This window comes from Homalodisca vitripennis, chromosome 6 (assembly GCF_021130785.1).
Source record: "Homalodisca vitripennis isolate AUS2020 chromosome 6, UT_GWSS_2.1, whole genome shotgun sequence".
NCBI classification, from domain to species: Eukaryota; Metazoa; Arthropoda; class Insecta; order Hemiptera; family Cicadellidae; genus Homalodisca; species Homalodisca vitripennis.
Window position 1 is genome coordinate 38,174,228 of NC_060212.1, and position 72,089 is coordinate 38,246,316.

The following is a 72,089-nucleotide window of genomic DNA, read 5'->3' on the forward strand; positions in this document are numbered from 1 at the left end:
ACATAAAAGCCGGTGAATATTTGGAAAAAGTTACAACGGTTCGAGTGATCTCTCGAATCAAAAAGTTTGCTTACATAAGTTTGAAAGATAAGCACAACCTAGCAAGTCGAAATACGATAACTTGTATTATTTTAAAATTTAGCTTAGTTTCTTTCTGCGTTTATACATGTAGGCTAAATTAAACCATCTACAATCAATAACGCACAGTTTTCATGCCGGTAACAAAAAAAGGTACCGGGTCTTGGTACTTACTAACTAAACTTTTTTCACTCATTACACTTCAGAATATAGATTTACAAAATTACACATTCAAGGTCTACAGTAAAATAAAAAAAATATTTGAAACGCCACCCCGGTAAAGAATAAATTCAATATGCCAATTTAATAAATACTTTATTCATATTATTAAAAAAGTGTATACTCGAAAATTAGTACACATGTCTACCTTCTATGAAAATTCAATGTTAATCAGCTCATAAGTTTGAAAGTTATGAGTGTTATAACTTCAACTGAGAGTAGGTTTCTTTTCAGGAAGTTGTCAGACGAATGAGATCTTTCTAAATCAATGTTTTTTACTGGTGAAATCCTAATTATGTGACTAAAAAATTAAAGATTTGATGCGCATATTTATGGTCATGGCCATACAAAACTTTTAATTATCTAATAAAAATATATCATCCCAAAATAGTAAGTGGTCAATTCTGATAAATAAGCAAGGTATGTATGCTCATGCAAATATTTCTCATTAAAGTATTATAAATATAAAAAATTACTATGTAAATAAAAGGTAAACGATACATCATGTACATCCCATTTCATCGCGCGATATAGTAGAAAATACGTAGAAGTTGTTGGATTTATTCATGTGAAAAGCTTCCCACTGAACAGAACATTCATGACTAGGATCAATTTTAATAACATGAGGTTCAACCTGTGATTTTATTAAAACTAAATGCAACTATTCAGCTCTTTCAGCTATCTGGTAGTGTTTGTGAATAAACATAATTATTTTTAAACTTAATTAAGTATGAATACAACGTTATCCGTACAGAGAACTACAGGAATGTCAATCTTTTGAAAGCAAAATTGAAATCCAGTATTCAATTACATTTCCATCTATTAAAATGTATTATTAAACAATGTTTTACATCTTATGAAACTCGATCATATTCAAGTGGATAAAACAGACTTCCCGTGATAAAGGAAGTCCTACACATATAATTCAAGTTTTACATTACATTTCATATTTATTTTAAATTTTATGGCGTAGAATTACAATAAAAAAAAGAATATTGATATCGAACTTTATTAAAAATCTTGCTCTTGTTTTTGAGATAAAAACAATAATCGCTGTATAGTTTGAAGGCAATTCTATATTATTTTTTCAACTACAAGTATCCAGACAAAGAAATATTTTAGAACACAGTGCAACATGACTGTGACAATGTTTTGTTCAGTGACTGTTTCTTTGTCAGCTGTTTAACGGATGTCTTTGTTGTCTCGTCGCTTACTCTTTCCATTGTTGGTTCTTCAGTGCTTATGAAAAATGTCTGTAAAGTTCATCAAAGGTATGGAACTGAGATGGGATAAAGGATACTAAGTATCCTTTATTGGATGAAAATTCAAGTACAATGATCTGCGTTTTACTTTCCACCCCGATGGTGATTAGAACTTAAATAGAATGTGCCAAGATCAAAGTTGGACAGCAAGGAACAAATCACATAATAAATCATAAATATGTCTATAAACCTGATACCACGTTATAATTAAATTTTAAATTATTTTGTTTAAAAACAGCAACAGCGTTGGCAACATTCATGGTAAAATAAATAACTGTAGTTTCCCATTAAGTATAGCTTTAAAGAGGTACGCGCTGGATTGTTGGGAGTTGTATTAGTTACAATTCTATTTTTAGAAATGAATAGTGTTATATTTGGATGACATAAAACTAATTATAATATTAGTGAGAAAATGTACAGTTTACCAATCCATATTTAGTTTCTGTATAAACTTCTGGCCCATTATTTTACAGCTTCTAAATACTATACAACATAACAGATTGGTCTTGTAGCGATTAATTAGAAAGGCCTTATAATATCATTTAATTTTCAGACAGGAAAATTTTTTTTTATATTGCAGAAATTAAAACCTTGATTCGTCCAAACCTAAATTTTAATCGCATGATTATAATTATACATATGTTGCGAAAAACACGGATGTGACGTGGTCCAAGGTAGCGATATAATTTTAGCAGAAGTGAAGAAGAATAACGTAACAATTATTTAACTCTTATACTAAGCTTTCAATAGCTCTTCAGATGTACAATAAAATGCAAATATGTTCTGAAATTTTCTTACTTTAGGTATAATATTGACAGCTCGTATGTATACCTGCAGTGATGCTCAAAATTCAAAAAATATATGAGGCTGTGACAATAATAAAATAGAAATAAAAAATTCAGTACCAGTCAAGGTTAAGACATGTCTCTAGTGAGTAATAAAAGCTTAAAAAACTAATTGATATATTGTTCTTGCAGTTCAAGTACGAAACGTCTGCCTGTATTAAACTTTAATTTTGTGGGATTGTTTTCTAAAAGGCAAAAAAGAAACATTTCAAAATAAAAATTTAATTTCTTTATTGGTTTAAAGCGGTTCGTTGATAAATCTTAAGCCACTTATTACCTGGTTTAGTACCGGGTTCGTTTAGTATTACAATTTTGTATTACAAACTCTAAATTTACCTAAACAGCAGTAACAAATTTATTTACACACATTTTATACAGTATCTGTATAGGTACCAAATTCTAACTCAAAGTATCTTATTGTGTAAACAGTGTCCAGTCGTTGATAGGAATATATACTAGAATAGAATAGTAACACTCGACAGCTATACAGCTTTTACAGTTATAAAACAGTGCAATCATGTAAGTGCAGGGCTCGGGGTGACATGATCCAAGATGGAGATATAACTGTAGTTAAAGTGAAGTGGAAAGTAACACTTGACAGTTATACAGCTTGTATAGTTATAAAACAGCGCAATCATGTAAGTGCAGGGCTCGGGGTGACATGATCCAAGATGGAGATATAACAGTAGTTAAAGTGAAGTGGAAAGTAACACTCGACAGCTATACAGCTTGTATAGTTATAAAACAGCGCAATCTTGTAAGTGCAGGGCTCGGTGTGACATGATCCAAGATGGAGATATAACCGTAGTTAAAGTGAAGTGGAAAGTAACACTCGACAGCTATACAGCTTGTATAGTTATAAAACAGCGCAATCTTGTAAGTGCAGGGCTCGGTGTGACATGATCCAAGATGCAGATATAACTGCAGCTAAAGTGAAGTGGAAAGTAACACTCGACAGCTATACAGCTTGTATAGTTATAAAACAGCGCAATCATGTAAGTGCAGGGCTCGGGGTGACATGATCCAAGATGGAGATATAACCGTAGTTAAAGTGAAGTGGAAAGTAACACTCGACAGCTATACAGCTTTTACAGTTATAAAACAGCAGAATCATGTAAGTGCAGGGCTCGGTATGACATGATCCAAGATGGAGATATAACCGTAGTTAAAGTGAAGTGGAAAGTAAAACTCGACAGTTATACAGCTTCTATAGTTAAAAACAGTGCAATCATGTAAGTGCAGGGCTCGGTGTGACATGATCCAAGATGGAGATATAACTGCAGCTAAAGTGAAGTGGAAAGTAACACTCAACAGCTATACAGCTTGTACAGTTATAAAACAGCGCAATCATGTAAGTGCAGGGCTCGGTGTGACATGATCCAAGATGCAGATATAACTGCAGCTAAAGTGAAGCGGATAGTAACACTCGACGGTTATACACCTTGTACGGTTATAAAACAACGCAATCATGTAAGTGCAGGGCTCGGTGTGACATGATCCAAGATGGAGATATAACTGCAGCTAAAGTGAAGTGGAAAGTAACACTCAACAGCTATACAGCTTGTACAGTTATAAAACAGCGCAATCATGTAAGAGCAGGGCTCGGTGTGACAGGAACAATTACATTTACATAAAAGTCTTCCTTTCATTTCAGCAGGTTCTCGCTTTGTATGTCCTTCAGACTGATCTATACGAGTACTCGTTTTATTGCTTAAAACATTTGGCCTCGTTTTGCAGATAAAATTGTTCACGGACTATTATATTGTATCAGTTCATAGACTTCTATCATGAAAGTCCAAAGGAAGTCTAGCAATTAAGATTTTATTTTAAACTGGAAAGTTGGTTACGACCAACTGGACGTATCTCGTGAATAATGTGCTGTTTGGGTCAGAGACATATCTAGACAAATCATCTGATTCGAATGCTACATATCAACAAAAAAGAACACTAACAACTTGCGTCTTTCTTATAGTTTCTAATCATACCCTACCTATCTCCTACATATTCAATATCTTCCCATGTATTAATTTATAGTTGCTAGTAACTATAACATATGACAGTAGCTAATTTAACTATTACCACAGACAATTTTTCAGACTTGTCATAACTACTAGAAACTGGTTAAGAGTACTTTGGGAATTTTCATGGTTATGCAAGCTCAATGAGTATTTGATAAACACTAATTTAAGAGAAGGTGGTGCTGTAATTAATTTTTAAAACTTGAACATGAAACCCTTAACCTGCCAAAGTCCTAATCTGTCATTAAGGTACAGAAAAGAAGTTTGCCAATCCCATTAAATTATTTAGCTTCTTGAGGAAGCAGATCTAATATAAGTAGAACATATTTTAGTATTACTAGAGTACATAATAGTTTTTTTCTGCCTGTCTTTCTACCTGATCCATTACAACGGAAACAATGCGAAACTTCTTAAACGCAACAAAATGATTCAACGATCTCCAAATAAAACATTCCGTAACCTCCTGAAACTTCCTTAAGAAGATTCTACCTGCCACCACAAATAGTGGGAAGCCATACAATGGCAGTTGACGTTTTTCTTTATTAACAGTTTTCATGGAAGGAACAAGAACGTAACTACGAGTATTTCCCGGGATTAGCTCTTTCTGGTGGAGCCTATAGAAACATTAGGCACAATAAATTGCAAAATACGATTACCGATGCTCTATGAAGTAAAATTTAATCACAATGTTTTGACATTAGAGACATCCAGTCTACAAATATAGCATTATCTATTTGAAAAGGAATTTTCATTGTCTCATCAAATTTGAAGGGATTTTAGGAAGGGTTTAAAACTAATAAGTATCCGTAAGTGGTCTGAAGTCTCATAATATTTTAAAACACAATTTGTAAAAAACTACTTAAAGTTTTAAGTATTTAATTCTGAACTGAACTTTACAATATAATGCGTATTAGTACTCTAAACCCTAGATAAATGTTTATTTTATATAAAATGTATAGATAAAAAACAATTTGACTGTCTTTAAAAGTATTGTGAAAGTGGAATGTGCATAACAAAGCCTCGTTACCTTAGAGCACGAAAACTAAAGTGCCTTTCAAAACACGTTCCCCAGCGAGACCAGTGCAGGCTTTGTTATGCAACTGACCGCAGCTTTGTTGCTGTCACAAACTTCATGTATAATACATACGAAACTGGGCTGTATATGATGCGTCGACCTTTTTGTAATCAAATCTTGATTGTACGATCACTATAGAGTTATTGTTATTTATATATAAAACCAGAAGTTTAGAGACAGAGTTTCATTTTGTAACCAATTTTTATGTACACGCCCTAACAATATTTAACAGAATTTGGGTTTTTATTCATGAATAATGCTTCCAGAACTACGAATAATAGTAAAACAAAATACACACGTAACTCTAATATGTGTTCGAGGATATCCTTTCAATGTTGCAAAAACGAGTTTCTAGGTAAAAACCAAATTTGAGTCATATTACACCTACATCACGGTGTTCATAAAAGATCTAATGGATGATCAATTATATAAGAATAACGAAATAAACAAAAAACAAAAAATTTTAAATAAACAGTACAATTAAGGACGATGGCCGGCTGAAAAGTGTTCAGTCAGATTTTTTCGGTTAAAAGAATTTAAATCTCTTATAACATGTTATATGAATAAAAGTATAAAAACAGAATCAAAAATTAAAAACTTCTTTTTCAAATAAGAAGAGAGCATATTGTTGTAACCTGTAAATGTACGACGTTTTGCCAGCAGTAATAAATCGAAATTGAGAGAAGATTATGTTTGCTACAACAAGTTTAACGACTATAGTTACCCTGGTGACTAATTTGGCACTTAGTTGCCACTTACAGTGTCTCGTATTGTATCACTGTAAGTAATGACTTTGTAGTATCTTGTGCTATCTTTTGTTGTGATTGAAGACTTTCCAGGTTTCTAAGTTAACCAGGACATTTAAAAGTCAAAAGCAAAGAAATCTTCCAATAAAAGTAAATAATAGTATCAAAAGACCACCTAAAAATGTCTGGAGAGTACTTTAAACTGGATTTATCATTCCCAAGTATCATGCACATAAAATATTAGTATGTGTTTAATACTTAAGATGATATTATTTGAGTTATTAACGGAAGAAGTGAAGCAAAAATTGCATGTGGGAACTAACTGAGGTCGCAAAGTAGCAAAATACAATACATCATAACAAAGACGTGGTAAAGTAGTATCAAACCGCTCTGGAACGACCATTGGTACATTAATTTCTAGTTTATGACCTCACGGTGTAAATAAGTGGTTCAATTTTGTAAGTATCACCTCTACTAGAATTTTATACATATCTGCATTGTGTTACACAAAGTGGTAAAACAACATTTCTTAAATTTGATATATCAAGTTCGTTGTATAAGTGTAAAATTCCACTAAATTTATAAAACTAAGAATATATAGAATAATCTTTTGAAGACAAAGAAATGTCTGCCCCCATAAGTTAAAAGGCCCTAACTCCAAAATTTTTTTAATTGACTTTTGTTGTTGTTTTCGATTTACTGGGATAAAATACGTCTTTTTATGACATAAAAAGGCCCTAAATTCAACTCCATGGTTACTATTACTACAATTTATATTGGCCCTAACTCCGAAATGTCGTGGTTTTTGACATAAGATGGCCCTATGTAACAATTAAATGTTTAAAACATCCTAAGTGCATAGGCAGTTGCAATTAGGGCCTTTAGACTTATGGTTCAATAGTCCATCCAAGAGCATCAAGGAACTTGGGGCCTTCTCTCATAAGACTAAGTAGGAGATTTCCTGGAATTAGGGCCTTCTTTCATCAAACATAACAGCATGACTAGGTTAGAGTTTTTGTTGTTGCAGCTGTTCTCACTTAGTAACAACAACCTATCAAGTTAATGTGTCATGAACGTGTGTTTTGGTTATAATTAGTTATTCGGTTACAGTGTTTTAAATTATATTGTGTCAGATAGCCTGATTTTTTTTCTAATGCACTTCAGGTAATTTATTTTTTAAGTTGTAATTGTTGATTTGCAAAAATGGAACATGAAACACAGTGGAAAGGTCTATGATTTCCAGGACTTTGTAAAATTTGTTGAAAAAGCTAATTTAGGAAAGGTAGACATCAAAGAACTTGGTGAAAGTGACTTGTATGAATGAAAAGACTGTTCTTCTAAACAAAAGCTTAAGTGTCGAGAAAATGTACCATATCAAAGATGTTGTGAAAGTAACTGCTGACAGAGGTAAAACTACGCTTTTGTACTCTACGAAATATGAAGAATTTCCATCAAAAGAGTTGAACTTCATTCAATCCAAGTATATCAAGAAGTTTCCTATGCCAGAAAAAATAAATAAAGTTCGGGGTTTCAATAAAACCAAAAAGAAAAACATTGTTGAAAAACTGTGTCCCCTTATGCCATCCAACCGTCGGGGGTTTTGGACAAGTCTTCCAGAGTCAGGAGAACGAGACTTGATTGACTGTGATGAGTAAAAACTAATTTCCAAAAGTTAATGCCAAAAGTTAAAGTAGATAGTGATCAATTCTATAAATGGCAGAAGTGTTTTTGTTTTCAGCTAATCTTATTATTATTACTGTTTAAAGTTAAGGTAAGTGGGGACTTATTTATCACCAGCATCTCTTAACTGTGTAATAGGTCTACAAGTTAAACTATTCTAATGACTTTGTGCCAGAACAAACTTTGTTTGTGCATAGATTACTTCTAATTCTTTTTATTTAAGTCATGTCTAAAACACACAATGTATATTTAGTTTTTTCTAGTAGTAGGCCGCCTACAATTTAACACTTTTTCTCATTTTAAGTAACTTATTTTTACAAGTTTGTAAATTGTTGAAATATTTGTATGTACTTGTTAACTTTACTGTTTTAAATTTATGAATGTCAACAAATATAACGAGATAGGTTTCTTATTTCTAGTAATAAGCTTACAAATTAAAATTGATCCTTGATTAAAGGAATATATTGTTTTTTACAAGCTTTTAAATTTAAAAATAAACTTTTACTTGATAAATATTTTGTTTGTACTTGTTCAATTGTTTTATTTGAGTAAAATCTAATAAAATAACATTACATGTTGGTTTGTTTTCTTAAACTGCAGTTTTAACACTAAGGAACATTTAAAAATATGATTATGCCAATTAGGTGTCACAACTAAACAAGTCCATTTTGACGATGAAAAGCCCTAACTCCCATAGGAGTTAGGGCTTTTCAAGGGTGCGCTTCAGGCCAAACAAACTGTGACATAAAAAGCCCTAACTCCACTTTTTCTATTAAAAAAAATTAATCAATGAAATTTCACATCAACATAAATATTTTGTAGGTCTATCAATAACATTTTAGCATAAACCTTTTTTTAAAGTGCTAAAATGTTAATGCAGATAAAAAAATTAGTAATCCTCATTTCCTGAACAGTTTTGTTTCTTGGAGTTAGGGTTTTTATTCTTATGGGGGCAGATGTGTGCTAAACATTAAATTTACGTTGGAAAAAGCTAGAAAAATTATTAAAAACGTCATCCGTACAAAATAAGAGCTGTGAGAATTTAAAATTAATAAGCAAATCGAGTCGAGAATTAAATGTGTCCTGTGGCCAACAACTTATTCCGATGTTTTTTGTTTTGATTTTTGCACTCGACGATAGCAGTTGTCATTTGTCCGACAGCTTATTCTGTAGTCTTTGTTTGTACTTGGTTCTTCACTGAGTGCTGAAGTAAATCATGGCTTATTGGATTTACTTAACCTAAATCTTCCGTTTCTCAACACTTATTGCGTTTTATTATAATACTTCATAATATCAAATATAAATCTAGTCGCTCAGTAGGTACAAATAAAAACCAATTACATACTTTACAATGTAGAAAATATTTACCAAGTCTTTTTCCCATGAGACGAAGGAACCTCTCTATAATTTAATATTACTGTGTTTACTAGAGTCTTAAAACTTTTTTAAATGTAGTCTGATGATTCCCTGTCTGCGTATGATATACTAAATATATAATGTTAAAATCCGTTACATAAGTAATTCTAGATTAAATGAATGATAATATTAATCCTTTCTAATTACTTAGCAGCTTTAGTCAATGCAACAATTTTCATTCTCTTAACTAAATTGAAAATCTCACAGCTGAGTTTATAAGAGTACTTAATGTAAGTACTTGTTAAAGTAAGAGCTCTTTCACTCTGGTATAAGAACCTTTTCAGCGTTGCACTTATCTGCTTACCTCTGTAAGGGTTGAATTTTAATTTGTATTACCGTAATATGAAGTATTGTTTTTGAATATTTATACGCTTTTAAACCTGAACAAATCATACGTGTTGGATTTTTTCAATTAAATTTAAATGTCATTATGAATATCTTTATTATAATACAATGACACGTTTATTGCACTACAATTTTTAGTATAATTTATTCACAGATTTTATTGCATTGTTCAATGCTCAATATTGTAATAAAAACTCAAGGTAAATTACTGAAATACATAAAAAACTATTTAATCTTAACATATCCCTCGATTATTATCATCTCATGATTATATTCGTTTATCAATTTAAAATTAAATGATTTTGAATGCATTATATTCAATTCTCAAAAGTTGGTTTCCGGAATGTACTGATTTCAAATTCATCAAAAAAGAATAAAAGACAACGTAAGCGCAAGACATACCCGCACTGAATAGTCTATGCTGTGAATTCCATGTCATAGAACAACAATATATAACGAATCCTTCATTTTCATTGAATGGAGAGCTTGGAATTCCCTTCCGGATAGCATTAACGAACTGGAAGGGGAATCAGTTTTGAAAACAACTCTTCTTAGATCGGATGACCGCGGCAGCCGAGATCGTAGGTTTAAGCGGACGTAATGAATGAATGGGTTGAAAAGAAAATATAATTTTGTTTGCAATGTAATATGTGTTCTTATGCAGAGTAATATTAGTTATGTATATTTTGTTATTATTAAAAACAGTATCCAGATTTAAGGTGATTTTTTTAAATTGAAGTATTTATTAGTAATTTTGTAGGTGAGATGTACGAAAGGGTGTCTTAATTTTGCCTCTGCACTCAACTAATAATAAACTATTTATGAGTTTCACTATTGTATGACTATAGATTTGAGCCCATTTTCTCCCCTCACTGTCTTCTACACGGATGCTTATCAATGGCACGGTTTAATTTTGTTTTTGGGGATGTGCTTTACACAGAAATGTGTCCTTTTTAAGTATTAAATTTAGGTTTAGGTTTTCTTAGTAAACTGGCGGTTAGATAAAGCAACTGGCGGTAATATCAGCAAAAAATAGAAGATTGAATATATACTCTTAATTATTGATTTTTAGATTTCTTTAGACAACTGAATCTCAATTTCTTTTAGAATGAATACAGATATAACTATTAGTCTCCTATTTAAATCGACACTCATCTCCGATTTCGCACTGGTAGTAAGTAGAGTAGAACAAATCTTTACATTTCTTTCGCAACGATTATTTTGTTTCTATTGCAAACGTTAATATTAAAATGTTAAGTTAAACTACTTCATATTATCCAACGTTAATGTAAACATTCATACTACATAGATGACGTATAAACATCTGGTGGCTGGTCCTCATACTCATCAGGTGCCTGCCCCTGGTATTCAAGCTGGTCCTGATACTCACCTGGTGGCTGCTCCTGATACTCACCTAGTGGCTGCTCCTGATACTCATATGGTGGCTGGCCCAGATACACACCTGATGGCTGGTCAAATATATACTCCAAAGAGACAACGATAGTTTAATTACTTCTCTTCGTAAATTGTTTAGTTCATGATTCCGTTTTCAAAATCATTCGTTCATTAAATGATCGTTTCCAGTGTTTTTGGTTATAAAAATCGAAAAGAATTTTCTATCATGATTTAACTTGTAGTACAGAACCTCGTATACCAGGCTAACCAAGCGAGGCTAATACCGGGCTAACAAGCGGCTTTAACACTAATCGCCAATGAGCCGCAGAAATGAGTAACGAGAGGTCGCTGCTGCCTGCATTGTGTTGGGAATTGGGGAAATATTGTTGGATTGTTTAATCAATATGAAGTACCTGAGCGTTAACACAAAAAAAATAATAATTTATTTCATAGTATGAATCACTAACCACTGAGCCAATGAATTGGAAAGACTTTGTCCCAAATGTAAGCAAAGAAAATTCACACGTTTTTCTTTCTAATCGTATGTTAATAATTAAACTTCTATTAGGAAAAGAAATTTATGATATAAAACTTTTAATTTCCATATACAATGTTTCTATATTAAATTAAATTTAACTTTATTTATAACTTATTATATAAGAGGTAATAATCCTCTTATATATAAATCCTTTTGTGATCTGCTTGATGAACAGATAAAGAAAATACTTTTGTTATATAATATAAATCCACTGTCTATATTTAGCCTATTTAGTATATATTATTTATTTGTCAGTCTCATTTGAGATACAATACATAAAGATCGTACTTCCCTGATCAACGTACAGGATATTGTGCGTAGATTAAAGTAGGTTTATCAAAATAATTATTAAATATAATTCCTAGATGAAATCTGTATGTACAGACTTTAGCTGAAATGCTTTTTACTGTTAAATATGTCTTGATAGACCATTGTTTTGTTATTTTTATTAGATTTATTAAAATAAAATTAATCAAACCATTTTCTAAAATTAATAGAACCCACAACATTTCAATAGTTTTTCTTACATTACAAAAAGTTTGAATGACTATTTGTAAAGCATGTTTCAGTAAGAAAAGAAACATTACTAAAAGTTCTGATACATGTGTCAGTTTGTATTCCGTAGTTCAGTTTTAATGATGAGTGTTGTGTATAGTTTCTTATTAAGTGCATGTTTATAGAGTTAGTGAAGTTGACAAACAACATGGTGGTTGTGATTCCTGACTTAGGCGTGCCACAACGCTTTGGCAAGATTAGTTTATTTTAACCTAGTTTATAACTATGTATTAGGTTAGTTCTTTATCTGAAGAAGAGATCAGATTGCAGATCTCGAAACGTAGTGTTACTGATTTCTTGTTTCACTGAACGATGGCAAATGTCCGGAAAAATCCTGTTTAATAAAAGTGTTGTGGAAAAAAACATGAAAACGACAGAGCACCTTAGCGCATTAAACATATTTGTAGGGAAATTGAGGTACAAAATAGGGAATTCCCCAGTGATTTTAGAGCCGTGTTTGTTACTAATGCACACTTCTGGAATAGTACATATAATACGGACTCTTTGTGTTACACGAAGTTATTTATAACAAAAACTATGTATTTCTTTAACAATGAAAGACTTTTAGTGGATTGAACTAATTACAGGGTATCTTTAAATTAGGAGATGAGGTCATCCTAGCTAAAAATGTTGTAGTATTTTATTTAAAGGAGAACCGTAAAATCGATTCGAAATTGAGAGATGAATGATGGATTTCAAAGCACAAAACTTTGTGTTATATTTTTTTGTAACATATAGCGATGGCTAATGTTCGAAATCCTATTGTCCTTTTTTACAGTTTATTATAATATTACATACAAATGGCAAAATTTATGTGAATGTATTCGTACTGAATCGCAGCCTGACCTAAGATAGTAGGTCAAAGAGAGATTTAACTCGTATCCGTCGCCGAAAGACAAAACAAATAGCAAATAATGAAAGCTTACACAATTACACTTAGACACATTGCTTGTTTGACACATTTAGAGTACCGGGGTAGACCGAACAATTTGTGACACTATTGTACTCTACGCTAGTGTCTTGTGACAGTTGTATGTGATGGATAACTGTGACACTGTCACTCAATGTAAGCGCCTCTAATTACTGGACATTACTGTATGTGTAACCCCTGAGTTGCTGTCCTAATCAAGAGTATTCCAATAAATAATATATCAAAATATTCATAGTATAATTATGTTTCAGAACAATTATTTTATTTTTGAATGCTGCTTAGTGGAAATCTAACAAATATTTAAAAGGTTATGGCTGATCAGGAATAAATATATGTTTATCTTTTGGCAGTAATCAGATTTTTTATTAATACTCAAAAAAGAAAAGATTACCCAGAGGATAAAAAATTCTAAAATGTGGATGCATTTAGATGCCAAGAGGTTGTAGAGGTTAGGAACTCCTGGAGACCAAAACCACGTAATTGCACTTCGTATTAAAAGGATTTTTGTATTGCTTCCGAAGTTAAAGCATATTCTGGGCGAGTAATATTTAGGAGATGGGCCGTCTGCTGTCGATATCAACGAGGAAAGATTTTTTGCATTAATCTCAAATATGTCTCCTAGGAAGAGGGAATACCAGATCAATAACAGCCTCTCCAGTGAAAGCAGGCACGCTCTAGGCTAGCAAATTTAACACTTAGGAAACTATCAATTCCAACAATCTCCCCGCATTAGATTATACCTATTGATCTGCACTTTTATTGCCGGGATAAAGGGTAGTAATATTAACTGTAACTTATTATTTGTATCATAATAATTATTATTCCACCGTTAGTCGTTAAGATTTCAATTGTAAATGAAGTTAATTCCTTTAATGTTTTGTGAAATAGTAACAATTGCTAGATAGTTATCATCAAACAATTAGTTTAAAGCAAACTCTAATTATTTGAATATAGTAATATACAATTAACGTAAAAATAAGTATAATGTCTTGTATGATGTCCAATTGGCAAACGTTTCCTGGCAATAGCATTTCAGTGAGTAAAACGATCGCTTGTTTGGCTTATGAACAAAACAACAATCTCAGAGAATAAACCTCAGTGAAAACAGGGTTGCCAATTTCCCGCGTGAGCGGGAGTGGAACCCCAGTTGTGGCAATCAAATAAAAGCTGATATGTGACCTTCACTTATGAGAACAATTCGGTTTTCTTCAAAAAAGTTATTTTATACTCTGTCCTGAAATTACATTGCCAGTTTCATGTTTACTATTACTATTTTAGTTTAGTATAAGTGAGGCTAATAACACAGTAATAGCAGGGTACATTCACTTTGTTTGAACGCCGCAATGCGGTTTTCTATACTTGAGGAAATTTTGATGAAGAACAACTACACTTAATATGTACCAATGGAATACGTGTTAGAATAACGACTTGCTGTTTGGTACATTAGGTTCCAAATCCAATTAACGTTTTAGTACTTCATAGGATGTAATCTTAAACAAAACTTCTAAGAACAAACGATTATAAAAGCTACGAAAATAAGCTTGCGAGATATGACGATTATATTACAAATTATGCAATATCCTCGTGATTTCAGTAATTTTCAGGTAAGAAAAACGAGCATCAAGAAATCTGTTTGAGGAAAAATGTTAATACACATTCTACGGGAAGTCCCCAAACTAAACATGCAGTTTTTCCCGTTGCTGAATAAACAAAGTTTTGGTTGCTTCTTTACTGTACTTTTCAAAGTATCTTACAGTACCGTGCAAACAGCATATAAATACATTATTTTAATAAGTTAAATATTATTATTAAAGAATTATTGTTTTTAAAATAAAAACAGTAATACTTAGAAGTTATGAATAATTTTAACGAAGAACAGTATACTTGTTTGTATACTTGAATTTTATTGTAGTTATAATTTAGGTACTTTTTCGAAGCCCACTCATTATAATATGATAGAATATTTAAGCCTTCTGATTTCTTCCATTAATTTAAAATTTCCTTTTATACTCCGCTATTATTAATAAATTACAAAACTCATAAAACATGCTTTTTTAACTTGTTAGCGAAGCATAGATTATATAAAGATTATTTGGGTTGTAAGTATACCAACTTACTTTCCAACTTACGTCATAAACAGCTTTCTGGTGATCGATGGGGCCTTCAGAAAGGGGAAATCGGTGGTAGACACAGTCGTGAGTCTAGTTGAGAGTTGAAGAGGAATTAGGAAGTCTAAACCCTACCTTAAGTGTGTTTCTCGACTTATCCAAAGCATTTCACCGTGTTGAACACAATACACTGGCTGACAAACTGGAATTGTATAGCATTCTATGCGTGCCCATTTCGTGGCTTAGCTCATTCATAAGCCACAGAACCCAAATGGTAAAATCTCAAATCAACTTTGAACACCAACAGAAATGAAGTATGGTGTTCCTCAGATCCCCATCTTCAGTCCAATTCTTTTCCTGGTCTATATAAATGAAATATTCATTGGTACTACACGGTAGACTTGTGTAGTAAGCTGATGACACGACTCTGTTCCAATGGAGAGTGAAAAGGAGTTTTATTACAGGCTTTTGTTTACCTAAAGAACTGTGTTAATACTTCCAAAGCCTCAATCTTGTTTTTTTTTAAATTAATTTATCTTTGCGAAGTAGAGAGTGTGAGTGTGGGCCTGCCATAACTTTGTCAAACTCCATTCTAAAAGAAACACAATTCACTAAATTCCTTGTAGTACATCTTGATCAAGGTTAGAGATGGAATGTTAACATCGATTTAGTTTGCACAATATTAGCATTTATGTTATGATGTTTTTAGACAAATATTGCACGAGTCAGGTACTGATGATGGTATATTATAGCCTGATTTACCCACATCTTACTTACGGATTGGTGCTGTAGGGTCTTGTGTAAATAATCATTTTTGAGGAGCATTCAAACCTCAAAAAAGTGATTTGAATCATTTCTGAGTTATGCCGACCAGCCAACTAAAACTTGCATTTTTTGCGTGTTTCCTCAAACTGAACGGGGGTCATATTGAACTTGTTAATACCCGGGTTTAACCGATTTTGCTTCCTTTGACTTGTATAAAATAATAAAATCTATATGTAATGTTACTGTGTTTACCATAATAAAATATTGTCATTTCAGTATTGTTTATTTTGTATTTGATCAAATACTGTATTTGAGACTTACAGAAAAACTGTTCATAGTTCTATTGTGTCAATAAAGAAGTTGGTTAAAGTGCCGTATTTATATTTTTTATTACTAACAGAGTTATACTTCTTTTAGAATTAGTAAAAAGTTTAAGTAAGCTCAGCACGCTTCATTAAATACGTACGCTAATGTTCTATCCAACCAGTTTTAATGCATATAATTTAATTAGTGCCTATTCACTGATTGAATAACTTTGTGCAAGGTTCATGTAATATGTCTACGTATGTCACACATAAATACTAGTTGAATTACGAATAATTCTTTGAGTGCAGTTTAAAAGTAGAGACAACAAAGTATGATGTTTTATGCTGCAAGGAACATCCACAATACCTGATACCGCATATTGGCAGGTGGTATGTCAGGCTTAGCGTGCTCCCCCATACATAACCTGGGCTCCCGTGTTACAGGTATGTGTTTGGTGGTTTGATATTATAGCCTACTTTAGGAATTTAAACATCCACAGTACATGATAACGCATATTGGCAGGTGGTATGTCAGGCTTAGCGTGCTCCCCCATACATAACCTGGGCTCCCGTGTTACAGGTCTGTGTTTGGTGGTTTGATGTTATACTTCCACTAATTTAAACAGAAATTTAAACATCCACAGTACATGATAACGCATATTGGCAGGTGGTATGTCAGGCTTAGCGTGCTCCTCCATACATAACCTGGGCTCCCGTGTTACAGGTCTGTGTTTTGGTGGTTTGATGTTATACTTACTAATTTAAACAGAAATTTAAACATCCACAGTACATGATAACGCATATTGGCAGGTGGTATGTCAGGCTTAGCGTGCTCCCTCCATACATAACCTGGGCTCCCGTGTTACAGGTCTGTGTTTGGTGGTTTGATGTTATACTTTAGGAATTGAAACATCCACAGTACATGATAACGCATATTGGCAGGTGGTATGTCAAACTTAGCGTGCTTCCTCATACATAACCTGGGCTCCCATGTTACAGGTCTGTGTTTGGTGGTTTGATGTTATACTTTAGGAATTTAAACATCCACAGTACATGATAACGCATATTGGCAGGTGGTATGTCAGGCTTAGCGTGCTCCCCCATACATAACCTGGGCCCCCGTGTTACAGGGCTGTGTTTGGTGGTTTGATGTTATACTTTAGGAATTGAAACATCCACAGTACATGATACCGCATATTGGCAGGTGGTATGTCAAACTTAGCGTGCTTCCTCATACATAACCTGGGCCCCCGTGTTACAGGGCTGTGTTTGGTGGTTTGATGTTATACTTTAGGAATTGAAACATCCACAGTACATGATACCGCATATTGGCAGGTGGTATGTCAAACTTAGCGTGCTTCCTCCATACATAACCTTGGCTCCCATGTTCCAGGTCTGTGTTTGGTAGTTTGCTAATGCTCTCGTCTGTTGAACAGATATCATTTAATACAAGCTATATGAGAAGCATAAGTTTGCATTGGTTACCCTAAGATTACAGGTATAAATTTAAAAGAAGTTTTTAGATTATAGAAATTACTAGTTTACTCAAATATTTTACTGCCAAAAACATAATATGCATGGGCATTCTTCAAGAAACATCACTAGTCGACACACTATTTTTATATAAAAAATTACTTTCATTCAGCGTATACCACTATTTAAATCTTAAACAAGATAATCATAGTAGTATACGATTTTTGTTCCTATACCTAATGTTGTCCCAAAATTTCGAGTAGATTACGCCCATAACTTCGAAACAATTACTGACACGTAGTTTTGTTATCTCTATCCTTCCTACGCAGAACTAAAGCTTAACTGTTTTTAAATTTATAATATAGAGAATATAGGCTAAATAATAAAATTGTTGTAATATGTTAAATACGTCATTTTACGTACCAATACCCTGTACGATTATTTGCCACACAAATTATGTTACCATTTCATGTTTTGTATTTTTCTTTAAAATAAAAAAAATTATAAAATTATGCAAAATTCCCAGCATATTGGTCCTATTTGCATTTCATCACTTAGACTTACAAGAATTCATCCCAGACAGAACAAAATAAGTCAGATGTTACATGACGAGAACTAGAAACGGAGTTAAATGTAATTTTTTCTTATATATCCTTTTCCTTTCGTAGAAAAATTAAGGAGGAATTCGGTCAGAATTTCGTCAATATATAAGCTGAAAATGTTGCTTAGTACTACGCACAAGTTTACACTCAAACTCTCACGCATTTAAGTATTTTTAAACCGCAAAAGCCATGTTCTTAAATGTGGTTTAGGCTGACATACGAGTATTTTACTGTCATTGTCAGGGTGTCAATAAAATGACCGCAACTGTTCTGTGGAACTTTTTCACAATCTTCACAAATGGTACTTTCCGCTTGACGGGAGATTTATCAAGCTGTCACTGTCACAATAGTACAATGTGATTACTACACAATGGACAATATATCATTCTCTGTCTATCAATCTTGCAACCTAAAACGAAGACTCGCCGAACGCTGCTAAATGCGTTAAATTGGTGAAGTTTTCTGCTGAAATAGTATTAAAATTCTTCATCTCACAGTTTAAAGTCAGACCATACATTTATAAAGATTAATAATTTCTCAAGATGCGAAACTTAGGATAGTTCCCAAAATCCAAAAGCATTAGGTATTAAACTATATATTTTAGAACCACTAATACAGACTGATATAAAATTGAAAACATGAATAGTGGAGTTTTACTTCCTTAGCTGCACATGCGCATTAGAATGGTTTATACTTATGCGTACATCTACACCAATTGCTTTACTCAAATTCAAGCTTCTACACATTTATTGCCTTTTGGGAGTTACAATCTGAATGCCAGTGTCAATATTAATCAAATATTTATACAATAGTTGACTTGTAATAAATAACAACGATCTTAGTTTATAAAATAAATGAAATTATTTAAGTACGGAAATATAATTCTCTGAATCTGATTACAAAAAGCACTCCCCCATTGCTTAAAATCACAGTCCTATCAAACGTTCTATCAATTTCAGTTTTAATCATAAGTTGTTAGGAATGACTTTCAGGCACTCAGGGGACTTTATAATATACCTTGCACCGGCATTAAGAGACAGACCACAGCTAAGGCCGATACATGATGTATTAGAGTGTAGAGGCTCACTCTTGACCGGATGTTTTATCGGTTTGCTACAGACTCGTTAATGACTACTACACAGTATCCCACTTCCATCTATGCTGCTGTGATGTGTGATTGTGTTTCTCGTGCTTCGTGACTTGTGCTCGGGACTTGCATTATCTGCATGGAAAACGCCTGGACTAAACTCCAAACTGCTTTTGGGTATGTTTGAACCCTTTTCCCATTCTTTTCTTCTTTCTGTTCTTAATTTTTGTACGTACTAATACCTCATCCCCCTGACGCAGTGGATAGATTCCAATCCTCGAAATGTTGTGTTATACATTTTATAACATATAACGGCAAATTTTCGAAATCCTGTTATCCCATCATACCTTTCATCGTCAATAACTAAATTTAAACAAAGAACTGCTACACTATTGGATTTTGTAAAGATAATAATTTCAATATTGATGGAAGTTCATTGAATTCATGAAAAGCAAGAGTTCGGTTTACCTAGGCCACCAAGTTCATAAACGGCTCTCTTTTCTAATAAAACAATCTATTAATGTGTGTTAAAGTAACCCAGCCTCAGGCCAGTAAACCATTCTTCAGACGTGGCTCAACAAAAGTCCTGTAAGCAAGTTTAAAGAGAAACTTGCTGGGTATCAATGTGCAAACTATGTTTGGTATTTGCACCTTTATTGTAAAAGTTGGTCTGTACCGTTGCAATAAATAAATAAGATCAATAATAAATATGAAACTATCACATCAGAAATAGAGATGAAAATACAGAACAGCACAACCTGTTGGTATGAGTAGCCAGGAAAGGTCATTTGTATTAACTTGTGAATATTTAACGCTTTCATTCTGTTTTATAGCTGGGCAGTTAATATGAAAGTTATGTGAATTCCATTTAACACATCTGTAATATTCCATACTAATATTTGATATGTATTTTTAACAATTTAAAACGTTTATATACCTGCATTAAGATTTTGATGTTCATCTTAGATACGTATTTGAATATTAATGGTTGAATAGCTATAATAAATGATAATATTCAATATACGTACATTAGTGATTCGAATCATTATGGTTACACCATAATCCAAAATAACCATGTATGACATTTTAATAGTGTAGGAATGATAATTTAATAGTGTAGGAATCGAGTGTTATTACTCATTGTATAAGAGACGAAGGTTTTATTAAATTGACAGAGGAAGTTTACTAAAATTGGAAATGTTCCAGTTTAGATAGGATTGAAATAGAAGAAAATGTTAAAAAATAATAAATAATGAATTTTTATTTATTTTAAACTGTAACATATTTTAAACAACCGTTTTAATGCGAAGCAAATTTAGAATAGCAATTTCACATTTATAAGTAAATATACTGAAAACAAAAACACAGTTTCCATGTTCGTTCATGAAAATAATTTATTTTATTGGGAAAATTTGACTATTAATTTTTAGGAAACATTTACAATTATTTATTTTAGAATAGCAAACTAGTACCTCTCTCTAGGGCTCAATAAGCTTGTCGCTGTCATTTGATATTGTGACATGTTGCGAGTATCTTGTTCCGTTCATAACAAGTCTCTGGAGGTTGTACCGGTCATATTTTGCCCTAGTTTACAAACGTATACTTCATACTTATATTGAAAGTTAAAGCATTTTTAAGACTATGAAACATACATGGGGGTTGAATGGCGTTAAACCCCTAAAACAACTCTATTTTCGTTTCTAAACGTCTCGATATAAGTTGATAAAAATATAAATTTTGACACACATGCGTCTTATATACGCGTATCACTGCTACTAAATTCATACATAAGAAGATTTATGAAAACTTCAATTGTTTTCATGCTTGATGTTTTATTTCTAAACGATGCAGTGTTGATTCACTGAACACAAAACAACAAAGCCTGTTCGGTAATGGCGTTGCGTTGAACTGCGCACTTCTAAACGAAAGAAACGACTAAATGTACAACCCGGTCCACTAACAATCTGAGCAGTTAACAATGCCAGTTACTGTCCAGTTCGTTCTCACTTCTCAACGTAAGAAACGACGACTAAAGGTACAACCCGGTCCACTAACAATCTGAGCCGTTAACAATGCCAGTTACTGTCCGGTTTGTTCTCACTTCTCAACGTAAGAAACGACGACTAAAGGTACAACCCGGTCCATTAACAATCTAAGCCGTTAACAACGCCAGTTACTGTCCGGTTCGTTCTCACTTCTCAACGTAAGAAACGACGACTAAAGGTACAACCCGGTCCACTAACAATATGAGCCGTTAACAGCGATTTCTGACCACTATGGCCAAGAGGCCGTAATTAGTGGTACAAAATTCATAAGGGAGCCCAAAATTTCCAAAACCGTAATAGACAAAAGGCCAGAAAATCTCGCTCTCCTCAACTCTTTCCTTTCGAAAGAAAAGTGGGACTTTCTAAATTTATCTAAACCAGTTGAGCAACAGTCTGAAACTTTTAAACAGTTATTTAAACTTTTATTTAGATCTATTTTGTCCAAAAAGAACCATCAAAATTGGTCAAAAAATTACAAAATAAGTGGACCACTAAAGGAATTCTGATCTCGAGAGAAAAACTTAAGTTTTACTCCGAAATTTATAAACGAACACAAGATGAGAATTTTAAAAAAATTTTCCGGAAATATAAAACGATTTATGGAAAGGTGATCCATGCAGCAAAAGCATATGATGTCTCTAAAGCGATTATATCTTCAAAAAACATTTCTAAAACTATTTGGGGCATCATTAACAATAAATCAAATCCTTCAAAAATAGCCCAGATCAAAATTTGGGATCGGCTTTTGGATGATGAAACTGAGGTGGTTAAAGAGTTTAACAAGTTTTTTGCAACTGTGGTTTGTGACCAAGGCCCTCGGCCATCGGCTCCTCTAGTACATTACACGAGAAGACAAATTCCATGAGCCTCTATGGGCATGGCACCGGTCGATGAGAAAGAGCTCGTCAGTATTATTCAGCAGCTCCCAGCCAAAAAATAGAATGATCTTAATTCAAACTCAATGTGGCTCATAAAAAAATGCTCGAAGCATATTGTGAGGCCTCTGACCGCCTTGATAAATTCCTCATTTAAATTGGGAGTTTTTCCCTCACTCCTAAAGATGTTAAAAGTAACCCCTATCTTTAAAGAAGACGACCCTACACTCATGAATAACTATCGGCCTGTCTCTATTTTGCCTATTTTTAGCAAAATATTTGAAAAGTTGTTTTTAGTGCGAATGCTTCAATTTCTGAATAAACACAATCAGCTCTCAAATGCCCAACTTGGCTTCAGAAAGGGCAAATCGACAATAGATGCAATTGTGGGTCTTGTCGATATGATTGTAGAGGGATTGGAAAGTCGAAATCACACTTTAAGTGTGTTTCTCGATTTATCTAAAGCTTTCGATTGTGTTGACCATATTACACTGCTTGACAGAATGGAATCGCATGGCATTAGAGGCGTGCCTCTCACATGGCTTAGTTAATTCCTAAGTCATAGAAATCAAGTTGTCCAAATTTCTAATCATATTTCAAATTCTGTGAATATGAGTTATGGAGTTCCTCAAGGATCCATTCACATTCCAATTCTCTTCCTGCTTTATGTTAATGGCATAAAATCATCACTGCCACGCGGGAAAATCGTGCAGTATGCTGATGATACAACTCTTTGTTTTAACGAATCTTCGAAATCAGATTTGGAACAAAACGCATTTGTTAGAATGAACAATTGTGTCCAACATTTTCATAGCCTCAATCTAAATACAAATTCATCTAAATCTAACGTTTTAAATTTCACTTTAAACCCAGTAGACTTTGAGTATGGACCTAGCGTTATGTTAGCGGATACAATACTAGAAGAAGTCTATTCCTCAAAATACCTTGGAATTTACCTTCATCAAGGTTTGACATGGAATGTTTACATCGATCACGTTTGCTCAAAATTAGCCTCAGGCATTTATGTTCTGAGGTCTCTAGCCAAATACTGCCCAAGTCAAGTTCTGATAACGGCGTATTATGGCTTGATTTATCCACACCTCACTTACGGATTGGTACTGTGGTGTGCCTGCGCAAGTAACCAATTTTCAAGAGTGTTTAAGTTACAGAAGCGAGCGATCCGCACCATTGCAAAATTGAAGTTTAGAGAGTCGTGCAGGTCAACTTTCAAAAGGTTGCAACTGTTAACTCTGCCTAGCCTCTACATTTTAGAAACAACGTTGTATTGTATGTCTAAATGTGCCTTGATTACTAGCCGAGACATTCATTCGTACGGGACTAGAACCAGAGACAACTACCGAACTGGGAGACACAGGATGGTGGTTTATGAACGCTTGCCTTCACAGGCAGGGGTTCATTTTATTAACAGATTGCCTAATGAATTAAGAAAAAACTCGTTTAAAACGCTGTTTAGCGTCAAATGCATTTTACAATGTAAAAGAATTTCTGGAATATGACTGGGAGACCACACAATAACAGGACTGACTCTCGAACGAAGTGGGAATTATTGGTGATGGATGAACGTGGAATTAGTGATCAAATGTATGTCTGAATGAGAGCTCGAAGTGGTATGTATGTCCAAATTTTAACGTATTTGACGTTTGCCATACAAATGTATTTTGTCTCCGCAATAAAACATTGACTATTGACTATTGACAATGCCAGTTATTGTCCGGTTCGTTCTCACTTCTCAACGTAAGAAACGACGACTAAAGGTACAACGCGGTCCATTAACTATCTAAGCCTTTAAAAACGCCAGTTACTGTCCCTTTCATTCCCACTTCTAAACGTGAAACGACGACTAAAGGTACAACCCGGTCCACTAAAAATCTGAGCCGTTAACAATGCCAGTTACTGTCCGGTTCGTTCTCACTTCTCAACGTAAGAAACGACGACTAAAGGTACAACCCGGTTCACTAACAATCTGAGCCGTTAAAAACGCCAGTTACTGTCCGTTTTATTCTCACTTATAAACGTAAGAAACGACGACTAAAGGTACAACCCGGTCCATTAACAATCTAAGCCGTTAACAACTACAGTTACTGTCCGTTTTATTCCCACTTCTAATCGTAAGAAACGACGACTAAAGGTACAACCCGGACCACTAATAAGCTAAGCCGTTAACAACCCCAGTTACTATCCGTTTCATTCCCACTTATAAACGTAAGAAACGACGACTAAAGGTACAACCCGGTCCATTAACAATCTAAGCCGTTAACAACGCCAGTTACTGTCCGTTTCATTCTCACTTATAAACGTAAGAAACGACGACTAAAGGTACAACCCGGTCCATTAACAATCTAAGCCGTTAACAACGCCAGGTACTGTCCGTTTTATTCCCACTTCTAATCGTAAGAAACGACGACTAAAGGTGCAACCCGGTCCACTAATAAGCTAAGCCGTTAACAACGCCAGTTACTGTCCGTTTCATTCCCACTTCTAATCGTAAGAAACGACGACTAAAGGTACAACCCGGTCCAGTAATAAGCTAAGCCGTTAACAACGCCAGTTACTGTCCGTTTCATTCCCACTTCTAAACGTGAAACGACGACTAAAGGTACAACCCGGTCCACTAACAATCTAAGCCGTTAACAACTCCAGTTACTGTCCGATTTATTCCCACTTCTAATCGTAAGAAACGACGACTAAAGGTACAACCCGGTCTACTAATAAGCTAAGCTGTTAACAACGCCAGTTACTGTCCGTTTCATTCCCACTTATAAACGTAAGAAACGACGACTAAAGGTACAACCCGGTCCATTAACAATCTAAGCCGTTAACAACGCCAGTTACTGTCCGTTTTATTCCCACTGCTAATCGTAAGAAACGACGAATAAAGGTACAACCCGGTCCACTAATAAGCTAAGCCGTTAACAACGCCAGTTACTGTCCGTTTCATTCCCACTTATAAACGTAAGAAACGACGACTAAAGGTACAACCCAGTCCATTAACAATCTAAGCCGTTAACAACGCCAGGTACTGTCCGTTTTATTCCCACTTCTAATCGTAAGAAACGACGACTAAAGGTACAACCCGGTCCATTAACAATCTAAGCCGTTAACAACGCCAGTTACTGTCCGTTTTATTCCCACTGCTAATCGTAAGAAACGACGACTAAAGTTACAACCCGGTCCATTAACAATCTAAGCCGTTAACAACGCCAGTAACTGTCCGTTTCATTCTAACTTATAAACGTAAACGTAAGAAACGACGACTAAAGGTACAACCCGGTCCATTAACAATCTAAAGCCGTTAACAACGCCAGGTACTGTCCGTTTTATTCCCACTTCTAATCGTAAGAAAACGACGACTAAAGGTACAACCCGGTCCACTAATAAGCTAAGCCGTTAACAACGCCAGTTACTGTCCGTTTCATTCCCACTTCTAATCGTAAGAAACGACGACTAAAAGTACAACCCGGTCCAGTAATAAGCTAAGCCGTTAACAACGCCAGTTACTGTCCGTTTCATTCCCACTTCTAAACGTGAAACGACGACTAAAGGTACAACCCGGCCCATTAGCAATCTAAACCCGTTAACAACGCCAGTTACTGTCCGTTTTATTCCCACTTCTAATCGTAAGAAACGACGACTAAAGGTACAACCCGGTCTACTAATAAGCTAAGCCGTTAACAACGCCAGTTACTGTCCGTTTCATTCCCACTTATAAACGTAAAGAAATGACGACTAAAGGTACAACCCGATCCATTAACAATCTAAGCCGTTAACAACGCCAGTTACTGTCCGTTTCATTCCCACTTCTAAACGTGAAACGACGACTAAAGGTACAACCCGGTCCACTAATAATCTGAGCCGTTAACAACGCCAGTTACTGTCTGTTTCATACCCACTTCTAAACGTGAAACGTCGACTAAAGGTACAACCCGGTCCACTAACAATCTAAGCCGTTAACAACGCCAGTTACTGTCCGTTTCATTCCTACTTCTAAACGTGAAACGACGACTAAAGGTACAACCCGGTCCACTAACAATCTAAGCTGTTAACAACGCCAGTTACTGTCCGTTTCATCCCCACTTCTAAACGTGAAACGACGACTAAAGGTACAACCCGGTCCACTAACAATCTAAGCCGTTAACAACGCCAGTTACTGTCCGTTTCATTCCTACTTCTAAACGTGAAACGACGACTAAAGGTACAACCCGGTCCACTAACAATCTGAGCCGTTAACAACGCCAGTTACTGTCTGTTTCACTCCCACTTCTAAACGTAAGAAACGACGACTAAAGGTACAACCCGGTCCATTAACAATCTAAGCCGTTAACAACGCCAGTTACTGTCCGTTTTATTCCCACTGCTTAATCGTAAGAAACGACGACTAAAGTTACAACCCGGTCCATTAACAATCTAAGCCGTTAACAACGCCAGTTACTGTCCGTTTCATTCTAACTTATAAACGTAAGAAACGACGACTAAAGGTACAACCCGGTCCATTAACAATCTAAGCCGTTAACAACGCCAGGTACTGTCCGTTTTATTCCCACTTCTAATCGTAAGAAACGACGACTAAAGGTACAACCCGGTCCACTAATAAGCTAAGCCGTTAACAACGCCAGTTACTGTCCGTTTTATTCCCAATTCTAATCGTAAGAAACGACGACTAAAGGTACAACCCGGTCTACTAATAAGCTAAGCCGTTAACAACGCCAGTTACTGTCCGTTTCATTCCCACTTATAAACGTAAGAAACGACGACTAAAGGTACAACCCGGTCCATTAACAATCTAAGCCGTTAACAACGCCAGTTACTGTCCGTTTTATTCCCACTGCTAATCGTAAGAAACGACGACTAAAGGTACAACCCGGTCCACTAATAAGCTAAGCCGTTAACAACGCCAGTTACTGTCCGTTTCATTCCCACTTATAAAACGTAAGAAACGACGACTAAAGGTACAACCCGATCCATTAACAATCTAAGCCGTTAACAACGCCAGTTACTGTCCGTTTTATTCCCACTGCTAATCGTAAGAAACGACGACTAAAGTTACAACCCGGTCCATTAACAATCTAAGCCGTTAACAACGCCAGTTACTGTCCGTTTCATTCTAACTTATAAACGTAAGAAACGACGACTAAAGGTACAACCCGGTCCATTAACAATCTAAGCCGTTAACAACGCCAGGTACTGTCCGTTTTATTCCCACTTCTAATCGTAAGAAACGACGACTAAAGGTACAACCCGGTCCACTAATAAGCTAAGCCGTTAACAACGCCAGTTACTGTCCGTTTCATTCCCACTTCTAATCGTAAGAAACGACGACTAAAGGTACAACCCGGTCCAGTAATAAGCTAAGCCGTTAACAACGCCAGTTACTGTCCGTTTCATTCCCACTTCTAAACGTGAAACGACGACTAAAGGTACAACCCGGCCCATTAGCAATCTAACCCGTTAACAACGCCAGTTACTGTCCGTTTTATTCCCACTTCTAATCGTAAGAAACGACGACTAAAGGTACAACCCGGTCTACTAATAAGCTAAGCCGTTAACAACGCCAGTTACTGTCCGTTTCATTCCCACTTATAAACGTAAGAAACGACGACTAAAGGTACAACCCGATCCATTAACAATCTAAGCCGTTAACAACGCCAGTTACTGTCCGTTTCATTCCCACTTCTAAACGTGAAACGACGACTAAAGGTACAACCCGGTCCACTAATAATCTGAGCCGTTAACAACGCCAGTTACTGTCTGTTTCATACCCACTTCTAAACGTGAAACGTCGACTAAAGGTACAACTCGGTCCACTAACAATCTGAGCCGTTAACAACGCCAGTTACTGTCCGTTTCATCCCCACTTCTAAACGTGAAACGACGACTAAAGGTACAACCCGGTCCACTAACAATCTAAGCCGTTAACAACGCTAGTTACTGTCCGTTTCATTCCCACTTCTAAACGTGAAACGACGACTAAAGGTACAACCCGGCCCATTAGCAATCTAACCCGTTAACAACGCCAGTTACTGTCCGTTTTATTCCCACTTCTAATCGTAAGAAACGACGACTAAAGGTACAACCCGGTCTACTAATAAGCTAAGCCGTTAACAACGCCAGTTACTGTCCGTTTCATTCCCACTTATAAACGTAAGAAACGACGACTAAAGGTACAACCCGATCCATTAACAATCTAAGCCGTTAACAACGCCAGTTACTGTCCGTTTCATTCCCACTTCTAAACGTGAAACGACGACTAAAGGTACAACCCGGTCCACTAATAATCTGAGCCGTTAACAACGCCAGTTACTGTCTGTTTCATACCCACTTCTAAACGTGAAACGTCGACTAAAGGTACAACTCGGTCCACTAACAATCTGAGCCGTTAACAACGCCAGTTACTGTCCGTTTCATCCCCACTTCTAAACGTGAAACGACGACTAAAGGTACAACCCGGTCCACTAACAATCTAAGCCGTTAACAACGCCAGTTACTGTCCGTTTCATTCCTAATTCTAAACGTAAAAAGACGACTAAAGGTACAACCCGGTCCACTAACAATCTAAGCCGTTAACAACGCCAGTTACTGTCCGTTTCATTCCTACTTCTAAACGTGAAACGACGACTAAAGGTACAACCCGGTCCACTAACAATCTGAGCCGTTAACAACGCCAGTTACTGTCTGTTTCACTCCCACTTCTAAACGTGAAACGACGACTAAAGGTACAACCCGGTCCATTAACAATCTAAACCGTTAACAACGCCAGTTTTTGTCCGTTTCATTCCCACTTCTAAACGTAAGAAACGACGACTAAAGGTACAACCCGGTCCACTAAGAATCTGAGCCGTTAACAACGCCAGTTACTGTCCGTTTCATTCTCACTTCTTAACGTGAAACGACGACTAAAGTTACAACCCCGTTTACAACGCCAGTTACTGTTTACACATCACAGATTGTCAATTATTATCATATTATTTACAGTAAGTAAAGAAATACAGTGTGTAATCGATTGATAATTTTAATGATAAATATGGTTTTGTTCCTATAAGGATTTCAAGTTCGATTTAATATTAAATGTTATTCGACACTCTGCCTTACTTACAAACTGTATTATTACATGTAATTAATTCGCAGCTAAGATGTGTTTTAGCCTATTTTATAAATAACGATGGAGCCACTATTTTTGTAATAGTGGCAAACAATTTTATTTCAGATGATCAGCTCTGGAGTTAATGTCAGAGACATGAAAGACAAAAGTTTTACTAGAACAACTATTCAAAGCGCGATCCAATGGCCAGGTACTAATAATATAATGGAAGTTGAAATACTCAAACATATTTCTAAGCTGGAATAGATCTACATGTAAATTACATTTGGTTTTTCTGGTACTTTTATAATTTTGAGTATATTTTCAGAATAGCTAACAAGCATGTTAAAAATGTATTAATAATATATTAAAAGTGAAATATCTCCATAATTCCACGATTAAAAATTAATGAATTATTCTATTCAAATTTCAATTTTAAAATAGTAATTTTCCCTTCAGTCGTCACTTATACTTTTTTATTTCAGTTCTCAATCGAAATTAATCTTGTAATACATATTTAAAACTACAAAGTATATTCGTGTAAAATAAATATAGAAATCTTGCCTTCATTCATGATTCATTAAAAATACTTGCTTATACATTGGGTTCTGACTTCACCAAAACATAAAAATAATTCAATAAACTCTAATTTATACATATTTACCATTACATTTTAAAGTAAGTATATTACTTACTCTACAGAAAAATTGTATATTTATTTGATTTAAATTAGTGTAATACTCTGAGACAAAAGATACCGCTAAACTAAAATATCGGATTTTCTTTCTGAAGCAAATTTTATTGTTAAGAAAAATTCATGATTCCGTTGAAGATGACCGTGACATTTTTTGTTTTGGAATTCAGAATATCTAATCAGAAAACTATGTAAAGAAGTTAGAAACAAAATATTAGAACAAAACGTTAAATTAGAACTAAAAGCCGACCACAGTAACGAATAAAACACTAGTTTATAAAACATAGTGGTATAAAGGTGCGATGTACAGTCAAGAGGTACAGTCTGGTCCACTAACAACTCTGTAACTGACAAAGCTACTCTTTGCCTCTTTCTGTTTGCCTGTATGCCGTGTACAAGTATGTGTACATAGGGTTCACATATTATATTATATTATATTTGCCTTTGTGAAGAACTTGAACATGTTTCCATACTAAACAAGTTTCTTGCTAACCAAGTAATTTTTGAAACTACGTATAAAAGATGTAGAATCTATGAACATTCCGGTAAATAGTTAATAATGTAAATGCTTCACTTTCTTTAAGCAAACGTTTCAAGATTTAGCTAAGGCTTTGAATAGAACGTATGTGTCACTAATCATAAGTCACTTTCGACTGAAACTAAAATCTTAGTGCCTAGTTTTAGACGTTTCCTTTAAACAACGCTGCAACAATTTTGTAAAAATTCAGTTATATACTTGTTTTAGCGATTAATTTACGAGCACATAAGTATAAAGGCTTCCATGAAGGTGACATTGAACAGGTTTATTAAAATTTATTGCGAACTTATACATTCATAGTTACATAATCTCAAGTATAACACCTCAGTGTATGAATTGACAAAAACGTAAATGTAACTAAAGGGCATTTTTACATGCATAGAGATTGCTAGAAGGCCAGAAATCTTAAATCAAAACTCAAAAAAATCCACAGCTATACATAATAATGAAATTTAATTTTTTTGTTAATTCTGATCCAAACACTTGACTGATAGGATACCTTATTATCTCGACTGAAAGGATAGCTAATTTAGCTTAAGAAGGAGTTTCGAAGTGACTAATTTGTGCACAATGGCAAAATCCGTGCCAAGCTCAGCATTAATAATTGTTTAATATTACATGCAGACTTACAAGGAGGTTCATTCAAAGACAAGTCACATAAAAACTTTAGCACTAATAACGTTTTATCATAGTAAATATTAAACGGGTTTTATATTGTTTAGATTTTTCATAATTATATTGATCGATCTTTAAAGGGTTTGTAAGTGGGATAATAAATGCGCTTATAAATATAAATTAAGCGCATATATTCAAATCAATTAAATAAAGAGAGGACAATTATATATTTTCAAATGCTAACATTAAATTAAATTCTTTAACTACAGTAACTATGCCAATAAATCTAAATTCTTTCATAGTTCTAACAATTACTTACAATAATCAAACATAAACTTTTTAAGAATAAATCAAGGTCCACGCCAGACGTAATAGTAGCGACCATCCGCTCCATGAAATACAGTTTTAATGACGCCACAAAATGAGGGTGGCTGGATATTGAGATGATTTGAACAGGCAGGGCACTCAAAACTCGGCAAGCCGATATTTCAAATGACTTTGTCATACGTAACAGTTCTATGGTGGGGCATACGGAGGACTGAGGTCCTGGATCTTGACCCACTTGCACTCTTTTGTGCTACAAACTCATAGTCATAAGAGGAATATTTGGCAATTTCGTGTGGATCAAAGCATGAGTAAAAGAAAACATGTTAATATATCTCTGCTCAGCTTTAAAATATTTGATCAGTTATAGTATGGAGTCATGTGTTCATCTCTTGCTACGTCAAAAGCGTAGCGTAAACAGTAATTTTGAGACATTTGCAGTCCTTCACTCAGTGATAAAGTCATATCATTTAAGATAAAGTTGCAGTAAGTAAAGTAAGGGAATATTATTAATTTCACCAGAATTAGTTTCAACTCGGCTGGTAAAAGTTTTCACTAAATTATAAATAAAAACAGGTCAGATTGCGAAATTCCGAGGCTACAAGCCAATTTTCACCGATCCAGCATTAACCTCCACAAACGTGGAAAGAAAAACTGTAGATTTAACGATTTGCAATTTTCCATTAAGTGAGCTAGTATTGCTATCCTCGTGCCATCCTACGTAATCCAGTTAAAATGATAAATTAGTTAATAATGTAGTAAAAGAAAAAAAAGAATAAAAATATATAATAAGGTAGGCCTCATGAAGTAAGAAATTTTAGTTATTTCATCTCAATTATATCGTGTATGAAGTATAAGTTAATTAGGCAAGTCTAATATCGTTATAAATTAATAGAACTTATGAATGCGTCCCAAAATCATTTTATTGCAGGAAAGTCTGAGGTAAGTACCTAACGAAGATAGAAACACTGAATTCTCACAGGTGAAATAAGTAAATTTAGTCACCCAGAGAATAACCACAAAAACCACTAGGATGAGATTTGAACCAGTCGTATGTTTTACAATTTATCTTGAGGAGTTTAGCAAAAGAATATGTAACACAGTCCATTTTTTACGTTCCGTAAACACTCTCCTTAGTCAATACCGAAAAATGTAAATTAAACTGTATTTTTGATGCTAATATATGCCATTAACACGTCACTTTATCCTATCTTTGCACTGACAAACGGAATTACTAAAAGCTACTTTCGAATACTTATTGTAAAAAAGAAATCTCCATCAGGAAGAAATTTCCTCTGTAAAACATCACTTGCTGTATCTGATTAACCTCCAGTAGAGAGAAATTGTATGTTCTAGGACAACCGTTACACGGCCAAGGTCACACAACATCAATGACCCCTCGCCCCCCTCCACCCCCTCGCCCACAGAGGTCAATGACCCCTCGCCCCCCCTCCACCCCCTCGCCCACAGAGGTCAATGACCCCTCGCCCCCCTCCACCCCCTCGCCCACAGAGGTCAATGACCCCTCGCCCCCCTCCACCCCCTCGCCCACAGAGGTCAATGACCCCTCGCCCCCCTCCACCACCAGAGGTCAATGACCTTCAAGGTCATTCGATGACCTTGACTTTGGATTTCAAGGTCACACTATGACCTTGACCTTGGACTTCAAGGTCACCCGATGACCTTGACCTTGGACTTGAAGGTCACCCGATGACCTTGACCTTGGACTTCAAGGTCACTTAATAGCCTTGACCTTCAGTTGTAAGAACGTTTCGTCATAACACTTGAGTCGTCATACAACTGTGACAACACCTGGCTATACGTAGTTTACTTATTATGTACGTCATACAACTGTGACGTGTTAGCGTAATGATGTAATACTTAGGTGATTGCGCAGTGTAAACGCGCATGACTAGGAAATACCAGCCACGTGCAGTGCTAGGTTGTTTGTTGCATCAGCATAGGAAATACCAGTGTGATTAAGCCACGCGCAGTGCAAACTTGTTTGTTGCATCACCATATGAAATACATGTGTACTTTACATCCGCCAGAGATATCAGGTGATTAAAAATATGTTATTATATAAGTATAGGATTAATTTGATTGGTTAAAATTAATATAAATCATGATTCATAAGAATATTTTTTTATTGACGTCATAATTTTACTATAAAACCGAGTTATTTGTGAACGAAATCATTAGTAACGAACAACATTTCATAAAGTGATTATTTAGTTTGTGTGTGTGTGTGTTAATACAGGTAATTAAATATGGAACTTCCTAAAGAAAGGCTATTTCAACTTACCAATGTTTTTAAAGTTTTTGTGCGAGAACATTTAAATAAAACAAAAGTTGTTTTAGAATTAAACAATCAAACTTTTATATTAGATATTGATAATTGGAAAAAGTTTAAAAAAATATTTTTCTGTTATTGATACTGAATTTAGACTGAGACATAATAATTTCAATGATGATGATGAAGATATAACTGATTGACTTGATTATAGAACAGTATCATTTTCCAATCCTGTAGTCAGTAAATGTTATATGTTAGATGAGTATGAAGATAGAAAATCTGAATGGGAACAAATTGCAAGAGACAGAGATCGTTTTAGAAAAAGAATAGCTGAATTTGAAGAAGTGTTTAAATCAATTTTGAAAAAAAAACCAAGTGCAACGTGAGTGGAAAACTTTCATGTGTGTGTTAATGAAAGACGAGTTGTGAAACTTATACCGTCTCAAGGTCACCAACTTTGTGAACAGTAATGAGTGATTTAATAAACCATTATATTTCTTCACTTCCACTTGAGTTAAAATTTAAAATATTGCTTAACCTTTCATATGAAGATGTTTATTTTATAGAAAACGATTATTTTTGGTATCTATTTTGTAAAGAACACTGTATTGAAAAAAAACATGCAATATTTTCTTGGAAAAGTAATGTTATTCTTAATAAAACTTTAAATAAAGATTGTGTGCATGTAGTTTCTTTTTATGCATCTAGATTGTATTTGGGTCAAATTTATTCACATCAAATTTCTTCAGATTTTGTAGCTTACGTAGGTAATCATTTACATAAATGGTTACATATATTTTATAAAAAGGGAAATTGTTATGTTGAGGATGGGTGTATTACAAATTATGCAATATTTGTAGGTGATACTGAATTTAGTCTTTCTAGATTATTAGATATTAATATATTACGAAGTGTTACAATAGATTTTTTGAGAGTCAATTTTTATGATAATCTTAGAATTATAGATTTTTCAGAACACAATGATTATTGTTATGTATCAATATATAAAAATCTTCCAATAAATAACATCACTTTTCAAAAATTTAACGATTTAATATGGTTGCTTAAAGAAAATCAAAATGTAGTTGGTTTTTTAGTTTCAATGAACTGCTACTGTTATTGGTTAAATATGCTTGAGTGATAATATTCAGTTCATATTCATTCTACTTGTTGAACTGAACAGGTAATATGGAGTATTCTTACAGTAAAACTTTTATTGTTACAGGAGATATGAAAGTAGTTGTTAGCGGCTGGCAAAACCAAGTTCAAATTTGTATTGTAAATAAAGATAATAAACATAATTTCGCTTATATGGATCTTGATAAATGGACTGAATTTAAAAAACAAATTAATACTATTGATGGTGAATTTTGGAAGAGATTAAATTACCAATATAGTACTTAAAATATATTACTTTAATTTTTTGTTTTATAGGATGGAGTTTATACTGGACTTTCAAGGATTCAAAAACATTATCAACGATTTTGTCATAAAAGAGCTTGCTCTAATATCAACGGACGAGCAAGTGTACCAACTGCAGTTGTTTCAACCACCGTGTAATTTTAACAATCTCCCTACACATTTACAAAAACAAGTCAACTGGTTAGAGAAACAACATCACGGTTTACAATGGAGTTCTGGTGTTAAACACTATTCTGAATTGAAAGACGTTTTTAAAAATATAAAAATACAAGGTAAAATTTATGTAAAAGGCACTGAAAAAGAAACGTTTACAAAAAAATTGCTATCCGAATTCAATGTTGAAGTAATTAATCTTGAAAATCTCAATTGTCCTAGTTTATGTAATTTAAGAAAACAAATGAATGTAGATATATTGAAACCATGTGTGTTTAGTCATAATTCATCAAATTGCGCATATATAAATGTACATGCAATTTTAAATTGGTGGAAGAATACAAAATATGTTAAGGAAAATTTGGAAAAAATTAATACAGCAATCAAACTTTGTTCCACAATTGGTTACACAAATTTGTCAAAAGATCAATTAGAATATCTACCAAAAGAATATATATTAAATCACATTGTTAACATTGATTGTATTTATGATAAGTTACCAGTTTATTTGAAAAACGACAAGGACATATTAAAATCACTACGTTGTCAAGAGCATTTTTTCCCCAGACTTTGTGAAAATGATGGTCCACAATCGAAAATAAAGGACTGTTACTTTTGTAACTATGGTGAAAATTGTGTATAGTAAATAAATAAATGTGTGTGCTTTTGAAAAAAAAATGTTTTCTTTTTATTTACCTTGCACTTATTCTTTATAAATATAAAATAGTGTTATTTACTTTTTCATATCAGCTATGAGTGTAAAAGAGGAAATAGCAAAAGAACTGCACAGACAAGCGCGTAAAAATTTTCCTCGACGATATGTAGAATTGAAGGGATTAAAAGACTTATATCAAGCGGATTTAGTTGAAATGATACCTTATTCTAAATGTAATAAAGGTTATAAATATATAATGACAATGATTAATTGTTTTTCCAAATTTGCAATAGCTGTTCCGTTAAAATCAAAAAGCGCTACTGATGTTGCGCTAGCATTAGACCCGATTTTATCCAAATTTCCAATGAAACATATTCAAACTGATGCGGGAAAAGAATGGTTTAATGTGAAAGTTCAATCTTTATTCAATAAATATAATATCAATCATTATAAATCTTTCTCTGATTTAAAAGCAAGCGTCGTAGAACGTTGGAATCGCACATTGAAAAATAAAATGTGGATTTCGTTTAGTGTACAAGGTAACTATTGTTGGCTAAATATTTTACCTAATTTGGTAAAACAATATAATAATACCGTACACCGTACAATAGGAATGAGACCAATTGAAGTTAATAGTAAAAATGAAAGAAAAGTATTAACTAGAATTATAAATGCAAGAAAAACATTTTACCTGAAACAATCATTTAAGGTTGGTGATCGAGTCAGGATAAGCAGAGTTCGTAATATTTTTGCAAAAGGTTATTTACCAAAATGGAGCAATGAAATTTATACAATATGGAAAGTACAATCCACATTTCCTGTTACTTACATTTTGAAAGACGATAGAGGAGAAATAGTACAAGGTGGATTTTATCAACAAGAATTAAGTAAAACTAAATTTAACGATATTTATTTGATAGAAAAGATAATAAGACGTAAAGGTGATAAAGTTTTAGTACGCTGGCTAGGATTCGATGAATCACACGACAGTTGGATTAGTAAAGAAGAGCTGGTAAAATGAAATTTATTAAACAAACTGTTCAGTTACCGATATTAAATTTGGATAAGTTAGTAGAAGGAAATTCTGGTGAAATGCAAAAAAGTAAACGACACGGTGATTTACTACCTGATACAATAAGATGTATAATATGCGGTCCTTCTAACTGCGGTAAAACTAATTTAGTTTTAAACTTATTATTTTCGTCAAAAGGATTATTTTTTTCTAATGTTTATATTTTTTCAAAATCTTTATTTCAACAAAAGTATAAATTTTTACAATGTGTATTGGACAATATAAGTGGAGTAGGATATTTTTCTTTCTCTGATAAAGATGAGGTTCCATTTCCTAGTGAAATTAAACCGTATTCAATTATGATTTTTGACGATGTTATTTGCGATGGACAGAAAAACATAAAAAATTATTTTGCAATGGGACGTCATTGTAAGATTGACACTTTTTATATTTGTCAAACATACAGTTTTATACCAAAACAATTAGTACGAGATAATACAAACTTGATAATACTATTTAAACAAGATGATAAAAATTTACACCATGTATATAATGATCATGTAAATATAGACATGTCATTTGAACAGTTCAAAGAAATGTGTATCAAAGTATGGAATCGAGGGAAAAATAAATTTGTAGTGATTGACAAAGATAGAAGTTTAAATAATGGACGTTATCGTTCGGGTTTTGATATTTTTATAACATGATTTTAATAAAAGCTACAAACTAGCAAGAATTTCATTATTGTAGTCACACGTTTTGTTGAGTTAACATCATGGAGAAATTTGATGATTCTTGGTTTCAAAACAAAACAAAAGACGATGTGGTTAAAGAAATACATAAATTAAGAAAAAATATAAAAAATAAACATAGATCGATTGAACGAGAACAATTTGACACGGAAGAATTGTGGGAAAAACAATTGAAACCTGTATCAGAACCGTTAAAACAACTAATAAAAGAAGAACAACAAGAACAAGAACAAGATAATACTAAAAGAATTGAACGGAAACGAAAATTATTTAAAAACGAAATTGAATCTGATTCGGTTCCTGTAAAATTACGAGTTGTAAATCCTCCTCAGGGTTTAAAAAGAAAACAGAAAATTAATCTACCAACAAAACATGATTTTGAAAGTGATTATGAATACGATGATGGTACTTTAGACATTCCAAAATCTAAAAGAGGAGCAACTCAAATTCTGAATGATGATAACAGTGATATGGAAACAGTTGGAACGGATGAAGAGGAAGAAGAAATGGAAACAACAACAACAACTGCTGTTACTCCAGCAAGATCAGACGTTTTTGAAAAAATATATCAAACCCGGCCTACGGGTGAGGAATTATTAAAAACACCCGAAGGAAAACAACTTGCTAAATATTATATTGATAAAAATTTTACAGGTAAAATAGCCAAAGAATATTTTTCTAAATTAATAACAGGCACTAAACATATAGATCATAATTACGGGTTACATGTTGAAGGTGATTCTTGGAAAATCGGTGATAAACTTGTAGATATTGACGGTGATGATTTAATTATTGATGGAATACGATATGAAGGAACACGAGGACTTTATGAATTAATATTTATGAATAATCCTAATGCATATATTTATTCTGAAGATGGTTTAGAAAACTATTATTTAATTATAATGCAAACCAATGTACATAAATCTAATTATTCGTCTTCAGGAAAAATAAGATCAAATAGAGGCATCAAGTATAAAAATATTATTTCTCGATTATTAAAGAGAAGAAAACCGAAATCTACGAAGACCACTAATACCGATGAAAGTGGTAATCAACAACAACAACAACAACAAGCGGCCTCAGGTAGTGGAATAGTATTGTCTAATTTTTCTTCTTTAGAAAAAACAAAATCACAGTCAAACAAAGATAATAATAATAATTTTCCAATACTTAAGAAAAGAAAAGCAAATTCTGCGATGATGATGAACACTTATACAGATGAAATTAATCACCAGGAAACGGCAGCAGACAGTGGAATAATATTATCTAATTTAAAACCAGATGTAATTTACTATGATGATCCTAACGAACTGGTCGATAGGTTGAGAATACTATTGGCTTCTCAAAAGGCGGGCAATACAGCACATTCAAATGAAATAAATTCAATATTAGAAGAGTTATATGAATTAAGGGATAAATTATTTTAATAAATAATGATTACAATACTTGTATTTTTCATTTTTATTTCAACCTTTGTATCTGATAGTAGCTATGAGTGTAGATAAGTTTGGTCACTTTTCGAATGGTAGTGGTATTAGTTCTAGTAGTAATCTGAGAGGACCTAAGGGTGATGGATTCCATATCGACGGTGATGGAAACTATGATGTATTAAATAAGAGAATTTGTAATCTAGGTGACGCGGCAAAACCTAATGATGCAATAAATTTTAGTATTTTCAGCGATGCTATTCAAAATTGTCTTACAGTAATAAATGATAAAGTTGAAGAATTAAAAACTGATTTTCAGGGAAAAGTAAGCGGTTTAATTAATCATCTTGAAACTAAATTGAAAAATGAAATAAAAAATAGAGAGCAATCGATTTTCAATATACAAAATTATTACATCGCGCTGGTTAAAAAAAGAAGGATCGTCAATGTTAGTGCCAGTATTAATGATAACGATGTTGTGATAAGACAAGAACTAAACTCAACTAGAGAAAAATTAGAGCAAACCGATAGAGAAATAAAAATAAACACTTTAGATTTAAAAAGCGAATTCGAAAATTTTACTAAAAACGATTTTATAAATTTAAAAAATGATTTTTATAATTTTAAATCACATGTTCGTGATACGATTCAAGAAATATTAGAAGAATTGGAAGACGATAAAGAAGACGTTTAGTACAATTATATATTATGGCTAGGAGAAAAAACAGTTGTGCTAGTAGTTATCAAGGCTCGGGACTGATAACATCACTTGCCAATGCAGCAGGTTCAGTTTTAAATAAAGCAATCGATATTTTACCAACGGAAATACACTTACCAAATTACCAGTTTTGTGGTCCAGGAACTAATTTGAATAAGAGACTTGCATTAGGTCAAAAAGGAATTAATAAACTTGACTCTTTGTGCCGTCAACACGATATAGCGTATGCAAAGTATAGTGATAATAAACAGAGATCTATTGCGGATCGTATATTAGCTGAAGGCGCTTGGGAAAGAGTTAAAGCATCTGATTCAAGTTTAGGTGAAAAAGCAGCCGCATGGGCAGTTACTAATATCATGAAAGCAAAAACCAAACTTGGAGGAGGAGGAGGAGGAGGTGGAAAAAAGAAAAAGTCAAACAATTGCTTTAAATGTAAGAAAAAAATAAAAAGGAAAGTTAGTAAAAAGAAAACGGTTAAAAAAGGTAAAGGTCTATATTTAAGACCGTATAAAGGTTCTGGTCATTCAAAAAAAAATCACAATGTACTCGTCAAAAATAATCGATCGTTTAGCTAATAGACCATTAACGAATAAAGATATAATAAAATGTGCAAAAAAACTTAAATTACCACATTTCAGAGGGGTTTTTATGCGTGATTTACTACCAATTAGAATACGTAATAAAGAATCTGCAATTATAAATTTAGACAGTTATGCAGGACAAGGTACACACTGGGTATGTTTTTACAAAATAGGTTTAAATGTTGAATATTTCGACAGTTTCGGGAATTTACGTCCACCAATTGAAATTCAAAAATATTTAAAAAGTGTTGATGGTAACAAAGTGAATATAAAATATAATTATTTTCCTAGACAACGAGCCGGCACAGTGAATTGTGGTCATTTGTGTTTAGACTTTCTAGCCGTGCGAAGATGATTTGTGTTACTGGAAAACATTCAAATTTAAAATGTTCTCTTTTTCCACCACTGGATTTGAGTTCGTCTGATGAGTGGGAAATGGGATTTTTAGATTTAATGACATATAATTCAATTCCAAATGTTGAAGAAGATATAAATAATAAAATCAAAATTGGTACAGACGTGCTGAGTTTACCAACTGGTGCATACGAGATAGAAGATATTAAGAATTATATTATAAAAGATTTAGAAGAAAAAAAATCTTCTACCACTTTTAATCTTGTTGCAAATAATAACACACTTCATTGTGAAATATTATGTAATCAAATTGTAGACTTTACAGTTCCAAATTCTATAGCGAATCTATTAGGATTTACAAATAGTCAAAAATTAGAAGCAAATAAATGGCATATATCAACTAATCAGGTCGCCATTAATAAAGTGGATATCATTCGAATCACTTGTAATATTGTTAAAGGATCTTATAGAAACGGGATAGAAGGCCATGTGCTTCATGAGTTTTATCCTGCTGTAGCACCTGGTTATAAAATTGTTGAAAAACCAAACATTGTTAAATACTTACCAATTACAAAACAATCAACATTAGGTGAATTTTATATAACATTAGAAGATCAAGAAGGGAACTTAGTGAACTTTAGAAACGAAGAAATCAATTTAAGAGTTGATATAAGAAAAAAACAGAAATAAATAATAATGGGTATTGTATTTCCGATTAGAGAAAATAACAATAACAGTATTACAACTAGCGTTTCTAGTATAAGAAATAATAAATTTAAAAAAGATATTAGTCATGGTCGAACTTTGAAACCGTTAACATTGAAAAATTTAATTTTTCTACAAAATCTTCCGGAATTTAAACGAATTAAAAATGAGTAATATATTAAATGTTAATGAAAATATAGAAATTGATGAATCGCTTATAGAATGGGAATGGCATTCTCACAATCCATACACATCTAATTCTTTTAAAAATAGTGATGAAATTCGTATTCCTGTTCATCAACAAGACGCATATACGTGTCCTAATAAAAGTTTTTTACTAATTGAAGGGAAAATTATTAAATCTGCTGATTCAAAAGATGATACTACTTCAAGTCTAATTAATAACTGTATGGCTTTCTTATTTGATGAAATTAGATATGAAATTTGTGGAACGGAAATTGATCGTGTAAAAAATGTTGGTATAACTAGTACTATGAAGAATATACTTACACTGAAACCGGGAGATGAAAACTGGATTAAGAATGCAGGCTGGAATCCACCATCGATGGACGTTCTTGCAGATAAAACTAATTTTTCATTTTGTGTACCGCTCCAATTGTTATTGGGGTTTGCAGAAGATTATAAAAAAATACTTTTGAATGTAAAACAAGAATTAGTGCTCATACGCGCATCAACTGATAAAAATGCAATTTTTCAAGCTACACCAAGTCTTCACGATTGTTCATTTCAAATAAATAAGATTGTTTGGAAAGTTCCTTATGTTCGTGTTGATGATAATATAAGATTATCATTACTAAAGATTACTGACTCTGATCAGCCCATAACAATGGCGTTTAGAAGGTGGCAAATTCATGAATATCCCTCACTTCCTGTTTCTAAAGCTCAGACTTGGACTGTTAAAACTACATCTTTGGTGGAAAAGCCTCGATATGTAATAATAGGCTTTCAAACAAATAGAAAAGATAAAAATGATAAAAATTCATCACATTTTGATTTTTGTGATTTGGAAAATGTAAAACTTTATCTAAATAGCAAGTATTATCCTTATGATAATTTCAATGGATGCACAGCACTTATGTATGAATTGTATTCAAGATTCCAGTCTTCATATTATGCAGGAAGTGATAACCAACCTTGTCTGAGTAAAAATGAGTTTCTACAAAAATTTCCACTTTTCGTTATTGATTGTTCAAAGCAAGTTGATACAATAAAAACCGGAGCATTGGATATAAGAGTTGAATTGCAGGCAAACAAAGACTTTCCAGCTGGAACTGCAGTTTATTGTTTAATTATAAATGATGCAATTGTACAGTACACACCATTATCAGGAATTGTAAAAAAGATTATATAAAAAAATAAATATGATTTTTTTTGTAAATATTGATGTGTTATTATTTTATCCTTATATTTAAATTAGGAAATAGGAGGTAAAATAAGTACAATAGTATATGGTAATTCAATTGTATGTAAATATATTTGATAATAATACATAATATTAGTACAATATTTACAAAAAATTAGTATAATATTAATAAAAATAATAACAAATATAATATAATATACAGAAATGGATATGTAAAAATTAAATTTTCAATTTTGTGTGACCATACGCTAATGTGTGTACTCCGTCTTTTTGAATACATCTTTTATCATCATTTCCATTTAGAGCCAACTTGTTTATTGTTACTGTTCTTAGAGTATGTTTTTTTGATTGAAACATTCTCATTTCTTTTCTAATATTACATGATGAAAATAAACAATTTTTATAATCATAAAAATTAATATGATTTTTTATTACAGATTTTGTTACACCTTTAGCTTTTTTTAATTTCATCTTTTTTTCTTCTAAATACAAATCGTTCATAGTTCTGTAGGTATAAAGTTTGCTTCTTAATCCGATAAATTCTACTATAGGAATACCCATACATTCGTCTTTAAAACAGCCTAATTTTTTTTATTTTCTACAAAATAACATTTATGATTTTTTGGATAATCTGACATATCAAAATATTTTTTTATACTTAAATTATTGAAATCTTCATATAAATCTTTAGTGAATATCTCATAAAAAAATGAATCAGTATCAATATAAAGTAAGTTTATTTTATTTGGATAAAATGGTTTCATTATGTTATAATGAAAATCGTACATGTGAAATTTGCTTAATTCTAAGACTGTAAATCCAATATAAATAGGTTTATTAAACAATACAACATCTTTACTACATTCTACTGCGCTTAAATTTTCTGAATAAACTATTCGGTTTTTAAAATTAGGTCTGGAAATCAATTTTGACAATCTTTTCTCAGTATTTACTAATTCTAAATTAAGTCTGTCTCGAACATTTTCTATTGATTTGCCAAACATTGCATTATTAAGTAATGTATTAAAGTCTTTTTCAAATTCATTATTCGACTGTTTCCTCTTTTCAGTGTTAAATAAAATATATGATTTAAGCCAAGGACTCTGATTGAATTGTAAGATTCGATGTATTCTTTTTAAAACTAATCCATTATCTAGTGCCTGTTTTAAGTTGACATAATGACACACATAATATTCTTTATCATTAAGAGTAGTGAGTAATTTAACTTGTTTTGAATTTGGCGGACATTGTTTTTCAGGTAGAAATGGTAAATCATTATGATAATCGTGTAAATATGATGGATAACCAATATTACATTCAATAATATATCCAATAGGACTATCATTTGTTATTGATTGTACATTGAATCTTTTTATTTCTTTATTTGTTAACCATCTAAATCCATCTTTTGGCATAGGTTTGATCATAGCCCAGCCATATAAATTATTTGCATCTATATATGTCAAATAATTAGAGGGTTTATTACAATCAAATAATGTATCATTTAAATCTTTATTGTTTGCTATAGCGTGTCTTTTTATACAACTAGTAATACCGCCACGTATTCCTTTTTCAATAAACATATACATGTCATAATTGTTTAATAATTCAAATTCTACTTCTGTAAATTTTAACATCGCATCAAATGTTAAACTAGGAAGAGTTAGGTAATTAGCTGGATCTAATTCATAATTATTAAGACATATAATGCGGAAATTTTCAAATATATCTGCTAATAATAATACATCAGTTTTTAGATAAAAATCAGAATAATCACCTAATGTTTGACAGTTAAATCGTGACCAAACTTTTTTGGCATGATCAAATTCTTCATTTGAAATATGTTCTTCTAACATTTTGTTAAAAAAACATTCTTTTGCAGGTAATTGAGTTTCTTCCAATTTTTCCCACGAATCTGTATATTCATAAGGATACACACCTTTTCTAGTAACAAAGGGTAAATCATTTTCATTATTAAAAAATAATTTAGTATGATAAAATCTTTCTTTTGGTAAATTATTTGCTAACTGAGCTAGACTGGTATTTAAAAATCTAAAACTATCAAGAAAACGTAATTTAATTTTACCAGTCGTGTTTTTAGAAAAACTAACATATTTTTCTGAAGAATTCGGAATAACATTAATTTTTTGTTGGTCACAACCTAACTGTTTAACAATAAAATGTGTGTCATAATTAGAACTTCCATGCAAAAATATTGGTAAACATGTTTGATTTTTTCTTTTCAAATTACATTTGTTACAGAGTAAATTTCTAAAACGTCCAGTAAAGTGACAATGATCTTTTACAGGTTGTTCAATCATGGTAAATTCTAAATTACACAATTCACAATTATTAATAGATTTAATTCTATTTCTTTCATAATCACTCAATGGTATCATAGGTCTATTAATATCAATTAATTCTGCTAACAAATTTGCAATTGAAATTAGATAATCCATAAATTTTGAAGCTGCATCAGGACCTCTATAAAGATACGGTTCATTTGGCAATTGAGATGTCATATGTTCCGGAAAGTCTTTATCAATAACTAAATACACACAAAAACTCATTGGTTCATGTATTTCATTAATGGTTGTGTACTTTGATTGCTGTTCATCAACTTTTTTCAAAATACATTCAAAATCGCAGTAAGCAACAACTGGAACCTTAAACTTAAAATGAAAATTTGTAAATTTTAAAATTGATGGATTATCCGGCATTTGTGCTTTTAACGGCTTATTGATTTTACAGTTTAATTTGTGAGCATTTAATTTTACTTGTTTATCAATTCCTGAATAATGAGCAAAACATCTTTTAAAAAATATCATTTTTTTCGTATTGAGTGAAATTTGTGTTCTAATTAATCTTGAAAAATCATTAATATAACAATAGTGGTTAATACCTTGATCGTTGGACAATAACAATAAATCAAAATGATTTTCAGCTTCTTCTTCACATACTCTGAGTGGATAAATTTCGAATGTTTTATTTATACCATAAACATTTACACTTATTCCAAAATTATTTTTTTCGAATTTTTTAATTTGTTTTAAAGTGCATGGATAAACTAAATCATTAAAATTGAAGTTATTAATTATAGATGTATATCTTTCATCTACACGTTCTCTATGCTCGCCTTCTACATAACGAGCTAGAATTGACCATTGAAAACATTTATCATCATCTAGATTTTGCGGATTAATAATAGCTTTTTTATTTTGAATACACTTTGGAAGAGTAATGTATGAAGAGCCGGCTAATGGTCTATACTTACTACATCGTACAAGAATTCCATCTACAGAATGTAATGTCCAACCGCTACCTTTTCCTAAATAATCATTTTCTTCACCACAAATTTTTGTAAACATATTTCTCAAGATATTATTTAAAGAATTTTCACGAAACACTGTAAAATTAGAGGTTTTAAAAGCCACTTCTTGAGTCTCCTTTGTAAAAGGTTTCATATAAGTACATTCAACAACAATGTTAAATTTTAATGCTTCATATTCATTTAGTAAATTTAATATCAACTGTTTTATTTCTTCTTTAGAAACTTGTAAAATTAAACAAATATCTTTTAAATTTTTGTCTTGGTTTTTCAAATAGTACGTTTTTAAAATACCTTTAAACGCATTTTCAATTTCTATAAATTTATAATTTGGACATACTAATTTTAATCTGTGTTTTTTTCGTTTTAAATTGGGAACTTCTAATAATTTATTTTCATCAGAAGATAATGATGATGATGATGTAGATGGTGATAGAGAATAATTATTTTCCTGTTCTAATTCCATGAGCTCTTCTTCTTCATTATTATCAATGTTCATTGGTTCAGAAACAAAAGTATGTTTTCTTTTTTTAAATGTTAGAAAAGATTCCATTATTTATGATCTGAAAAAGAATAAAAATAATTATTTTAATCCTGTTGATCCAAAACCATTTTCATCTCTACTAGTTTTTTCTAACACACTGTTTTTAGTAACCTCCTCAATATCAGGCCAAACTATTCGCTCGCAAATTAATTGAGCTATTCTATCACCAATTTCTACACTGAAATTATCGTTTGATAAATTGAACAGCACTATTCCTACGTTTCCTCTATAATCTGGATCAATAACTCCAGCACCTACATGTATACCGTTTTTTAAAGATAGACCTGATCTCGGCGCTATTCGACCATAACACTCGTCTGGTAATACTATCGCAATATTTGTTTTTACTAATTTACGATCCCATTTTTTTATAAGTACATTTTCTCCACTTCTTAAATCAAAGCCCGCAGCTAATGGTGAACAACGTTCGGGTGGAAATCCATTTTCCGACAGTCGAATAAATTTTAGAGTGTTACTAGCTGAAAAAATAATAACTAATTAATTAATATAGAAAATTATTGTAAAATCAATAAGACATAGTAAGCCTAAAAATATTTAACAAACTCTACTTAACATTTAGTACGATTTGTCTTTTTTATCAAATGTAACTGTTTCTTGTTTTAAATTGTCCATTTTTAACATGTTTTGACCAACAGACGTTAACACATTGTTAATTACTTCAAACTTTCTTTTGTCTTCTGGATTTTTTTTAACGTCTAATAAAAAATAGCCTTTTTTCGATACTTTTTGCCAGTATTGTTTTTCACTTTTACATTTTTTCAAATCTTTAACATCGGTGATTTCAATTTTAATTAAATGAGTACCAGTCTCGCCAGGTGTTGATATTTTTCTTTTTTGATCGCCAGACTGGTACTGTAAATGTTGTGATATGAATAAGGATTTATTATTTTTATGGTTAAATAATTTAGCAAATTTGTCAACCTCATCATCGTCATCATCAAAGTTTAGTTGATCTGAATCAGACGAATAATCACTTTTTGGTCTTTTAACTCCTTTTCTCAATTTTTTACTCTCTTTTTGTTCAGTATTACCTTCTAATTCTATTAATCTACTTCTTCCGATATCCTGAATCTTTTGTACAATATTTAGTGGAAACGAAACATTAGTAACATTTTTTAATACATCATCAAAAATACTTAATAACATGTCATACGTGTGCTCTTCTAATAAATAATAAACCTGTTTATCTGCAGATAAGTCATTATTTTCTACTAGGTAATATTTAGTCAAAGAATCACATAAGTTTTGGAAAATAAATAGCAGTTGTACTGCTATAGGGTTCATGCAAATGTCTTTTGATTTTTTCAGTTGACTAACCAATTGTTCCCAACTATCCAAACTTCGAAACCCAATCATCCATAAATTTTCTATAATCTGTGTCAATATTAAGAAACTCATCATTGCTGACGTACCGAAAGATGAAGAAGTAGACGGTTGTTGTGTCAGCTGCTGTTGCTGTTGCTGTTGCTGTTTCTGTTGCTGTTTCTGTTGCTGTTGCTGTTGCTGTTTAAGTGGTGGAGGTGGAGGAGTACTTAGAAGCTTACGTAGTATTGAAGAATGCTCTTCGGATTGTGTCAAGTCAACGACTGTTTCAGAATCCATTTCTAAAACACAAAATTAAAATCGTTAATAATCAATACAAAAGAAATTTAATATTTTTTAAATTACAAAATTTAAAATGCACTGTTTTCATCTATTTAATAAAACCAAATTAATACTAGTTTAACACAATTTGTAAATAATTTACCAATAGTTAGTTTTGGAAAAAACAACATATTTTTCAAAAAACGTAGAAAATAATGGAACGTAATTGTATGAAATACATACCTGTATATTAGAAGTGTCTTGGAAAGCATGAACAGAACACTGTTGGGTAAAACTTCTCCTCAGCTTATAAAGAAACCTCAAGGCTGTATCACACGTTGCATAACTACACTTGTTTACTCTACACGCACTTCGTTGAATCCATTACCATAGTGAATAAATACTTATTATTATACTGTTGCAACAAAATTGCACTGCGCGTGGCTTAATCACTCTGGTCATCCGCTTTATTAATATTAATGAATCAAAAACTCCAGAAGGAAAACTACTTCCTGCGCATGTCTTGTGTCAACATACAATATCAGTAATACCACAAACTATTACAATGATCTCATATTTACGTCATAAATATTACATCATAAGTAAACTACGTATAGCCAGGTGTTGTCACAGTTGTATGACGACTCAAGTGTTATGACGAAACGTTCTTACAACTGAAAGTCAAGGCTATTAAGTGACCTTGAAGTCCAAGCTCAAGGTCATCGGGTGACCTTGAAGTCCAAGGTCAAGGTCATCGGGTGACCTTGAAGTCCAAGGTCAAGGTCGTAGTGTGACCTTGAAATCCAAAGTCAAGGTCATCGAATGACCTTGAAGGTCATTGACCTCTGGAGGTGGAGGGGGGCGAGGGGTCATTGACCTCTGTGGGCGAGGGGGTGGAGGGGGGCGAGGGGTCATTGACCTCTGTGGGCGAGGGGGTGGAGGGGGGCGAGGGGTCATTGACCTCTGTGGGCGAGGGGGTGGAGGGGGGCGAGGGGTCATTGACCTCTGTGGGCGAGGGGGTGGAGGGGGGCGAGGGGTCATTGACCTTTGTGTTGATGTTGTGTGACCTTGGCCGTGTAACGGTTGTCCTAGAACATACAATTTCTCTCTACTACCTCCAATTTATTTAACGCCTGTAATTGCAAGTATCGAAGTATTTATGGTTTTTCGTATTCTCGTATCTTTAGAATTCAATTAACACTTTCCACTTTATTATCTTTTTAGGCATAAAACAGCTGAAATCGCCCTCAAAGTGTTTACATGACTTCACTTCGTGTCACGAGATGAAAGTTCCCCATTCTCGGTCAAAACGTCATCTTCCTCCTTTTAATTGGCAATTATGGTTGGGCTAATTTACTTCCTTCATTAAACTACTTAGTTTCCGCCTTTTAGGTTTAGTGTGTTCAGATGTAGTAAATTTCTTTATAAATATTAAACTCTAAAAAATACTTTAAAATTCGGATCCTACATTTTATAAACATCACTACGTTGAAGAACTCAAGATCAGAAAAAAGGTAATAAGTATTTATCATTATTATTTAAACCTTTTTATACTCTTGCTTTCAAACTGTTAGACTTTTACTACAAACACAACTGTTGAGGTTTTTACTTTACAACTTAAGTTTAGGTTTAATCCCTCGCAAACAATGGAAATATAATTAAACTTAGTGAAGGAAAATAGTAAAATCCATGATGAAAGGCATTTCTCAAGTTAAAAACAGCTGTTTTGTAAAAAAATAATTTGTCTTCTTTGATATAAAACAGCTTTTCCTATTTAACAGTTAAAAAAGGATGGAGGAAATATATCTTACTAGGTTTAATGCACAGAATTTACTCAAATCTCGAAGACACTTCTCAGGTCCAGGACAAACTATAGTATGTAAGTGACAGGAAGTCGATCGAAAATTCACGTTTCGAGGATGTATAAAAGTTAAAGTTGAGGAATCACTCTTCCATTATTTCGTATTCAACAGTTAATCAAATCTTGTCATTATCTGAACAGCTGATCTCGTTCTATCTCAGATTGTGTAATATTACATGTCATGAAGTCATTGTTTATAAGAATTCCAGTGTTGTTAACTAAATTCAAACATCATGTTGAGAATATATAGAACTTAACATATCGTTTGGGAAGCAATATTCTATTGTTTACATCATGTTGAGACGATATAGAACGTTAACGTTGAGTAATCACTCTTCTATTGTTTCGTATTTAGTCAGCTTACGAGTAAATCCAATCTTGTAGTTCCCTGAACTGCTGATCTTGTTCTACCTCAGGTTGTGTGATATTATACAAGAGAAAATTGTGAAACTTTTTTAAATAATAACGATAATTATGAACGTGTTAGATCCTTTTATCTTATATATTAAGGTTTTTATAATTTATGTCAGTTATAAAAATATAATTTTGATTTTAATTTGACGGTAAAGGATCAAATGACATAATTTTGAATCCAGGAATACACTTGTATGTTTCGTAGTACCTAATTCTCTCATAGAAAAATAAATGTTTTGGTAAAACAATGTATTGCTAAAATGTTATGGAAAATATTTCATCATTATTTAAATACCAGAACACAGTAAAAAAATACTTAAACAGTCAATACAAGGTATTAAAAGCGATCACCCCTCTGAAAGATTTATGAACATTCTTCAGTCCAAAAAAGAGACTTGGGGATTTTTATGCATAAACAGATACCCTACTACCTGTACACACAAACAGAACAGAACAGAACAGAACACGAACAATATTCAAAGGCAGCTTTCCTGTTTATAAAGAAATATGTATCATAACAATAAAAATCCATTTTTGTGCCAACACATAAAATTTTCACAATGTTAACCGAATTTACATTTTGAAAATATCTATTCTTTATTTTTCTTTATAATTGTATGTGTTTGTGCGGTTTTATGTTTTTGTTATAATTATATAAGTTTATCCAACATAAATATTTTTAAGAATTTTCATTTTATGATTTTCTATAGAATTCTAAAAATACTTCAGTGTGATATAAATCATAATTATTAAGACAAATAAAATAACCATTAATTAGTATAATAACGGAAATTAAATTACATGTTGCGTGTCGTGTTTGCCTGTATAGTCTGAATTCTAGTTAATTTATTTCTGCTTCATAATTTCTTTTATAATGAGTGAGGAAATTTTTGATTCTTTACTACAGACGTTAAACACAGCAAGAGATATTCCTGATATCAAACGAGTATGCAGGAATATGATCATAAATTATCGAAACGTGTTTCGTACAACATATTGCCTGTACATGACTTCGTAACGTTATGTAATTCCTTCCCCTACGCAGAACACGCGCATTTTACAAAGAGTGAATCTTGACATGTATCGTGTCTTGAATTCTTTCCGTCTTCTTTCTCCTCCAAATTATGTTTAAAATGCTTATATTTGTGAAATAAATGCTTATAAAAAGTACTGTACTACGTACATGAAAAAAAGTTAAATTAAAATTATACAATATTAATATAATGTTTATTTGTCTATCAAATATTTACATTAAATAACTCTCAAATTATGAGAATATTTTTTTATATTAGCAGATTGAATGTTTTTAGGACTGCTGGTAGGAATGAATTCTAAAAATGAAAATGTTATAAGGAAAAAACTGAAGATGCTTTAAATTAATTCTGGGGACATATACATTATTTTATTTTACACATTTGAACTATTAACCGTAATTATGCACGGATACAATTTTGTACGGCAATAACAGGATTGATAAGATTCTTCTTCTCAATAACAGTTAAAAAGTATATAAAATTTGCACAATCGTAGAATAATTGTGTTCCTAATAAATAACAGATTTTCTATTTATAAAATATATTTACAAATATTTTTATTTAACTGAACTGAAGACCTCTATTTTACTCCCAATAATAGCGAATATTTAAGAATACTTCTTGCAAATGAGCACTGTACCTAATGATAAATTTAATCAAAGAGAAACCCCGAAATAATCTTTTGTTTTTATTATTTACGTATAACTGTATATTATGTGTATGTGTATATTTATGATAAAATTTAGGTGATTGTCAAAAATAAAAGATTACTCGAAAACAATTCCACGTGTTTTACCTAAAATAATATAAAGTGTTCAATTATTAATGGATACAGTCTGCACAATGATATAGTATGTTATCTCCTTAAGTAATCGAATAATTAGTCGAAAAACAGTAAATTACCTGACTAGTTCGAACTTGCTACATAGATAAAACATTTAAATTGAGTCAAGAATACAAGATGATCGATTGAGGCATGAAAGTCTTTGATCTACATTTAGAAATAATGCCGAATCAGACCACAGAGTCGATTCATCGGAACTAACAAATGGAGGGGATATGTCGAAATATAACTCAATCCTGATTAACTCTATCGAGAGCCTTTGAAACTCCAGTTCAAACAACATTGAATCTGCCATCAATACCGAATTCAGATGATGTATTGAACAGAATTTCCATCAGATTGGAAACTGCTGATTTATAAGGAAGAAAGCCTTATGAAAGACTTATGTTTAATAATTTATTCTTCTTATTCAAGATGTCATATAATAAATCTAATGTTTATGTCAATTTCAAACACGAGAAGCTGATATTCCCAGGCGTGAGTTACAAATTAATATGAATATACTACTGAATGTAATTAGATAAATAAGGAGTAGCTGTTTATAAGTTACGCTGTCATATTTCCATATTACACTAGGAAGGGTACGTCATACATCACGTGTCGCGTATAAGACTTCGCCATGGCTCCATACAAAATGTCATATCTATATCTCATGTGGTCGTGACGAACGACCAGCCGCATGTTTGTAGCTTTAATGACGTCATTCTACTGTCTAATCACTCTGACTGAAAGTGAGGAGCAACTCATCAGCTAAATTGGTTCATTTCAGTGGTGTCCACACACTGCATACCCTGTTGAATACATTTTCTTCCTCTAGCTTCAAGGCTTGTCTATCGGTAACACAAAGAAGTTTCCTATAAATTCTAGATAGAATCTGATAGCAGGTTTATGTCGATATTAAATACATAATTAACATTATATTGTGCTGTGATAAATTATGTAAACCGGGACTGAAATTATCGGAAAATTATTACTGCGCCAGACAGTTTCATTACAGAGCATTTTAAACTAAAAAGAAGCCGTATGCAAAATTCATTCATTTATTTAATTTTTTTTATAGAATTAAATTAATAACTAGTTCACAACATCCAAATCGGAAACCCCTTACTTTAGTAATATTATAAGAAATTTCCCGCGTGTATGATATCGATTCATGTGAAATAAAAAGTGAGATGTTTGTATTATTAAATTTCCTTTTAATAACACTGTTATACGTATTGTATACAATAAAAAAGAAATAATTAGATACGTATTTCCTAAAAGTTACTAAAGCATAGTAAGAAATTGGACATATACCGTTCAATATGGTCATTTCATTAATTGGCTATTACCCATTTAATACTACGTAGACGTTTTGAGTGCTTCAACCAATTATAATAGTGAGCATAAATGAGCTAATTAGTATCAATTACTACTCGTGTATGTTGGACAGTAAATTAGCTTCCGTCTCAGTCACATATCTAAATATTTCACTATGAGTAATTTATAAAGCTAATAAGCCGAAAACTACATATATTGTAAACCGTCATTATCATTATGAATGTTAATAAGTTTAGTTGATCTTACCTTCAATTTTACAGTTAATTGGACTCAGCTAGTATAAGGTCACCTTTCCGGACAATTACCATTATCTGATACGCGTACATAAAAATAATCTCTTGAGTTAAGCTAAAAGCCTTGAAAATTTTTTCCAATATCTTTTGTGTGTCTACTTCTTCCTTCGTGAGTATAACTCCTGGGATACTCCCCTGTATTGTTTTGTGATTACATCTGTGTTTGTGAATATTCGATGAATATAAAACATTGATTATCCGTGTGATTAAGTGTAAATTGTTTAGATCAATGTGTTCAGTAATTTAATGTTTTATGAAAGAAAGAATATATTGGTTTTCATTGTAATAAGCCATAAACAATTGTTAAGGTAATTTATTACTACCAAAGAAGAGAGTTAGTAATAAAGCTCGATTGATAGTTCCTGGATACTTGAGAGTTAATAAATAGTTGAACTCTCTTGTTTTTTCTTCTTTAAAGAAAAACCTTATCGAACAATAAGGTTCGGGGAAAAAGAGCAGTCCCTCCACCTGTCTGTCCACCTATGTGATAACTCTTTTGTTACGTACAGTCCAGTTCTTCGATGCTTCATTGTATCGGTTTATAGGTTATGTAATAGGTTAATTCCTACATAATTCCTATTATCTCAGTGTCAGGCAGCAAAAAGATATTCAGGACTAGTTTCTCAAATACTCCCTACGTTGTATGGTTCACAGTAACTTAATTAAAACTATTTAACATTAACTAGTCACTATTCAATATTAATCTTCAGTATCAGACAAAATCCACAGATTTCTCCCAGTCCTCAGAAACAGAAGAATCGTCTTCTGTACACCCGCAAGAGTTATTGTGTCATTAAAGCAATATTTACAGCAGAGTGTGTGTGTGAAGGAGTACAATATTGTAGAGCTGAGTTACGTGACGTAATTGTCCTATGATATATTGCCTGTACACTGTACTCCACAACTTTGCAATATCTTCCTTCAGGTCAACAGAATGTAATAAAACTGTAAGAGTAACCAATTAGAAACCACCATGTGTTTACTTACAATAATATTCTTTTGTCATTGCTAATTCATGATTATCGTATTTAAAGTAGTACAAATTTAACAAGTTTTCTGTCAAACTAAAATTTTAGCATAAATTATGTTGTAATAAAAATATTCCTGTTACATCCACTGCGTCAGAATAAGGTCAAATTGTATTTAATAACATTCTTCATCGCTAAGATGGATTAATAGATCAGTTTAAAACTCGTTGGAGTATTGAGGAAAACGTTAAACCCCTGTACGCTGGAGTGAAAAATCAATGTATTATACCATCAATGGATAACAAATTTTCCTTTGCAGCCTCAGCAACACAAAGTTTCGTTCTTATTTCACAATTTCCAGCTTTTTCACATTAGTTTGTGCGGTAAAGTAACTGTTGAAAAGTGAGATGTCAAGAGCTCAATATTCAGTTAAGTTCGGTGGCGATTGCAGTTGGTAATATATTAACTTACGTCTCAATTCTCTCGTCAGCTACAGTGGACTCTGATTGGTCATGATGTTCTGTAGATAGATAAGTGTTTCACAGTTCATAATCCCGTAGACGTCTTCAACTTAGAGAATTTCTGTTACAACTTTAGGTGTAGAATGTACATCTTCTGAATTTCTGCTAGGATTATAATTTGCTTTTTTCCGTAATCGGAGTACCTCGTACAAGATTAGCACAATAGGAAAGCATTAATAAGACCCCAATGTAGACCTGCTTGTCCATGTCATATACTGCCGTGTACTTGGTACTGAGTCGCCACAGTACTCATGAACATGCGGTAGAGAGGCAATGGATTTGTCTAATACTGGGTTACCACCTCCAGGAGGATTCCTTTGTGACTCGTTTAAGCTTGCCTGTAGAACTTATACTAGGTATATAAAAAACCGAAGTGTAACTTAAATCTGGGGGACGCAATAGATGTCCAGGGGCGACATGTATCTAACCGTAAATGGAGAGATATTGATGTTTAAACAGGGTTTGTCAACAAATCTGGTTACTCGGTAGGAATTCCTTAAATGTTAAAAGTTTCTAAAAATCTTAACATAAGGGAGTATTTTCTTCCATGCCCACTTTGAATAAAAGAGGCTGGAACATAGCCTTTTCTACTTCCAAAGTGACATGACTGAGGTTGTGTCTATTATCTATCCTTATGGGATATCGACAGGAAGTGATCCTTAACATACAATTTTGTTCATCCTGTCTGTCCAAAAGCAGCACAGATGTCCTTATCTCATCTCCTTGACCTAAGTGAAAGGAAATCCTGGTGGACTGAGGATCGCCGACGACTATGTAAAAGTGGAGTTTGGAGCTGTGTTAAATGTTTTGCATACTGTGAACCTGAGTGAATATTGACCGATTACTAGCGCTGGGTCTATCTCAGAAGTACATTCTTATTACAGATATATTCAAAACCGAGTTTTTGGTAGGTTAGAGCCAAACTTCTTGGGCTGATGTATTATGAAAAGAGTGTAGCTGGAATACGATAACCACCAGAACTGTAGGGGCTGCTTGGTGTGAGACAATGCATCCGCCTCTTCTAGGTGTGGGTGTGTTAAGAATATAAACAGAGAACAACATTTTGGACACCAATCAGATCCTGTTTACTAGCTCTAAACTGTAATAGAATACGATCGGATGGTTAGAAATGTCGGATAAAATACACATAGAACATGTAACGTTGATTTTATAGTGCTCCGTAATAGAAAAGGTCTTTCAATTGATGGAGAAGAAGGGGGAAACCAAGTTGTAAGGGATAATTCGTTTCCGTGAATCACACGATAAGATAAGGAGAACGAAGAGGAAAGGTTAACATATACCAGGGCAATTGATTGGAGTGCTCTGAAGTATAATAGGTCTGGTCTGATATTACACTGGAATGACAGGACAACCCATAATATAACAGATTGCTTCCCAACTATAACAGATAATACAGATCCAGTAGACAATAACATGGAGTAAAACAGGAATGTAGGGTAAGGTTGACATAGATCAGGCATAATTTGTTGAAGTAGTTCGGGTAGCAAAAGGACTGTTTTCTTTAATCAACATTACTACCTCAACTTTCCTGACTGGCAGACCTCCAAATTCATCTCAAACTGAGCAATGTATTCTTTAATAATAATTTTGAATACTATCTTAACGCTCTTTCAAAAAACGTCTTATCTTGATTGAACTGCAATTAAAACCTAGACAAGTACTTGCCTTAAATTAAAATAACCCACCGTGATGAAATTAGTTTGAATGTATTTGACAACACAATCTTATTTGTCTTTGCAATCTATGAGTAATACTAATTTCTAAGAAAAGGATCTTTCAACCGTTCTAATTTAGTTATGAAAATGGGTGGGTATCTAAAGTTTAAAACAATTAAATTCCTAATTTTTATTTTTAAATAGCTATTTTAACTTAACTTAACAGAGTTAAAAACTATCCAGTAACGCACTATACTGTTATAACAGCGTCAGGCTCCGACATTAAAAGGCAGAAAGTCACTATTTCCAAAAAAACATTTTCTGTCCTCATACGGACGGCAGATGCTGATTAAAATGTCATTTACTCTGCTATCATTTATTAAGGGTTGGTTTTTGGATAAATCAAATTAAAATATACTATCTAAAAAATTTACGTTTTATACTTCAATCCTTTATTTACTCTCACTATGACCCTAAAAAATGCACTGTATCTACTAATTGTGCTGAGGAAAATACCTCTATTGACTTTACGAAAAACTACATCGCCGTTTATGTAATGCAAATTGTACACTAATTTCTGGACAATAATATTATATAAAACCTAATATTTATTTAATTTGATTTGTTATATTAATTAAAAATATACCATTAACATTATCTGCTCAATGTCAAAGTTTCCAATATTATTTACTATCTCAATTATTTGATAGTGATACAATTGAGAGACAACTGAGTCTATTGGATTGTATAAGCTGTCTCTCCAGTGTAAACAGCAGATCTTTTGTACTCCGGACATGTCCAATCAAAGTTAGCTTTGTGTGTCAAATTTGAACTCTTTGACTCCCGTTATCGTATTGTATTCGAGACACTGAAATTGATATTTTGTGAATTAACTTGTCAATTCTATTGGCCTCTGGTCAGTCGTATGTGGTTGGTCGGTGAATGCAGACATATTGTGACCTGTATTCTTGGGTTCAGTTTTAATAATTAGTGTTGTGTTTTGTTTATATTTAAGTGCATGTTATAGAGTTAGTGAAGTTGACACACAACATGGTAGTTGTGATTCCCAACTTAGGCGTGTCACTACGCTCTGGTATGATTTGTTTATTTTAGCCTAGTTTGTAATATTATATGTTAGGTCAGTTTTTTACTCGAAGAAAAGATCAGATTGCAAATTTCGAAACGTAGCGGTATTGATATTTTGTATCACTGAAAGATGGCAAATGTCCAGAAAAGTCCTGTTTCCTTCACAATCCTTCCATCGTCAAAAACAAACTTTAAACAAAGAATTGTCACTCACTATCTTGCAACGCTAAAGTTTGGAGACAAGAGACTGAAAATGATATTTTGCACATTGTTGTGTTACTTTAGTTTAACGGCAGATATTTTTTACTCTAGACCCTCCCATTCAATGTTGTTCAAACTTTCAACTTCTCACTAATCAATCAGTGAGAAGATCGACTTCTCTGACTTTCTCCATCTTATTTAATGTTATACATGTTTACAATTATTTAAATACATTCTTCTGGTTAATAAAAAAATATTAAAACACAACACATGAAAAATTTTAAATTTTGACTAAGTGTTTAACTAAATTTTATTTATATCAAATTTATGTAACAATGTAATCTGTATCATTATCAAAGGCACTCTTATATTCGTCCTCTCATTAAAGATTTACGTAAACATACATAATGCATTTACATTACCAAATATTGTGGTTTTGTGTTATAGACACTGACTACCATGTGAATGTTCTCTTCATATAACGAGAATCACTATCGGGATCCAAATGGGTAAACCATTGGGACAGATCCAAGCCCTGCAGTCAATGGCGCTCGCATGGTTCTGATGGTTCACTGCTTTCCAGACGTCATCGTTTTCTGTTGTACAGCAAATGGAGTATTTAACATCTTACATCACATATATGCTTTCTGCGCCGGAAAGGATAAACAATGTTGTCATTAAAAATAATGATATTTTATTCGCTGTCACGAACTTCAGTACAAACACAGGAGGATGGTGGTGGATTCCAAGTTGTAATTTTATTTTAACTTACTAAATTTTTAATTTATAAGAAAAAAGTAAAAATTTTACTTCCACTGATTTCATTTGAATATTTTCATCACCATATCGTGCATATATTTTACTGATAACTATGAGAAAATGAGAAACCTCGATGCAGTAATATCTCCCTTATGACTATTTTTTTTTTTTTTGTAAGCCTTATTCTGACCGTCCTCATGGGCCACTGACCTGTGCGAGGATCTTATCAAACAGAATAAAGGGGAGAGCGGATACAGTACGAGGTTGATTGTACTGATAAAAAGTGCAACGGTCACAGACAGGATTTGAACCTGCGCTATCTCTAACTCAGACCCAAAGTCCAACGACTTAGACCGCTCGGCCATCGGCACTCCCTTTATACTGTATAACTAAAAATTTAACAATCTCAAATGAGTTTCTAAGCGTGTAATATCACCAAAATTAAAGTTTACTTGTAGGATAATCTTATTATCTACTCTGCAAACCATGGAATGGCTAGACTCCTAAAACTGGGAAGTGTGGCAACATATGTTGATCTCTTTGCTGAAAGCGCACAGTCACTGCGAAGGAAGTATAACTTGCAATGTGCACAGGAGGGGAGATGATGAACATAACTATAAAGAACCACTACATCAACGCATGCTTTACCTTTACATTCCCAAATGCCAAATCCTCTTTCTTACCAGAGATTTATTATCCTATATTCCCATAGCTTTATGTTTTCAATTCACTGTAATTATTTATTTTTGTTATTTTTGTTGTTAATTATTACTTATAAAATCTTTGTTATGGTTGCTTTGTTAAGTTTGCAATATTTTATACAGACATGTTTCTATACTCTTTATCCTCACTAATTACTTGTTGCATTTTCTCATTGTTACGCTTAAATTGTCATCTTGTTATCTGTTAGCTTTTTTATTGTTGTTATTATTATTATTGTTCTCATTGTTGTCTTCTAGTTGTATATGATTGTTCTCTTTCGGTTGTATATAATATAGATGTCCTCACAAATTATTGTTGCATTATCTCATTGTTACGATTAAACTGTCATCTTGTTATCCGTTAGCTTTGTTATTGTTGTTATTATAATTATTGTTGTTCTCATTGTTGTTTTCTAGTTGTATATGATTATTATTGCAGACTCTAAGTATCCTATATAGCTGTTTGGTCACCTGTTGCTATGATAGTTTACTCACTGAATAAGTGCTACTCATTGTCATCTAACTATTACTGTTGCATTGTTTTATGTAATTTTTGTAAGATATTTAAGCTGTCTTGAAATCTTAATATATAGCAAATAAGTACTTTAATGTAAAAATGGTGGAACCGTTGTAAATTATAGCAGTAAATTTATCGTGTTGTATAGTTCTTATGATTATGGTACATGGCACTTGTGAAGTCTCTCGCAATTTTAGTGATAATACAAATCCTAATACTTTCATTTTGAGATTGGCTCCTGAAAACCTCCTTAACCTTATTAATTAGCACTTTTCTTTCGTTTAGCCTTGGCTTGGTTTTTAATCTCTTATTGTTATACCTAACTATACTATTTCTTGTAGGTTTGAAGGTTTCGGAGAACGAGCGACAATCGAAATAACGTATGTTGGAAAGGGTTAAATCAATTTTAATGTTGAGATTAGCTCCAGCTTATCTTCCTCTATGTGTAACGCCTGAAAACTGATACTGACACATACTCGAATCTAAAATTGAAATCGAAATGATTCCAATGTTTGTATGGAGTGATCCAAAAAAGTCGGCGACGAAGAATTTTAGGAATATGAACTCTGTATATATCAGATGCGTGTCCCTGACTACAAAATATAGTGAAATCTAAGTGAAGAGGTATTTTCTTTGCTTCATCAGGTGCACAATAGATCTCTAGACACGGTAGAGCACCGAGTTTTCTATCCTTAACGTAGCTATTAAGGTTTGAAACAATCACTAAGTTAAAAATGAAGTGTAGGTAAACTCAACATTAACAATAATCGAAATATTAACTGCCTTTTTACGTTTTGATTTAGTATATGTCAATTACCCTACTCACTATATTTTATGGTTTCTAGTGCAGGCCAAAAATTATTTTATTATTTAGCATTACTGATAGACCGATAAAGCTACAAAACCTAGTTAACTCCCGAGTAGTGGTTCGCTACTTCTGTAAATTTTAATTACGCCACTTTCTGATAGAGTACTACTGAAGTTTAATATTTTTCGGAATTTTATTGCAGACTTTCGGAAATATGAAACGCGGTTTCGGTTTTTGTTTTCGATAAGAATCTCCTTTCAACCAAAATTCTACAGTCATATCCCTCTTCTGGAGGCTGAAACACTGATCATAAAAGTATATATATATATATATATATATATAAATTTATATAATAGCCTAACATTGAATAACAAAAAGTACTTGCTCCGCCGGGAGTCGAACCCGGATCTCTCACTTGCCGGGTGAATGTGCTACCATTACACCACAGAGCGCTTACTCTTTCCGATTCAATTATTTTGTATTTGGCCATATCTGTCACATATGCGTTTAAATAAGCAAACTAACATATTTACTTTTTCCGATTCAATTATTTTGTATTTGGCCATATCTGTCACACATGCGTTTAAATAAGCAAACTAAACATATGATCGGAAGACGAAATACCTGTCAAACGACTTTTATTTACATTAAATTGTATATAAATGGCAATAGCCTTATTTAATTTCAATTAAAATTGAATCACAAAAAGTACTTGCTCCGCCGGGAGTCGAACCCGGATCTCTCACTTGCCGGGTGTGTGCTACCATTACACCACAGAGCGCTTACTTTTTCCGATTCAATTATTTTGTATTTGGCCATATCTGTCACATATGCGTTTAAATAAGCAAACTAACATATGATCGGAAGACGAATATATATATATATATATATATATATATATATATATATATATAATAATTTGCAAAAATCTCCCCATAGTCCAAATTTCACAGGGTTAAATTGTTTCTCGAATTTTACTAAAATAGTTGTTTTATTCAGGTGCGATATTTATTCTATAAGACTCTTAACAGTTATTGCTTCTAGGACAGTACAAAAAACTTGAAAGCTAATATGGAAATATAGTAAGAATAATTTACCACTTCTAAGTTCCGAGTGGAATAAGTGGCTATGTGAGGAATGACCTATCTCTAATTTCTCACCAAGGACAAACTTCAGCACAAATCATCTTCTCGCCGGATATAAGCTCAGAATTCGCGTAAAGCCTCATCTTCTTCCCTGTAATTGCCAATTATCCTTGAGGTCGATTGACTTCCTTCCTTAACCAAAGTTCCATCCTTCTGACTTATTTACCAACTGAATGTTTTGCATGGTGGTAAAACAATGTTCAGATACAGATTGATTAATAGTTTTAGTTGGTTTAGAAACTTTAAGTGGCGAGGATGCCTTCAGTCTGAGTGGCGACCTTGCAGCAACATTCACAACAATTCGTACACTTACACCTACATACAATATTATCTAAGTAAAGAATGCACCCATACCAACACATAAACCGACACACACACACACACACAAAACGCTGCTCAAATCACGAAAACCTACAGACAGACAAAGTCATTTTTTTTTCTTTTTTAGTTTTTTTCTTGACACATTTAAACTTTTACGGCCAAAATTAGGGACATATGATCAGCACCTAAAAAGAATATTTTCCTATCATTATTTGTAGTCTATTAATTATATAATGAGTAAGCTACTATATTATTTATTTAATTATTATGCTCGACTTATAATATTTTGTCAATGTAGAAGATGTACCTCTGCACAGGCTTGCCTTTAGAGGTATATTATATTTCCCAAAATATAAAAAAAAGATGAATTATTTAGAGCTGGGGGAGGGTATTTTAAGTATGTTAGTTAACCAAAACGTGTTTTTTTTATTTTTTATTTTAATTTTAGTACATTCTAGGAAAACAGTTAAGTTAAACTTTTAGATTATATTGATGTCTATGTAAATATTAATATTTTAATTTTGTGAGCTTCAATTATCTTAGTGTAAATCTTATAGCATATTTTTTCTGGTCGACACCCTGGCAGGTCAAGGACTTTATTGTATACATATCTGTTATTGTTTATTATGTATTAACTATGTTTTATTTTTGGGAAATAAATATTTTCTTTCTTTCTTTCTTTAAATCATTTACAAATTAGGTTATGACCAAGTAAAGTGAAACATTGTTACGATTATATTATTGTAAAAGTAAGTATAATAAAGGTATATTTTAATTTGCATACAAAGTGTTGCATTCAAAACTGCCTACAATATGAATATGTATATTAATTTTAAATTTTAAATGACAAAACTAAAGAATAAGTATTAGATTATATTGTAATAAGTTACGATTTATTTTTATATCATTCATTAATATTTTTATATCATTCATTATTATTTTTATATCATGCATTAATATTTTTACAGAGATTGGATACTAAATTGAAACGTCTAGTTTGTTGTTGCTCCAAATAATGAGTGGTAGTTTGTAATCCTTTTAAAGCATCCATCCAAGTTAAAAATTGTTTTAAATAAATGGATTAAACTCAAATTTCATATTCTGATTTTATTGGTCATACATTTAAAAGACCAAACACGGAATAATGATGCAACGCGATAAAAGTAATCAAAATATGTCATAGTTAGCAATATATGGATGAATACACGTTAGTCACAAAGAGATTTTGGATTTTAAAGAGATCTGCTTAGTTTGTTTTTACATGCATTTTGTCAGGTTGCTTTGGATCTTTAATTTTTAAAAGTTAAAACACTCTTCAATTTTATATTGATAAAATGCGAGATCAGATTTGCTAATCACTTATCCTCATGTTTATTAAATTATAAAAGTATTTTTTCCATACGAATTCTTCAATACTTAGGGCCTTGTCTTGAATATTTTTTCTGAATTATTTGCAACTAAATTCATAAATAAGATCTGTGTAATCATGAAATCTTAAATATACCACATCGTGACTATATGCATGTTTCACAAGAAATCATATTTGTATTAGCGATTGTTCATATTTTTGTGTGTTTAGATAAACTTTTGTAATTTAGATGTTTGAAACATTTTCTCGTTTGGATACTTAACCCCAGATTATGTCTGGACCTGTTACGTTCAATGCTATTATTATTTTGAGGTCTTCGAATCGACAGAAATTAAACAGAACTTAAATAGTGTTAACCCAGAAAAAGCTTTCTCGACGAGGATGGAAGAAGAAAATAGCCAGAGTAGTTCTACTGCCCTTGTTTGAACCCTTAAGGCCTATCAGGTCATTATCCAACAGTAGTGTTGAGCTTCTAAACACCATGGCAACGTCTCTTCAAAACAGTATAACGGTTTTTTGATATATTTTTCGTATAGTTACGAAGTCTCATAACCATATGTCAAAGTTTTCGTTCTGAATCATGTTTTTTCTGAGTTTAAAACAATTCAGGACTACACCACCACTGCACCGATTTTCTCATAGTTAATTGCATGGAGACTTTCTTCATTATGTTGTTATTTGGACCAATCTATAGAACTTGGAATTCGAATGAAACATTGTGATTGTTCTCTCCATTGCAATAAGATGTGATGCAGCAGCATTAGGCATTATAATACACACTAGACTTGGTGGTGGAAATCTAGAATGACTATCGCTAGCTTTTTCATTATTGCACATCTTATATGACATTTATTATCACCAAGATCATCTTATTGCATGCAATATATGTGTAATAAGACTATAACATTCATATACTGTAAATTATTTCATTGAACATTTAATTTTATTCTTTATCTTGTCCAAAATAAAACTAAACAGGTCAATTGTAATAAAATTTAATTTATTTTTAAATAAAAATTTCCAAAATTTATCTTTTACATAAGTCTTAAGATGTCTAATGTTTCATAGATCATAAAAACATCTGAAAATACTGTTTTATTGGCTAAACGTAGCGAAATCTAATACTCGAAAGGCTGGGAAAAATCCATTCTTATATTTCTACACGATATCTCGAGAACCAACTAAACTATAGACTTGAAATATAACACGATGCTTTATAAGTTCCATGATAGTACAGGTCAATCCATGGAATGTGGGTGAGCATAAGCGAACCTTTTTCAGTGGTCTACGGGTTACCATGATGACAATGAGGAAATCGCAGGACAAATAAACTGAGTGTAATCATTCAAAATGTTTTCATGTGACATATTATCACATGCACCTATAGATAACCTCAACGAATTTATTACATCTTCGTCAGACACATCACAAAAGATAGCCTTGCTATCGAAAGGCCTTACAAAAATAAAAGTATTTAATGTTGGTTTTTTGTGTTTAGATGTAATAAGTTACCTGTAGTCAATATAAGCTCCATCTTTAACCTCAACGAAGCCTATTATGCGACACGTGGTGTCTAAACTTACTACACATGTACAGTAGGTCTCATACTGGGGTCAAAGGCTGCACTAATTAAAGGAACACTTTTTACAGTAGCCGAGCACTTGAGATTATAAAATATATCGAAAAATGGTTATATCGGTGTCTTGACTGTAAAGAAACTTTTTATTTCTGCAGTCGCCTTAATGAGCTTGCGGACGTTTCTTGTTATATTTGGTTCGCAGACCTTACCCTAGACACATCACAGAGATCCACTACAGTTGGTGTACATTGACCTAAAATTTGCTCTTTATTTACATTGAAACTGTCTTACTAGTATGCAATAAATATTACAGGTAATATTAGTCATTAAGCTTACGTAGCTGATGTCATCTAAATATTTCAGGTCTGCATCGAGCCAAAAAGTTTAGTTGTTGACAATGAAATTGGCTCTTCAAAGCAATAAACTTAGAGCCTCCAGATTTTAACTGTGTTCATAATGTTTCGCCGTAGTCAAAAAAATTAGATAAACGTCATAAATATGAAATGAAATGAAATGAAATATGCCTTTATTCAAGAGGCGGAGTTAGGGCTATTTAGCCCTCTCTACCACTCAACCTCACCTCATTATATTTAGGTTAAATATAATGTAATCTAAATTACACTTTGCTTCCAATATAAAGAAACGCCTCATATGTTTGGTTCTGTGGGTGCCTGAATTACCGTTCAAATTCGATGAATAATGACATAGATTTCCTTTCATAATATTCAAAGACGGAATACAATAAACCTCAGTTGTGGTAATTGAACGGATCTTTCCTTCTGTCTAGTAGCCAAAGGACAGACCAATTGGAACCCAATGTTTTATGTCTTTAATACAAGGGTGTTTCATGGGATTTTCGGATAATGCCTTTTTGGCCTGATCATGCCATTTGTATTATCATCGGATTCCTCGTTACATGATTATACCTATTCGAAAGAAATAAGTTTTTTACATACTATTTTCTTCCTTAAAGTACACAATGCACCTTAAGGTCCTTTTCTCATTTTTATAGGACAGGAGTTTGTCCTATTTTGTAACTTCTTCAAATTATTGAACAAAGCATTGAATAACATAAATCGGATTTGAAACATATACACTATCATTTAATCTCCTAAATCCTCATGTCCAAAATCTCTAATTTTGCCTATTTTTAAATAACAGTGGACCTTTGTTATTCACTAATATTGCGCTTATGACCATTAAATGTTCAGCAATGGTTGATAACTATTCAGCATTAATTACTGTGTCTTTTAATTTTTGAAATTTAAGTAGCGTATTTCAACTGTCAGTGTATTCGTCAGTAAAGCGGTGATCTACAATCGCTCATGATTTTGACTGGCAGACACATTCACACCCTTGGATGTAGTTACACCCTTTCCTCTGGATTCTTCAACATCCTTGAGCTGGAAAGGACCCAACTTAAGACAAAGTTACTACGAATTACTCTCAGGACCTAACTAGTTACCTAGCATAAAGGCTAGGTAGTTCCAAAAGTTACTGTTTCCAGAATGGGTATTTCCTGATAGTTTGTAATCAGGTTCAGTGGAACTTTATAAAATAATTAATTGATTTCTGAGATTATAGACACTTAAACATTTGCTTTGGTCAAAAGTAACAAGCTATAATATCGTATTCCCCTTTTTTGTTCTTTTCCAGTTAAAAATATAATAATTTTAATTATTAATTTATTTATTAGTTAACTACTTTTGTATTTTTTCATTTTTTCAAAAACATACTTCGAGACCAAAGTACTATAGATTTACGCAACATTGTATCTTTAAAGTAAATTCCTACAAACTTAATCATTGACCATTTTATTTGACGTCTTGTTTAAAAATACTAGTAGGTTCTTAAATGCAAACATAAAAGCAAAACGTAGAAAGATTTTATGTCATAAGGGGTTTGATATTTTTAAAAGACCACAAACCACTAAGCAGATTAAATTTACTAAAATTAAAGCTAAATTTTAATATGTGTCCTGATTTAGTTACGTCACATACCTTTGATTCTCGACATTACGTGACAGATCCTTAAGACCCTTTCTCCCCCATTATTCTCTGTGTCTGACACGTCCTGTAATACCGCAGATTTACGAAGTAGCAACCAAGAGTACAACAGCATATGCGTCCTGATATCCTTGAGTTACAACCCTTTTAGTGCACATATTACTTGCAGATTGAGCTAATGCTCCCCCTCACCCCCTTCCTTGTGGCTGTCATATCCTGCTATGACGCAGGTTTACAAGGTCCTAACCAAGAGTACAACAGAATATGCGTCCCGATATCCTTGAGTTACAACCCTTTCAGTGCACATATTACGTGCAGATTGAGCTAATTCTTCCCCTCACCCCATTCCTTGTAGCTGTTATGTCCTACTATGACGCAGGTTTATAAGGTCCTAACCAAGAGTACAACAGAATATGCGTCCTGATATCCTTGATTTACAACCCTTTCAGTGCACATATTACGTGCAGATTGAGCTACTGCTCCCCCTCACCCCCTTTCCTTGTGGCTGTTATGTCCTGCTATGACACAGGTTTAACTACTCCCGACCAAGATTAGATTGGAATGCGTGTCCTAATTTCATCACACCGCAACACTCTAATTGTTCTCATATTGTGCAGATGGTGTGTCAGCTCTCCTTTATCCCTATCTCTATGATTGGTACCTCTGGCTATCATGCTGTTATACTTGTTAGAATAAGAAATAGATTACAGAAAGTGTTCTAATAATTTCGTATCAGAAGCAAATATTTTTGCTATTATCTGTGGAAAACGCTGCTAATTATCATTTCAATTCTTTGCATGTTTCGTTTCACTATACTGCAGGTACAGCTTGACAGAAACACAGTTGGAAATGACTTGGAAGACTTGATCTCTTTGCGTCGGATCAAAACTGGAATAATGTCCATTTGGATTTCGTGCGTTCTTTACCGCCTTCTATGTTGAATTATTTACTGAAATTCTATTTAAAGGTAGATCCAAAAGCATTAGTTGTGGTTGGTTATGTACGTACACCGAACGGAACGTGTTTTCTGTAAGATAGACGGATTATAACCCTCGTTTTATTTCCTTTATTTTGTTATTCGGATTTAATTTTGGTTGTATTTACTTGTTGTTATTTTAGGTCTCCTTATGTCCTTTGTGTTATTTATGGATTCTTCATTACATGGTTATACCTGGTCGAATTCATTTTTGTTAACTACCTCCTCCCTTATACTACATTCCCATCCAACCAGGAAAGGCCATTCCCCAATTTTATGGAGGGGCTTTTTACCCTTCACCTTCAAATGTGTAAGTTCTCACGTTTTTTAACCTTTTTATCATATAAAAAGTGAAAAATAAACATAGAAGTCGATTTGGAGAGGTTTCAAAACTATTTGACCCCTAGACATCAGATTATAAAAATCTTTAATTTGATTCTACAAGGGTCCATAACTATTTTTAAATTTAAGCGGGCATCTTATTATTTGATAAAAAATTATGCCTACGTGCATGACAATTAAGTGTTAAACAATGGGTGATAAATAGGATTTTCCGGACATTTGTCATCGTCCAGTGAATAAAAAATTCTATAACATTGCGTTTCGAAATTAGCAATCCGATCTTTTCCTCAAGTGAATAACTAACCAAACACATAATTACAAATTAAAATAAAAAAATCATATCACAGCGTTCTGACAAGCAATAATTAGGCTATTTTGATTGCCAATTAAAAAAAATTTAACTAACAAGGAAACAAAATTACCAAACCGATTCATGATTTCAAAGTACCAAACCACAAAAGATTTATGATATTTAATCAGCTTTAAGTACTATGTACCTTATCTTATAATTTTGGAATTTATAAAAATATTTCAACTGCCCTCCTATTCTTCAGTAAAGTGGCGGTGGCATTCACAGGCTTGGATGTAATTAAACCTTTCCCTTGCTTTCCTAAATATCCTCGTGCAGAGCATGGCCAAACGTAAGACAAAGTGTCTAATAATATACTTATTCTCAAGGAACTACCTAGGTATCGTGTAGATGCTAGATAGTTCCCAACACTGAAAACTCTCTGAATGACATGATCGACCTATGAAAGAGATTATTATTTGGTCCCCGAGGGAGTAACTACTAGTGGAAGCAATCTCAGCTTCAGTGGGCCGTTATAGAATAATTGGTTTCTGAGATTATAGGCACTTGGAGATGTGCTTTGTCAAGTAGGTTCAATCGACAATATCAATTCCATCGTTAGTTTTTCTCAAATTAAAAATGTACTATTTGTACAATTAATTATTCAATAATTACTCTCATCTTGTTACACAATTTACACTTACAGTATATCTCCAAAATTCAGTACCAAGTCAACAATTACTGAAAGTAAATTATTATAGTGTTATGTTATTTAAAGTGTCGTTTCAAAATACTAACAGGATTTTATGTTAATACGCAAATGCAACACATGTTAACATTATAAGCCATAACTGGTGTGGTCTTTATAAAATATATGAGATTAGAACCTAAAACATTTTTAATAACTATTATACTATAACGTTTGTAATACTACCTTGGGTTTTCCTGTTATGTAATTAAATATTTAGCAGGAGATATTACCAAAACCGAGACAGGAAATTAAGCTTGTATCCTGATTTCGTTGCATCACAACTGTCGATTGTCGAAATTGTGTGCAGATAGATCCTCCACTCTCCTTAACCCCCTAATATTTGTCTGGTACGTCATGCACTACCGCAGGTTAATCTGTCCCAAACAAGACAAGATTATAGTACGTGTCCTGATTTTGTCGCATCACAACCGTTTGATTGTCGCAATTGTGTGCAGAGAGATCCTCCACTCTCCTTCACCTCCTAAAATTTGTCGGGTACGTCATGCACTACCGCAGGTTTATCTGTCCCAAACAAGACAAGATTATAGTACGTGTCCTGATTTTGTCGCATCACAACCGTTTGATTGTCGCAATTGTGTGCAGATAGATCTCTCCACTCTCCTAAAATTTGTCTGGTACGTCATGCACTACCGTAGGTTTATCTGTCCCAAACAAGACAAGATTATAGTACGTGTCCTGATTTTGTCGCATCACAACCGTTTGATTGTCGCAATTGTGTGCAGATAGATTCCTCCACTCTCCTAAAATTTGTCTGGTACGTCATGCACTACCGTAGGTTTATCTGTCCCAAACAAGACATGATTATAGTACGTGTCCTGATTTTGTCGCATCACAACCGTTTGATTGTCGCAACTGTGTGCAGATAGATCCTCCACTCTCCTTCACCTCCTAAAATTTGTCTGGTACGTCATGCAGTACCGCAGGTTTATTTTTCCCAAACAAGACAAGATTATAGTACGTGTCCTGATTTTGTCGCAAAACAACCGTTTGATTGTCAAAATCGTGTGCAGATAGATTCTCTACTCCCCCTCTACACCCTAAACTTTGTCTGGCACTTCCTGCACTACCGACCTTTACCTTATCCTAACCAAGAGAAGATTACAGTACGTGTCCTGATTTCATCGCGTCACACTTTTTGACTGTTCACAGTTGGACCATCTTCTGCGCACATTTATCCAGTTCCACGCAAATTTCAGACCCTGCTATTAGACTTATAATTATTAAGTATTTAATTATTCTATGAGCAAATAACAGAATAGAACATATGTTCTGATAACGTCGTATCACACTTGATGATTTAGACAATAATCTTTTTAGAAGTTCCTGCTAATTATTACTTAATCCTCTGTCAGTCTAATTCTGCAGGTACAACGTTTGTAAGACTTGGTCACGTAACGTTAGATGATGATCTCCTAACTCTTGGGATTAGATCCTGATGGATTTTCTGCTTTTTACCGCCTTCACTGTTGAATTCTTCACCGAAATTCTATTTACAGTTCTGCATATAGTCAAAAGCCTACTTCTAGAGACCTCTAAACTTCAATTAATGTAGTCACAGATACCTTCCGTGTTTATTTATGGGGATGACTTTGTTCGTATCCAGAGATATTATAATTCAATTATTTGATTTATATTAAATTTGCACAGATTTATTTGTACCGAATTTAAACTATCAAGTTAAGCTGGATCAAAAATTTTGTGTTCCAGGAATTAATAAA

General features: G+C 32.9%; 1 protein-coding gene across 1 annotated transcript; it reads right to left on the reverse strand.

Moving 5' to 3' along the window:
* Nucleotides 1–10,985: 10,985 nt before the first annotated feature.
* Nucleotides 10,986–48,707, reverse strand: LOC124365350 (probable serine/threonine-protein kinase yakA). Its single transcript, XM_046821325.1, has 3 exons — nucleotides 48,398–48,707; nucleotides 47,343–47,443; nucleotides 10,986–11,153 (listed from the first exon to the last, which is right to left on the reverse strand). Exons 1-3 carry the CDS (start codon nucleotides 48,585–48,587, stop codon nucleotides 10,986–10,988), a joined length of 459 nt encoding a protein of 152 aa, XP_046677281.1. The 5' UTR covers nucleotides 48,588–48,707.
* Between the last annotated feature and the right edge of the window lie 23,382 nt (nucleotides 48,708–72,089).

Excerpts from the sequence above, each read along its gene's own strand:
- LOC124365350 (XM_046821325.1), bottom strand. The coding sequence starts at position 48,587 with ATGGATTCTGAAACAGTCGTTGACTTGACACAATCCGAAGAGCATTCT. Across the intron at positions 47,444-48,397 it reads GTCTACTTCTTCATCTTTCG|CTAGTAACACTCTAAAATTT; the intron begins GTACGTCAGCAA and ends TTATTTTTTCAG. Across the intron at positions 11,154-47,342 it reads ATTTAAGAAGTGGAGAAAAT|CCATCAGGTGTGTATCTGGG; the intron begins GTACTTATAAAA and ends ATATTTGACCAG.